The sequence below is a fragment of the Triturus cristatus genome, chromosome 3_2 (genome assembly GCF_964204655.1).
Source record: "Triturus cristatus chromosome 3_2, aTriCri1.1, whole genome shotgun sequence".
Classification (NCBI taxonomy): Eukaryota; Metazoa; Chordata; class Amphibia; order Caudata; family Salamandridae; genus Triturus; species Triturus cristatus.
In genome coordinates this window covers 614,851,844-614,923,932 of record NC_140584.1, presented here as the reverse complement: position 1 = coordinate 614,923,932, position 72,089 = coordinate 614,851,844, and the positions used below count along the sequence as shown (strand labels likewise).

General features: G+C 44.0%; 1 long non-coding RNA gene across 1 annotated transcript; it reads left to right on the top strand.

The window, feature by feature from the left end:
* The first annotated feature begins 34,241 nt into the window (after positions 1 to 34,241).
* On the top strand, positions 34,242 to 49,481 carry LOC146857828 (uncharacterized). The gene is made up of 3 exons (XR_014979617.1): positions 34,242 to 34,277; positions 36,279 to 36,346; positions 49,270 to 49,481. It is a non-coding gene; the product is annotated as an uncharacterized LOC146857828 (long non-coding RNA).
* The last annotated feature ends 22,608 nt before the right edge of the window (positions 49,482 to 72,089 follow it).

Sequence of the window (72,089 nt, the reverse complement as noted above, 5' to 3'; positions counted from 1 at the left end):
CACAGGCCACAGCCCTAGAATATAACTGTCTAATAAAAGAGATAATTGCCTCATCAATCCCCGTCTCCTTTATAATTCTCCACAGTTGGTGGTGGGCAACACAGTCAAAAGCTGCGGTTAAGTCCATAAAAGCTAAGTAGAGCTTGCCTTGTTTAGCTAATGTATTCTTAGTGTTAAGCAAGCTCAGATTTAGGCACTGGTCCTGAGTACCTTTTCCCTTCTTAAAACAATATTGTGTTGGGATCCGAACATTGTTAATAGTGGCCCATTCCTCTAATCTATTCAATATAACCCGACCCATAAGCTTAGCCGTACTGTCCAGGAGTGAAATGGGCCTATAGTTTTTTGGCTCTGATTCATTGCTCTTTTTAAATATCAATATTATGATGGATTTTGACCATGACTCCGGCGGGCCCACAGTAGCTACCACATTAAAAACATTAGCCGAAACAGGCCCCCAAAGGTGAGGAAACTCAGAAAAGAAATCTATTGGGGTACCGTCTGGGCCTGAGGCCTTATTATTAGAACACTGGGAGAGAGCTTCTCTGATCTCTAAATGATTGAAAATAAGGGCAGGGTTTGAGTTAGGTCTATTATCATTCGTACCATAATACCTTGTTGCTGGCCAAGAGTTAAGTCTACATAGGAGAATCATTAAGACCCATGACTTAGAGCATAAAAGAGTTCCAATTATGAAGTGTGTAATAATACCGCACAACATTTGTAGGAGTTTCGGCGGGTCATTGAATGGATAAGTTATGGTGATGAAGGGAGGTAGCTTGACCCCAAGATGGCATCTAGATTACGCATAGAGAGTTTAGAACAGTCAGCATTCAAGTCAGGTGTCTCATGAGAAGCTGAAAGAGAAACTCCACCCGTCAGTCGGCGTGCACAGGGTGTGTTCGCGTCCGACCAGCGTCTTGATGTGCAAGAAATAGTGTTTCACCAACAACGGAGGGAGTCGTCACCCCGGAGGTTTTCATCAACAAAGTATGTGGAGAGATAGACAGTTACAGGTGGTGATTGTTGAGAGGATAACGATATTGGAAATAGCAGTGAGTAAGGTTTGACTTGACTTAAACCCCACCGGCGAGATAGCTAAGCATTTTCTCCAGCGGAAAAGGGCAAATTTACATATCCTCCCTGCGTCACAGACCCATCACCACGCTTATTCATTCATACACTCATTCATTGGTGGGGCCCATAACACCAACACACATACGTCTCACTCCGAGTCTGCACACAGGAGGACAGAAGCGCTGGACATGAGGGGGTACCTTATTACCTATAGAAGAAAAGTTATTTACATTATAATACAAATATCGTTAGTATCGATAGACTCCTAACCTTAACATCAAGGCACTCCACCACTTGGTCGATGGACCAATTAGTTGGACTGGTTGATGGTGATTTAGAACCAGCTAAAACACATCTAAAGCTTCGGAACCTTATCAATACCTTATTAAAGAATCACAAACCCAGTTTCCGTTAATAAATGTTTAGTTTATCTAAATAAATTCACCTTCATTGGCATAATCAGTATTATAATCAATGTGAATTTTCAATAAACATTGGCACAGATCAACAATGCAATTATAGTTACCTAATTTCTGATACTGGCGACCATTTCCCCGAAACCTGTCAGCCCTGCATAAATCAAATCCCTTCTGATAGGACCATCCAGTCGAATGCAGGCCACAACCCAAATTAGTCCGGAGAAAAGTTCTTTGTGCTCGGCAAGAACCAGTCCCAAAGATATCCAAAGACTAGACAATCGTGCAAGCAAATTGATCAACGAAGATTCGGGTCACACTTCTGAAAAGCACTAGCCTCCACCCTCTTCTACTAACCCCCTTTTATAATAAATTCTGGGTAACATGCAACATTTGCTTGCTTTGGGATGATTCTGATTGGCTAAGCTGCTAAAATTTGCAATGTGAGACGTGATTCTCAGAGTTTCTTGGTCTCATGGACCTGAAGATGTCATCCTATGGTTTGGACCATTCTCATGCGAAAGGGTCCGAATTATCAGTATGCAGGCCTCTAAGGACAGGTGACCATTGTTTTTCTGTCATTCACACTAGTTGAGTTTTGGCAGTCCTCCACGTTCCTATCCTTGACGAGGAACACTGTGCCCTGGTCGGACGACGCCTGGAGATCTTCAGAGCCATCCGAGTCTGCGCAGTAGACCTCACGCTCACACGACAGTGGCCACTTCCAAACTCCATTTTGAATATTATGGCCTAGTAGTCCCGTATGCCAACTTAAGCAAAACAAACATAAAGAGCAATTAATATACAGAAATGAAGATTCTATTGTTTAAACCACACTAATCCCATTAATTTTAGTATTTTCCTAGCTTATAGCAACACCTAAAGCAACAATACTCACCATTCCGCCATACCAGGAACGCAAACCATTACAAAAGCAACATAAATCATGCAATTTCTATCACAACACATTCTATCGTTAATATGCGTACCACAGTTAGTCATTAAAGTTATTTTGCCATGCAATTTAGCATTTAGTCCTGCGTGTAATTCGTGTTTACTAAGGTGTAATGTTGGTTAGTTATACCACTGCAAACAATTAATACAGGTTAATATGTAAATTGATTATGTAATTAGGCCAGCTATTTAAACTCACGCTGGGTCGGATGCGCAGCGGTACGTGTAGTGAGAAAAGCCTTATCTTTTGGGGAAAGATTTGTTTTAACGCTTTTAGAAGACGTGTTACTTTTGTTTAGCGCAGCACTGTGCCTCTTGTATTGTAACTGAAGAGACATTTGCTATTTTGCACACTATTCTTTGGGACTGTATTTCTTTGTCCTTCTTCTTTGCTTTGTCTCCGCTTCCCCGGTCCAACGCCGGCCTTTCTGCCGTTTGATTGGAGGGAAGCGGACACACATCCTTTTTCCTGCCAACCGGCCTCTTAGTTATTTTTATTTCCGGGAGAGGGTGGGGATCGGAGCTTCACGTCAGCTCATGCTGGGTCAGACGCGCAGCGGGCGCGCCTAAGGCGCCCCAAAGGCATGCCCGTCTGCGCCCGTCCGCGCCAAGGCCGGGACAAGGGTGGGAAATGCTGCCCAACCTAGTCTAAAAGTATCATATTCCTCAGAGACTTTGAGAAATCTCAATTATAGGGTTGTCTGTAAATGTCCCATCCTACCGGAAAAAAATCTTTGGGGCCTGTTCCTGCTATAAATGCGGGATTAATCTTCCCTTTGAGTTGCCCACTGGCATAAACAATAGTAAATCTAGTCCTCTCAGTACTAGTGGTCATGGTCAGCTTAAAGGAGGCCTAATTAATGTTAGATCTATGTGCAAACACAACCAAGATGTTAGAGATCTTATTTTAGATCATCAACTAGATTTGCTATTTGTTGCGGAAACATGGTTAAAAGACTGGAGTTGTCCGGATGTTGTTGACTCTGTCCCATCCGGGTACTCGATATACAGGAAAGATCGAATGGTAGGCAGAGGAGGGGGGCTGGCCATTATTCTACGAGATACCTTCTCCTGCACATACTTTGATCTTGAAATAATTAAAGGAGCAGAAAGTCTTGGCTTCTGCCTCTCCCTCAATGCCACTTTATGCTTTTCAGGAGCTCTTGTCTTCCGCCCACCAGGCCAAAGTTCCACTTTTATAGAGTCACTTGGTGACTCCCTGAGTTATCTCTTACTCAAATATGCAAACTTTACACTTTTAGGCAATTTTAACCTTCACTTAGAAGGTAGTTCTGATCCAGGTACAGATAATTTACTCCAAATATTAGACCTGTTCTCGCTACAACAACTAGTGAGGGGGCCAACACACCTGGCGGGGTACACTTTAGATGGGGTATGTTCTAATGTGGCCTGGTTATCGGCTGATACCCCTTCTCCCCAGGTATGGTCTGACCATTTCTTTGTCCCTTTTAGGCTCAGGGTCCCCCAGAAGTTTCATCTGGAGAAGTCTCCCAATGAATTGCATCACGGGCCCAAATGGGCACATATTGCTGGAAATCCTAATCTTTCTACTTTGGCGCAGGCCTATACTCCTGCCTTGACAGGTAATACAGAATTAGATTCACGTCTATTTCAGTCCTGGATATCCAAAGTATGTAATACACTCTCCCCTCAGGAGAAGTGGAATAAGCATAAAAAACCTAAAACTTCAAAAAACCCTTGGTTTACGCTCCTATTGGCCCAAGCGCATTTGCTTTGTAAACAACATGAGCGACAATGGAGAAAGTCGTATAATGATGAACAAAAAATAGTGTTCAAAAAGAGCAGGAAAGCGTAATTTTGCCAGATTAAACTGTCAAAAAAAGAATATTTTACTAATAAAATAAATGCAGCTAAGGAAGATCAGAAAACGATCTTTTCAATAGTGAAGTCATATACAAAACCCAAAGCGGAACAGAAGGAACTTCTGCCCTCGCAGAAACTGTGTGATAGTATTTCACTATTTTTTGAGGAAAAAATTTAAAAAATTCAAAGAGATTTTTCAGTCTATAATCAGGATTCTGTTTTTGATCCTCTTTCGGTGAAAAGCTCTGTCTCTATTTGCACTTTTGAATCAGTCCCATTGGAGCTGACTCTTGCGGCAACAGAAAGGTGTAAATCAGGCTCGCCATTGGATGCCTGTCCCCCAACGATTCTTGATAAAATTCTAGAGACAGTGAATCCTATCATTAATCACATAGTTAATTCCTCCCTTAGGACAGGCATTGTACCAGACGAGTGGAAGCTGGCGCTGGTAAAACCCTTAAAAAAGAAACAAAATATTGATTCGTCAGTACTTTTAAATCTACGTCCAATCTCTCTCCTTCCCCTGTTAGGTAAAATAACAGAGATATTTGTTCATAAGGAACTAACTAAGTGTATTGAAGAGCAACAAATCCTCCATCCAAAACAATCTGGTTTTCGGCCAAAATACTCTACAGAATCGGCTCTCTTACAAATATCTGATACTCGATAAAACGATTGCCGATAAAGGTAAGAAAGCTGTCCTGATTCTTTTGGACTTGCCGGCTGCATTCGACACCATCTCCCATGATATTCTTTTGAAGCGTCTCAAATGCAGCGGTATTTCCGGTACGGTATTGGAATGGATTAAGTCGTTCCTTTCTAACCGGAGACAAGCAGTTACCTTGGGTACGTTCCTTTCTAGAGAACGTAACCTAACGGCAAGGGTTCCTCAAGGGTCCTGTTTAAGCCCATTATTATTTAATGTATATATGACCCCTCTTATCTCTTTGATTGGATCATTTGGGATAGAGGTCACATCATATGCAGATGACACCCAGATGATCCTCTCTATAGATAATGGTTCCGTGGAGGCTGAGACTAATTTTAAAAGTTGTCTGACCGCCGTTCTTCAGTGGATGAGGAATAATCAGCCAAAATTCAACACGGACAAAACAGAAATTCTCCCGATAGGGAAAGATGTCCTCTTCCAGCCCTCCAATTGGTGGCCCTAAGGCGCGACTCCCCCGCCTGATGTGGTAGAAGTCGCTAGGAATTTGGGGGCACAATTCAACACCTCTCTCTCCTTCCTACCTCATGCCAAAGCAGTGGCTGGAATGTGCTTCAGTCTGATTAAATCTTTAAAGAATTCCTCCCTTTGGCAGCAAGGAAATCTGTGGCTGTGGCTTTGATACTCTCGCGCCTAGACTATTGTAACAGTCTCCTTGTAAGAGTTAATAAAGCTATTCTAAAGAAATTACAGGCTGTGCAACATGCGGCAGCACTAGTGCTTAAACTTCCAAGAAGATCTTCAGCCTCTGCTGCTTTGAATAGTCTACATTGGCTCCCGGTGCATAAGAGAATCCTTTTTAAGATTCTCTTGATCACCTTTAGAGCTAAGCTTAATGTGGGTCCCAAATACCTGGCGGCACGTTGTTTCCCATATACAACAACAAGACCTCTTAGGTCTTCCTCAGCATATCTGCTTAAACTCCCCAATTTTAGATACAAATTGAAAGGAGGTAAGACTGCGGCTTACCTGGGTGCCAAAGCCTGGAATCTGCTCCCTGCTCATCTTAGGCTATGCAATACTGAATCTGTATTTAGGAAGGCTTTGAAAACCTGGGTTTTCAGTGCCTCTGACGAATTTTGTCTAGCTTTGATCTAATCTCTTATAGGGCTCACTCTCACAGCTACTTCAGTGCCAGGATACTCCTCACGGAGTGATAGTTGCGCTTTACAAATACCTCTTCAAATTCAAATTCAAATTTTCATGCAAATAGAGAAGGTATACAATTGTTTTCGTTTTACCTGCTCCACCACATTACAGTGGGACTGGTAAAGTAGGACCCCCATTGGCGATTGCACTTTCACAATGAGATGTTCTATAACTTGATACTGTTATCATAGGTTTTTGCCCAGGCGAGTCCCAATAAAAGAACAAACAGTGGTGATACGGGTACTGAAAGTTATTAAGGACTATGCTCTAGGACAATGCGTGCCCAATGAACATCGTCGAGGTGTACGCAATATGAGAGGTATGTGAAACTCAGAACTGGAGTAGAGGTCCCTCTAAGGCAGCGAGCATTCGATATAGACACAGGTAGATGATAATAATGCCTTAGAAGACTATGGGTTCCTATTTGTAATTCACTTTACACAAAAAGCGTTACCCAAAAGTAGGGATGTGTGAGTATATACGGGCAATTTGATGATTGCACTACCAGTTACATTGGTGCAGCACACATTTTGACTAAAAGTTCTAATCACAGGTCGATATGACGTTGGGAATTACCATCGGCTTTCACCTTTGGGTAACAAAAAGGAAAGAAAAAAACCATCAAGAGCATGCAGATATCACTATGCATGATATGCTGTGTTTCAAGGAATTTTTGCAAGATTAATTTTGTTTATATAGAAAAATATGACAGTTGATATATGTTTTTTCGAATTGTAGAAAAATTTGTTCATCCCCTTTATTTTTCGGGTCCTGATGAGGCCAAAAATAGTTTGAAGGCAGAAACGCGTCGATCATTTGCCCTTCTAGGAGAAAGAACAATCCACTGATATAAAGAAGAATTAAGGACCTTTTGCTAAGGGACTGAATTAAAAAGACTAAGAAAAGACTGCGGTCCTTACAACGTATATCTGTCGTTGGATTTCAAATGTATATGATAGATGAATAGAACCAAAAACTTATGCAAAAAGAGATGCTTGAATATGTCCGGGAAAGGTCAAGAGTGACCACAATTGTGTATATAATTTTGTTTATGTGATGTAAAGTCATGTTTTGTAAGTTGATGTTTGTCTTATAAAAAGAAAAAACAAATAATCTTAAAAAGGAAATAAAGTAATGCCAATGAATAGGTGTTGAAATATATGGTTCTGTTAGTCTTTTAAACAATTGTTGCCATATTTAGGTTAAATGGCTTGTCAGACACATTCATTGAGTTTGGTGTATGAATTTATGGTCTTAAAGGTATTTCTACACTCATACCTTTCCTGTGATTTATGGTTTGTGAGCCCAAGAGTGGCAGTGTTGATTGGGCATCCCCATTCAATTTGTAGCAGATAGTGTTACTTACAGCAGCCGTGACGGCCCACTGTAATCTTCTAGCCGATTAACTCGAGTGTTGTAAGGCGCTGGGTCACTCCAGGTTACTTCACTGGAACTAACATACTTCTCTTTCTCTTTTCCAATGTACTTCTCCTTCACGCTTCTTGTTCCTCTCCAGATCGTCGCCAATATCGAAAAGGAAGGAAGACACTTTTGTTAAGTTAAATACTTTATTCAGACGCATCCTTTACAACATAGGGATCACCTCCAACAGTGCGGCGCACACCTCCGAGCCCCTCCGCAACTCTGCTCCTGTGCATTCTACATTCCACCTACGCTTACACATTCTAAAGTTACCTCACCACAGTCTGGGCCACTGAATTTGGTGCAGAGTTAGACATAGGAGGTCTAACGTGTGTGGTAGCAGAGATTGTCATTTACTTTCCTCACAGTGCCTACATTATTTCTCGTTTCGGTTTGACCTCCAACGTACTGGCTTGGTCATGTTCAAATCAATAAAATTCAGCCATTGTATAAATCCAGCAACAGCAGTACATTTGTTTCTAAATTAACAACAACTAACACAATTACCTTATAGAAATTTCTCAGAGTAACTAAGAAATGTGATATGAAGAAAACATTAATATTTTTTGTTCAGGGCTGCCACCACACTCACTGCTCATCCCATACATTTCCTAATGGTGCCACTAGCAACTGCTCAACAATGTGACCTTTATCATTTCCCTATCAGTGTTTACACTCCAAGACTCACATTTCCTGTGGCCCTGAAGGTGCCGAATACTTCCTGTCTGCACAGTCTCTACGTCTTCTAATTCCATTCCTGTGTCTAATGAAATATTCTTGACTTGAGTTCTTCCTTTTTTGGGAACTCCTGCAGTCCATTAACTACAGATCTACCTGTCAATCAATCAATCAGGGAATTGTAAGTGCGCTACTCACCCGTGAGGGTCTCAAGGCACTGGGAGTCAGCCGTTCCGTTCAGTGGAAGAGCCAGGTCTTGAGAGCCTTCCTGAAGGTGTTCAGGGAGGGGGCCTGTCTGATGTAGATCGGGAGCTCATTCCAGTTCTTGGACGCGATGTAGGAGAAGGATCTTCAACCTGATTTGGCTCTGTGGATGTGTGGGGTTTTGGCGAGGGCGAGGTTGGCGGATCGGAGGTTTATTTTGGGTACGTGGAGGGTGATTCTATCATTGAGATATTGGGGTCCGGTGTTGTGTAGGCATTTGTAGACGTGGGTGAGTATCTTGAAAGTGACTCCCTCCTGGATGGGGAGCCAGTGGAGCTTCTGTAGGTGTTGGCTGATGTGCTCTTGTCAAGGGATGCCGAGGACGAGTCTGGCGGCGGTGTTCTGTATCGTCTGGAGCTTACGGAGTAGGGGCTTGTTTATGCCGGCGTAGAGGGCATTTCCCTAGTCCAATCTGCTGGTGATGAGTGCGTGGGTGACTGTCTTCCTTGACTCGGGTGGATCCATTTGAAAGTCTTACGGAGGATGCAGAGGGTGTTGAAACAGCTTGAGACGACGGCGTTTACCTGTCCGTTCATGGAGAGGGAGGAGTCGAGTACGATGCCAAGGTTTCTGGCGTGGTCTGTGGGGGTCGGGGGCCTGCCGACGGCAGTGGGACACCAGGTGTTGTTCCATGGCGATGGGGTGGTTTCAAGGACGAGTACTTCAGTCTTCTCAGAGTTGAGCTTTTGGCAGCTGTTGCTCATCCAGGCAGCAATGTCTTGCATTCCATTCTGGAAGTTGAGTCTAGTGGTGTTGGGGTCCTTGGTGAGGGAGAGGATGAGCTGGATGTCGTCAGCGTAGGATACTATGTTGAGGCTGTGCTGTCGGACGATGGCGGTGAGGGGGGCCATGTAGATGTTGAAGAGGGTTGGGCTGAATGATGATTCCTGGGGTACTCCTCAGTTGATTTCCGTGGGTTCGGAGAGGAAGGGTGGCAGTTTAATCCTTTGACTTCTGCCGTTGAGGAACGATCGGATCCAGTCGAGAGCGGTTCCTCATATGTCGGCGTCGGGTAGTCTGGCTGCAAGTGTGCGGTGGGAGACGGTGTTGAATGCTGCTGACAGGCAGAGTAGAATCAGGGCTGTGGTGTGGCCTTGGTCGAAGAGGGTGCGGATGTCACCTGTGGCGGCGAGTAGGCCGGTCTTGGTGCTGTGGTTGCTGCGGGATCCGGATTGAGAAGGGTCGAGAATGGCATTGTCTTCGATGAACCTTGTCAGCTCGGTGTTGACGGTCTTCTCAGCGACTTTCACCGCAAAGGGTGGAAGCGAGATGGGCTGGTAGGTCTTGAGGTCAGTAGGGTCTTCTGAGGACTTCTTGAGCAGGGGCTGGACTTCTGCACATTTCCAGTCTTCAGGGAAGGTGCTGGTCTCGAAGGGGGTGTTGTGGTTGAGGATCGAGTTGAGTTGCTCCTCGGTGACTCTGCTCCAGTTCCTTCGCGGGGGAATTGGGGCGGGGTTGGGTGGCCTGGGTTTGTCGTACCTGTAAGACCAGTCTGATCATTTTTGTCAATCTGCAAAAGAAATTACTGTTTTAATAATTTATTTAAGTTCTTCTCTCAAGCCAACATGAAATACAGTCAAGGCAGCTTCTCTTACATTATGCAGCCGCAGGTCACATTCTTTGCCTCTAGCTGTAAATATGTGAGAGAACATATGTTGAGATTACTGTTAAAAAATATATGTTGTAGTCAACTAAAAGGTTGTAAAACGGTCAAATTTTCCACTAATGCATTTCACCTCGAAATTGCTATAATTGCTATACAAAATCCAACCTTCAATTGGTCTCAACAAAACAAATGTGCTTGCATCATCGTAACAATTTTCAGGTAATGAGTTTGGATATACAAGCTGTTTGCCTTCACTAATAACTTCTAAAGGAACTTTGGGACTGCCATTTTTGTTAAGTATTATTTTACTTGTTTTTCTAATAGGCTAATCTGTTCCCAGCTTTCCAGGACTGCTGTAACATCTGAATGAATATTTTTTATTTCCTTTCGAACTCAGTGGGACTGTAGTCGAAATACGTAATTGAACGGTTACTAGGTGTCCGCATCTGTGACATGGTCTAAATTTGAACCCAGTTCAGTGAGAAAAATTATTTTGACTTAGAAACTGGCATAGGCTTACTTTCCTCAAAACTGGAAATGTGAAATCACCAGCAGGTCCTGCTGGCACATAACAAAACTAACACATTGCTAAGGGCTGAAGGTGTTTGTGTCTAGAGCCACACAGGGACACTTTATGCAATGGCAAAAGCACAGAAGCCCTGTCGTTTACCAACGTACCAAAACCACAGCTTAAATCAGGTATGCTGATCCAGACAGAATAAATACCGTTATGGGTTCAGGTAGTTGACATACACCTATATGCTTTTTAACTGAATCTGTCTGAATCGCAGTTGAAAATACCATTGGACAATGATGAGCCTCCTTCTGACGTACCTTTAAACATTTGTGGCAGAATATAAGTTCAGGACAGTGAAGAAAACAGTCTCCACCCCTCAACAATGCACTGTTTGTCCACCTCATCACAACATATAAACATTGGCAGCTATGTAAAGCACAAGAATTTGCAATGCCACTAGATCTGGTTTATAACTTAAAGTGCCTCTTCAGTCACTGGTGGTTTTAGGCACGCACGTCATCATGCTTCCACTCTGTCAAGCATCCTTGTAATCCTACGCCCATTCATTCACCCTCTTACTCATTCTTGTATTCATCCTCTTGCCCATCCACTATACACAAGACACACAAACTCAGCAAGTATACAGAAGATACATTAATAGGAAACAGAACATATGCTGCCACTCAAACTTGGTGGGCATAGGATTGCAATACTGAAATAAAATTAAATATAGCAGTGGTCGGCGTCTTACAATCGTCATTTATATAGTTTATTTTTTTAAAGTTCCAACATAACTGCCACATTTAGACGCAATGTTGGCCATCTTGGAGCTTTGAAAACAATGATCTACTAGGTACCATACCATTCCAAGATGAACACTCAGAAAACCTCACACTGGGTGGCCATCTTCCAGTGCTAAAATATATAGTGTATTTCTGTTGATCCCGTAAAACAATGATACACCATGGAAAATTCCCTTCAGAAATAGCCATCAGTTTTGGAAATAGTGGCAGCACAGGATGCAGCACACTGCAGATTAAATGAGCTGAAAGCGAGTAGTCCACAGGACTTTCTTGGGACCTGCAGGACTCTCGTTAAAGGAGAAGATGGGCATAAAATTAAAGGGGATCTATAAACGGAAAAAAAGGATACTAAGGGCCCGATTATGAGTTTATCGGTCTTCCCGTCGGGACTTGTGGGAAAGACAGGTCGTAATCTGCATGACGAGCCGGGATCGGCACCGCCACAGCAGATCACTGCCTTCACCACCACCGCCCAATTGGGATGCAGGATCCTGGTGGTGGTCTTCTGTCAGGCTGCTGGCCGTCCCACTGCCAAAATCGTTATACGGCGGTTGGACCGCTGGGGTGGTGATGGTCAGACCACCACCAAGAGCTCAGCAGCCCCAGGACCACCGTACTCGTAATAAGGCTCTAAGGGGCATATTATCAAGGGACATAACGCCGCTTTTTCGGCACATAGCACCGAAAAAGCGGCAATTTATTTATCGCACAATCATCAAGGTGGCGCTAACATGCATTAGCGCATGTTAGCTACCGTTTCCGTGACGCTTTGCATCTTAGCGATATACATCGCTAATTAGATGCAAAGTAGGCGTTCCTGCCATGAAACAACATGAAAGATGTCGCTAACACGACATCGCAGTATTTACAAGGTGGCCCCAGAACCGCCTTGCGATTTAAAAGTCCGCGCAAACCGCGGTTATCGCCGGATTCTTACGCCTGCTTGAAAGTTGACTTAGCCATGTTTTCTAAGGGAGGTGGATCGTCTGGTTACGTCCACACTCGCCTATTATCAATCTTTTCATTAGCATGTGAAATCATCGATTCACACGCTAATGAGGGTTATCGACGTCTATCGCTGGTTTGTACATCGCCTGTTGCTAACACGGCGATGTAAACCTGCGATAGATGGCGATAATCAAATTTGCGCTAAGCACGACTTGCGATATTTACCACTACCCGTTGATGATATGCCCCTAAGTCTCACTCATTTTCATGTGGTTGTGGCAATGTGAACAGGCAAAATGCTGTTACTCACAGGCAATAGAGTCAACGGAAGCATTGGGCTAACTCATATCCACATGCAGTATTCTGCTATGGGAAGAAGCAAAATGTGAATGACACTCTAACGGATAGAAGAAGGATGACCCAAAAACCCTCTATATAGGTATATGTATATAGAGTTTTCTTTTTTTTTGCAAGGGCCTAAAAGGCAACTACACATGCCAAGCCTTCCTAGGACTCCCTACGCAGCCCTAAGAGGGTCTAATAAGGATTATCAGAGAGCACATCTTCTACTCCCCCCGGGATTAGTTTTATTTATGTCATTTATTTTTGTGATTTTGTGTAGCGTGGACATGGTCTGTAGGCATCAGAATGCTTTAAATGTGTACCTTTACCAAACAATTACAACAGGAGTGCATTAGAAATACAAACTAGCAAGAAATAAGAACAGATAGTCAAGAGTAAATGAGAGATAACTGGTACACAAGTAAAGTTTCCAAACAATCAATGCAGGAGTACATCTGAGATGCAACATAGGACAAATTAGATGCAGACATTCGAAAGCGAGTGGGAGAAAAAGGATTTTACCCAAGTGTCTTTCAAAGAGAAGGGCTTAAAGATCTTTTTTGAAGGTAGCATGGCATGTGGTCTGGAACAGAGGGAGGGGGTTCCTAATTGTGGCTTTTCTCGAGATTAATGGTTCAGGGTTTGTCAAAGGAAGTAATCAACACCAAAATCCTTACTTACAATACTAATCTGTGAGATTTCACATTTCTACAGGCATTCACACTGTGCAATATCAGTCACCAATTAAGGCTCATTGGCTTTAACATTTGAATTTCACAATTAATACAACAGGTCTCCTGTCTTCTAGTTTTTCATAAGAATAAAATTGACTTTTAGATTCTGCCATAATTGTTTCCAATGAACCAATTAGGCCTATAGTCTCTGGTGTTGGCTCATCACCATAATAGACTCAGGCCTATTATATTGAGCATCAGCTTTCCTACAAGGTAGCCATCAGGTATACAGTCATAATGTTAGAAATCAGTACCAAATGTAAGTTGGCCAAAGAATATCCAACGCCTCCTAAGAGGGCTTAACAAGGCCTATTATCGCAGTCTTAGAGAATCCATGCCCACAGGCTTTAACACAGTGTAATACCAATCTACATGTAAGGCCTTTTTGCTTTAACATGTGCTTTACACAGTAAATAAGTCAGATCAGCTGCTTTTGTCATATTGTTTATAATGAAAAAATCCGACACATGGCATTTGACATTTATTTTCCCAATAAACTAATCAGTCCTACACCTACAGCCTTTATCATTGTCTTGTCGCCATACCTATTTCAGGCCTACTGAATTATGCATATATTCTACTATATTGAGAACAAGCTTTGCCAAAAAGCAACCATCAGTATATGGTCATAAAATTAAAATTATGTACATAATTAAAGCAGGCAAAACAGTTTCTAACCCCTAATAAAAAAAACATAACATGGATTCTCAAAGTGCACATTGTATACCCCTAGGGTTTGTCACAGAAGGTAAGATCAACACCCTTGTCTAATATGGTAGTCTGAGAGATTCACTGTAACAAAATATCTGTCTACACGTTTTAATACAGTTTAATGACAATCTACCCATGTAGGCCTATTATTGGCTATAACATAAGCTTTTAACAATGACAAATGTCAGACTTACTGCTTTTTTTGTAACTTTACATACTAAACAGATCAGGTCTATAGCCTTGATCAATGTTCCTGTCACCATAGCAAACTCAATTGCACTGTTTTGAGCATAAGAAGGCTTTCCTGTTTTCAGGATTTTTTCTTGTGAATTCTGGTGTTTACAAAATAATGAATGAGACAAACCTTCCTTGTCTCATTTATTCTTTTGTAAATTCTTCCACCCTTCTTTCCTTTCCCTCATTACTTCTACCCTTTCCGTGAATGTGCTCTTTCCTTTAACTGTACATTATTTCTCTTACCTCCTTGCCCATCTTATTTTTCAGCACTCAAACACCTTCTCCCAGCAGACCTGTCTCACCCCATGTCACATATGAGCATGTCTGGTGAAATGTTTGCACTTCCCAAAGGTTTGATCCAACCAGATATAAGGTTAATGGTGGGCATTTAATGCACCATCCTGCTGCTATTGTGTAATTTCATTTGCCATTAACCCCCTCAAAGGGGAATTTTCTACTGAGTACATAAGGTATATATTTTGGGGTTATTCTTTGTTCCATTACTGTAATCCAGTGTCACGTTGTTCTGTTTTTTATGTCTTAAGATACCATGGATTTTTACTGTCTGATCTGTTCACTTACCCGTCTCCTTCTGGTCATAGGGAAGAAACCTGCTGAAAAAATAACATGCATGCTCTTGGCTATATGAGCTTTGGAAACAGTGAATGAACTGTAATTGGGGCGAGGATGTAGCCTTACCGGCTAGAGCGGTCGATGTCGAAGCTGAGGAACCGGGTTCGAGTCTCGGCAACCACGCTCAACATCCTGTGATTCTGGGCAAATCACTTAATCTCCCCGTGCCTAACAAAAATGAATGTGTCCTTGTGTAATGAAACTGGTGCTATGTAAAGTGCTCTGATACCCGATATCTTTGGGTCTAGTTCACGCTATATAAAACTAAAAAATACTGCAAGGAAAACAAGCATTTGCAATGCAATAGGTCTCGAATTTGCGCGAGTTTGAGCTATTGGCATTGTAAATAACAATGCCTTTTATTTATGTTTTAAAAACAGAAACAAAAATAAAAGGCATTGTCATTTACAATGTTAATAGCTCAAACTCACGTAAATGCGAGACCTATTGCATTGCAAATGCTTGTTATGTTTTGGTTTTTAAAACATACATAAAAGGCATTGTCATTTACAATGCCAATAGCTTAAACTTGCGTAAATGCGAGACCTGTTGCATTGCAAATGCTTGTTTAATTTTCTCCTGGAAGCGGACAGGAATCAGCCAAGGGTCGAAAGTTGGGATGCTGTGGCCAGAGTGTCTCTTAGGGGCCTGTTTACTGAATGTGCATGGGGCGCCTTGTGTAGGGGCCAGTGGGACTCTTCTGGCCTACACTGCGTCAGCTGACCCATGAGTTGGTCCTATTCATGAGTAGCCTGTCTGATGCTAATTAGGACTCGAGCTGGTCTGTTGTGTACAGCTGCATGCCTTCGGAGACCACAGGGATGAAGTGCATTTAAAAGCGTAAGGAGGGGCACATGGTAAGAAGTAAACATAAATTGTATGAGGCTGAAGGCTGAATATGTTTGAGCAGGGATAATAAAAATAGGAGTCACTGAAAGACAGGTTCTAGGCCTGACCCCAAATAACAGCATCCTTTAAAATTGTATTTGCTCAATATCCTGCCCGGAAAATCTTTTGTTTTTCATTCCTGGATAATGACCTTGTCACAATTGCAATTTTTTTATGGTCTAGAATGGAATGCGTTTCTTTAAATGTCCACTTAAACTTAAAGGCTTGTAAATAAAGCTGGGTTTTACTTTGGAACAGCGTGGCACCCGGTACTTGGGGTCGAATGTAACTTTTACCGTATCATGAATGCTGTTTTAATTGGTTTAAAAAGACAAGGCAAGGAACACTAATAATAACTATTTGTGTTCGTCATCGGAACGGATGCTGACGTTTCCCTTTTGCCAGTTAAGTTCCTGTGACCTTCTTTCAAACAGTGAACAGTGAGCGGAGGCCACTGGAAGAGAAAATCCCTCGAGCTTTGTTTTACATGTTGACGGCTAAATCTCTGGCCTGGAAGTCGTTGGAAGCTTCTTACGCGCCTCACTACCCGGGGGGTTGCCAGCGTGTTTTTGAAACTCGTGACCTGAACGGTTGCTGTCTTCTCAAGTAAATATTTTTCAAAGCAGTGCCGACTTCTTTGTTGAAGCGGATCTCGAAAGCAGTGTTACCGAGTTCATATTGTGTCTGTGCCGAGAGTCTGTTTACTAGCTGGGATTTCCGATAAGGAAATTGAAGGAATGGATTTAAGATGCACATCTGCAGCCAATCGGTTCCATCAGTGCGTCACACTTCGGTGTTCTTTGATGTCTGCTTCTTCCTTTAAAAAACAAGACAAGCCCGGCAGTGCGTGGCGCGCGGGCACTTGGGGGCGGGGGAGCGGACCCTTTGAAGTGCTCCCAAAAGGCGGATTGCATGGCGGCACGATGCGCGTGATTGTGCGCGTGCTAGCCATGCAAACTGCTTTTTGGGAGCACTTTTCAAACCCGCTTTCTATAGTCTCGCTTGGCGATCGCTTACGCGATAGCATGGTCGAGACCTAAAAACAGCTGAGGTAATGAAGAAACATAATGACTAGGAATCCTGTGGTTGTTTGACAGTGTAGGCCACACTGTGAATGACATCTAAATGGTTGAAGACACCAATCCAAGGTCTGTGCACTTTTGTATAGCTTTTCATTCCTTCTCCTGTGTTTTTCTACATTGCTGTATCAAGCCTACTGGGTATTGTGTTTATTTGGAAGTCAGTGTGAGGACTGTTAAATATAGGTTTCTGCCAGATAACATGGCACTGTGTTTATTTTAAAGCACTACGGAGATTGCTGTGCTACTGCTGGGCGTAACTGAGGCCTCCACCTGATACTTTATTTTTGTAATCTGTGCAGTGGTTGTTATACATGCACTTTTTTATTGCTTTATTCCATCTTCTGCAAAAAGACTAAGCAGATCTAAATATGTTGCTAATAAATGCACCCCCATACCAGGCAGAGATCATCAAGCTAAATAAATATTAGGTGGGTCGCGCTCCTAAAATAACTCAGTGACCTCTGAATGGTAACAAAGACATATCTGGTGGATTATCATGGGCCAGAAGAGTGGCATCCAATATAGAAAGTTACTTTGAGATAAGAACTTCACTATACTACTTTGGCAACGCAGGGTACCAAAACAGTATAAGTGCAGCCGATTTTAGTTTTCATTTTCCACTGAAAAGCATAAGCTTTTCCACAAGGCAAAGAGTGCAATAAAAGCACTGTGTTTTTAGGGGAAGCACACAACTTCTTCCTGTAGGAGAGTAGGATCTGCTCCTTATGGTTACCCCCACTTTTTGCTGATGTTTCACTGTTTTTCGACTTTAGTCTAGCTGGGGCCCTGCTATTCAGGACCCCAGCCTAGCTGCTTCCATGTACCTTAGGTACAACACAGATTGGATTCTGGGGTGCCCTTATAAGTCCCTAGTATATGGTATACTATGTACCCAGGACATAGGTACCCCAGAGGCCTACCAGGGACTGCAGCATGTATTATGCCACCCCTGGGAAGCCCTCCAAAATGACACCACAAGTCTGCTCCTGCAGCCTGGGTAAGGTGGTGCATGCACCCCTTACTGGGATATAGGTTCACTATATCTCACCCTATCACTGCACATATAAACCTATCAGTCACCCCTATGACAGGCCTTATCAATCCTGAAGGCAGGGTGCTTGGTTTTATGTGAGAGGGTGCCCATGCATGAGCAGAGCCCCTCTGCAGCCTTCGGAATCTATTCTAAGGGGTTGTCTGTAATGCAGCCTGACCATATACTCTTAAGTGCATTATAACCTCACAGTAAATGCTAACTTTGGGATGGCTGCACAGAACCATGTCGTGTTTGGTGTCAAACACCTTGGAATCATACCCCCACACCAGTAACTGGTGTGGGAGTACGATCCCACCCTTCTAGAGGGAGAGACATGACAGCACGGGTATACCCGGTACCAGCTAACAGAGCCCTGGCATTACAAAATGGATGCTGCCAGCCACAGACGCGAGTCTGGCCTCCTGATGCTAACTGGAACTCCGGCAGGGGAGGCCTGGAAAATAGGTTTCCTGTCACAGGGAGGTGTTACCACCTCCTAGACGGGCCTTAGTGGATTAGGGCTGGGTGGGTGCACTCCAAGAGTGCTTTGAAGTCTGCACTGGGGTCACATTTGGTGTCCCTGTGCATAGTCCAGCTCAAACCAGTTGCAGGGGCTACCAGCCCCTGCTCTGGCACGAAACTGGACAAATGAAATGGGTGTTGCCACCCCTCTTTTCTGACCCTCTCATAGGTGGGTCCCCAGAATATGTCCAACCCCTATAAGAAAGGAACCCCTGGCTACAGGAGTTTATATTACACCTGGACGAAACACTGATACAGAAATCCCGGATCTTCGATGATCTACACGACTAGATGACTGAAGAATCTCCCTTGGAGTAAAGGAGTTACTCCCCTGCTTGGCAAGCACCAGAGATGCATCTGCCTGGTTTGCATCTCCGAAACTCCCGCCGGACTCCGAAGTATTTGCAACACAGGAGGTGGGTTTCCAGACTTCCCAGAGGCTGACCCGAGTCCCCAGCACAGCTGAGACCCATAGCCCTCGTGGGTACCGTGGAACCAGAGCCCCTGGACACCGCGCACATTTGCAAGTACATCAGCTCCTCGACGTCCTGTGAGGCTGTGCATTGGGTTACTTATAGCCAAGACCCCGAGCACCTTTTCCACCGAAGATTGCTGGCCTACACTCCACGAGTGTTCCGTGAGCCGGTCCTTTGTGTTTTCGCTTGTGGTACCTTTGCGATCCCTGGTCTGTTGACTGGTGGGTCCCTGTGAAGGTAATTTTAACTTTAATTGGGCTTCCCTGGTTGCTCAAGACGTGCCCTGACTCTCCATTGCTTGGGGAGTCCCCAGGACCTTGCGGGTCCACACCGAAGCATCTTTCCTCTTTCTGCATGAGTTGCTATTGCCAAGGCTTGTTGTATCCAATCCGGGCACCGACGCTGCAGCACTTGACATCCTTTGTGGGACAGCTTGAATCCAGCTCCTGGTCATCCTTGACACCTCCTGGTCCTCGTGGCTGAAGAGTCAAGCTACCCCTCTTCGCACCTGAAGCACCCGACATCGGTGGGCATTCGTCTACCGTGCCCCTGGTCACTGGCAAGTGACCCAGACTCTGTCCCCTCTGCTTTCAGGTTCTTCACATCTTCAATCCAGGCTTGGATCCCTTCGGACACTTCTCCTCCCAGCACCAGCACTTTTCAGTCTCCTGCTATTGAAAATGACGACGCGACCTGTCATCATTTGACACCTATGCACCCGGCTTCCCTGGGTGAGGTAACACGAGTACTCCGGTGCTCCCGTGTGTGTTGGCCCTAGAACCAAGTCCGAAAGGGTTTGTTCCTAGTCCACCTCTAAGTGTCCTTAAACTTTAAAATTCCAACCGCGACTTTCCCTATAGAAGCTAACGGAGCTTGCGGCTGTGTTCTCACACTACACACGTCCCCCGTGGGTCCCCTGTGTCACTACCTTGGGTGGTTCCTTGGGGTCCCAGCGATTCTACAGGCTCTAGGCCTTGTGTCTAGTCAAGTCGTGGTTCTTATACCACTTTCTTAATATATGGTTTGGTTTGCCCCTAGGGCCTATTGTATATTGTGCTAATTTACTGTGATATTTGAAGTGTAACATATGTGCTTTGACCTCTATCCTCATAAAGAGACTAGTCAGGTGTGTTTAGTAATAAATACATATCTTTTATATATATACCTGGTGTGGTTCTCCTGTCATTTGGTCATTCAAGAGATTATAGACTGGTAAAACAAGCTGCTTTACATTCCTTCAAGACTTAGCCTGAAGGCTGCTCTCCATAGCTACCACTAGGATAGCTTTCAAATAAGGTTGTCTTTAACCTATCACCTCTAAGGGGTTGTTTGGACTCGTGCAAGGTGCCCACTATAACTAGTGGACAGCATATACCAGGCCAACTTCTCACATTGGTGTGCAGCGGTTTGGGATTCAAGCTTGCCATTGTTTTACCAGATAATCTCAAGTGATTGACTAACTGAAAACCACTAAAGGTACCTGAGGTACATATAATACAAGCTTAAACAACAGTAAGTTCAACTGAACTTAGAGTTTTGTGTCAAGGGCTTAGCACACCCTTTGTACAACTCAAGAGAGTTTAGTAGGCCACACTAGAGTATGTAGGTGCACCCACCACACCTCACTAGTGATGTCTTCAAGGCTAGGAACCAGTGGGTCCCTGCCAGAAGCCAGTGGGCTTCTAGCATCCAAGTATGACAAACTCCCATTATTGGAATTGAGAGCATTGTGTAGTACTAGGAAATTGAAGACAGGAAAAAGTGCAAACACCCAACGCCTCATAGAGGTACTGCTATTGGATGATCCCAGAAAGACCTCAGGGTCTGAAGCGGTAGGCAGAGTGGGTGGGGCAGCAGATGAGGAAAGGCCCAGGGGTACAGATACCCCTGACCTGACCTCTGGAGCTGGCCAGGAAGATGACAATGATCTTAACCTGGAAGATGCAACTCCTCCTGAAGATGAGGAAGATGGCCATGGTGGCCTCTCTTTACTCCACCAGGAAGAGTTGGGTGTGTGCCTAGAAGGTCATGGTCTCCTTCCCAGGAGTCTAACCATTCTGACACCTCCATAGGGACCTCTGTTTCCTCTCATAGGAGGGAATCCTCTCATGAGAGGAAAGAGAGACTGCGCAAGTATGAGGAAGCTCAGCTTAAAGAATCAGAAGAGAGCAGATAGCGCTAGAAAGGGAGTCCCTAGAGCTTCAGAGAGCTAGAAGAAAGTTGGGGCTAGAGGCCAATGGTGGCAGCAACATCCCTAGTGGTAGGGAGAGGTCTCATGACCATAGAAACCTAAAGAAGAGTGTCCCTCCCTACCAGAGTGGGGATGAAATCTGCAAATGGAATACTGCACTGGAAAGGGCCTGTAAAGTACAGAGGGTCCCCCAGGAGCAGTGGGCAGCAATCTTGTGGCTCTCCTTTGCAGACAAAGGTAGAGATAAGCTCCTCACTGTTAGAGAGGAAGATACTGATGATTACCAAAGCTTGAAGAGTGCACTGATTGAAGGGTGTGGCCTAACCACTGAACAATACAGGTTAAAGTTCAGAGATACCCAAAAGGCACTGAATCAAGAATGGGTGGACTTTGTAGATTGTGCTACTAAGGCTCTGGAGGGCAGGTTACTTGGCAGTAAGGTGTGTGATTTTAAAGGATTGTACAACTTAATTATGAGGGAGAAAATCCTTAATAATTGTCAAAATCAGCTGTTGCATCAGTACCTGGTGGACTCTGATCTGACCTCTCCCCAAGAATTGGGAAAGAAGGCAGACAAATGGGTCAGAACCAGGGTGAAGTAGAAGGTTCAAAACCAAGGTGGTGACCCAAAGAAGCAAAATTCAAATAACTCTGACAAGGGTGGGGGAAAGGGGTAAAGGTCCCCAAAAATCTGCATCTGGGGGGGGGGGGGGGGTTCCCAATCTAACAAAGGAAAAGTCCAAAAGAAACCATGGTGTAAAATCTGTAAGCAGAGAACCCATTGGACTAGTTACTGTACAAAGTCCAAAGACTCAACTCCAGCCACCATTGCCCCTAAGGCAACTGTTCCCCCTAATGCAGCTACAATTGGTGGTACTCAGAATAAGGGTGTAGTAGGGTTAACCCAGGGTTCTGAGATGGACTCTGGCCCAGTCAGAGTTCCAACTCAGGCTGTCCTGATCTGTGATGGAGGCATGGACACGTCCTCCTTTGTGAGTCCCAGTAAGTTGGGCAAATGCAGACAGCAGCCTTTGATAAATGGAAAAGAGGCTTTGGCTTTCAGGGACACTGGAGCAAGTGTCACAATGATGACAAAAGATCTTGTGGCTCCTGAGCAGATTATACTTGGTGAAATGTACCAAGTGACCAATGCTAGCAATGTCAGGACAGACCATTCCTTGGCAGTTGTTAATTTCTCCTGGGGAGGGGTAACTGGCCTCAAGAAAGTTGTGGTAAGTGCAGACCTCCCTGTTGAATGCTTGCTTGGCAATGATCTAGAAACTTCAGCTTGGGCAGAAGTGGATCTCAGGACACATGCAGAAATGCTAGGAATCCCTGCACATGTATTTGCTGTGACCAGGTCACAGGCCAAAATGTCTAACACTGAACAGGCCCTGGATTCTGGAAGAATGGACCAGGTGCCTCCCAAGAGGAGGAGCAGTGTTTCCTCTTCTTTCTTCACTCGAACAGATCCCTAACGAACTTCACGCATCCTGTTTGGACCCATCATTCCCTACAAAAACAGGCATCGTCAGAACCAAGTCCAGTACGAATGAGTCGTCAAAGTAAATGCCAAGCAAACACTGTTATGCAATATATAACCATAGGCAATAACAAAGCATGGACATACATCTCAATTGAACCTTGAAAACAAAGTACTTACTCCAGAACGGGGATGGTCCATATCTTCAGTGGTCACTGGGTAGGATAATCCTCATCTTCATGTCCTTAATAGAATTGAAACTTGCTTGTACTACAGCTAGGCAAATTTTCATTCTATGTCAGGACTGTAGGCTCATGTTATGCCAGTTCAAATCTTATCTACCACCAGTTGAGCCACACACAACACTGGCATAAAGTAAAACCTCTTAAAGGTCGAATCCGAGGACCAGTCGAATTCCCCTAAGGAGCCTACAGACAAACGGGTGCTCGCCCACGGGCGACCCGTGGTTTAGAGTATGACCCGCTAAGATTGTCGAGCGGAAGGTATTGATAGAGCGGTAAGCCAGCCCTTCCGCCGCATGGCTCGCCAGGAAGTTAAGGATATGGACTACATCGGTGCCCACGGGATCGACACTCCGTCGCATACACCAATGGCTCAATCTGTTACAGGTCATGCTGTCCACCCATGCTCGGGATAATAAGGACTCCGTATGTCCCGAAAGGCCCAGGAGCGACCAGCGTCACCTGAGATCCGCCAGGCCATCAACCGTAGGGTCCCTTTCACTACCAGGTGATGAGGATTGAGCTCTGAACCCAGCAGAATGCGAGGAAAGTGGGGGAGTCAGATTGGAAAATCCCAGGAAAGTTCCAGAAGAACTGGAAACCACACTTGGATCTCCAAAGATGGGTAATCAACACAGCCTCCACCTGTTGGCGGCAAACGTGGGCAGACACCTGCGTGATCATCGAGAAACGCGTAACCCTGTTCCCGCCGCCAGTCCTGGAGGAACGCATCCGTTGCCTCCTTCTGAGGGTCTGACCTCTAACTGAAAAACCTCTGTAACTGATGATCCAGACGTGATACAAACAGATCAACTGAACAAGGACCCCATCTTTCCATCAACTGGGAGAACACTTGCGGATCCAGTTTCCAAACACTGGAGTCCAGGAGGTGGCAAGAGTGCCAGTCTGCCACCTCGTTCACTCGGTCTGGGTGGTACTCCTTTGCAACTGACAACTGGTTGTCCAGGCAGAAGTTCCAAAACTCCTTGGCGAGGTTCACCAGCGCACAGGATTTGGTGCCGCCCAGACGGTTGCTGTATCTGACATATTGTCCATCTTGAGGAGGATGCAAGATTGCACCCTTTGTGCTGTTTTTCTGAGCTCTCACTATAGTTTTTCCTTGGCCTCTCTCTCTCTCTCTCTCTCTCTCTCTCTCTCTCTCAGACCGCATTCATTATCTACTTCGCTCAGTCTCTTTGCTTTTAAACCATATTGGCATTTTCTATTGCTCCATTTGCCTCTTATTTCACAGTGCTTTGTGTTAATTTTGTGCCTCAAACTGACCATCGGAATATACAGTGTTTGTGAAAAATTCAGTGCAGAAATAGTTGTCAAGCCAGATGGGCATTTTATCCAGTATGATTTTACTAGCACTTACTTTCCTGACTTATGTGTGTGCAGATGCCTTATCCTGTTGTTATCCAGAGTATTCATCCACTTACATTTAGCCTGTAATTTCCACTTTGTGACTGGCTGGAATAGTTCCGAATGTTTTAGACAAAGTCAAAATGGCTCAAGTGCAGATGAAATTGAGGGAACTGCAATGTCTCCTTTTAAAAACCTCTCTAGTTCAACAAAATGAATTGAATTTCAAACAACAAGCACTTTTTGCCCCCTCTAAGGAATTACAGTTGGATGTTATAAAATGGTGTCACGAATGTGCCACCTCTGGTAATAGAGTTGTGAATATTTCTTTGGAATTAATTTCCAAACTTTTGGTGGGCAGCTGTACACTCAGATGTCCAGGAATATATTGTTGTCTGTCCAGATTATGATCAGCATTAATCCTTAAATAGTATTACGCTTTTGGAGAGCTCATTTAAATGGCCAAACTATGCAAACCAATCATAGTTTGAAGCAATATCTATGATGCTACTGCAGTACATCTAGAGATACTTGGTCTTCATATTTGTATATTGTTAAATGTTCCAGCAACAATGCAACTCATAGTGGCACAAAAGTTTTACCTTTTTCTGTGTGCAGGGATTTAATCCAAGAGTTTTTAAAAAAAAATTTCTTCTTGTATTGATCCTTTGGATATAGTCACTGCAGATGATTTGAATCAGTTACAAACAGACAACTTATTCCAGAGAGCGTACATCAATCAGATGTCAAAACAAAATAGTATGCTGATACATCAAGATCAAATTCTGACTCTTGAACTCTTGGAAACAATGTTTGATTGTCCTCTAGTATTATTTCTGTCCATACCTTGCCAGTTAAGCAAATAGCACAATTTGTTGGTATTTTTTAGTAACTCATCAGACCCATCTTGTGGCCTTCCAATTTAAGTTACCTCATACCTCATTCTGTTTTCCTTTCAGCGGAATAGAAGCCTTATGTTCCTTATCTTTACCAGTGGCAAAGAATGAGGTGTTAAAGTGGTGGGGTGTGAAATTATTACTTTTATTCTGTGTTCGAGCACGATTTTTCAGATTGAGGAGAGGCTGACATGCATGCTGTAATCTTTGAGAACAGTATTTTTCAATGAAAAACATATTTAGCTTTTCCTCCCTCTCAAAGAAATTGTGCTTGCTCCCTAAGAATAAAAGTAAACATTTTGAGCCAGATCTTCGACCTGCCAAATAGCGACTCGCAAATTGCGTTGCTTATGCGATTCGCAATCTGTGACTCGCTATTTGGCATATACAACAGTGTCTTGGACACTGTTTGCGATTCCCAATGGGGTGGCAAAATGAGAGGCTCATGAATATTAATGAGCCACTTGCATTTTGCGATCTCATTTGGAATGGCTGGCCCTCCCAGGGATGGTGGCCTGCTGGGCTCAGCAGACCACCATGTCTGCGACTGCTTTTAAATAAAACAGCTTTTTTTTAAATGCAGCCTGTTTTCCTTAAAGGAAAACTGTCTGCATTTAAAAAAAAAAAAAAAAAAAAACGTTTGGCTGCCCTTAAAAATAATTTTGCATGCTTTTGCAAAGGGGAAGGGGTCTTGAAGTAGGTGGTAATTAGTACATGGCTATGGAGTCCCTATTTGGAAGGGAACGCTCCTTCCAAATACCGAGTCGCAAAACAGTATTTTGCGAGTCGCAATTTATTTGCGAGTCGCAAAATACTGTTTGTACATGGGCCAATGGTTTTTAGCGTGCGCAAACGGGTCTAAGACCCGTTTGCGCACGCCAAAAACCGTTGAACATCTGGCCCTTTATGCCCTTACACTTTAACACTTCACCAGCTGCAAGTAGTCTTTGCCATCATCTTCCATCTGAGCTGCTAACATATATGGTAGAAGGACAACCAAAAGAAGAGATTTCAGAAATGTATGATTCTTGGATATTTCTAGGTCATCTTCAATTCCTAAGTGTGCAGAGAACTGAGCTGGGGGGATACCTGATGCCCAGTGGGGCCAAAGGAGGAGCAGCACAATCTGCATTGACAGGCAGTGTATTCTGAGATGCTGCACTTGGAGTGCCACTGAGCAGCCATACCACTTGAACTATGCTGGCATCTCTGAATTTGTGACTGCCCACAGGGGTCTTCCATGAGCTAGTTTGTGTATTGGGCGTGGATGGCTGCAGAGGGACCGTGAAATGCAAAGATGGTCAAGAATTGTCAAATACTTACTACTTCTTCATCCACTGAGTGAACAGCAGCATTTCCAGAAAGGGGACTTGGTCAAGCCTTATAACCAGCACTCTCCAAGATAAGGGGTTGCCCATAGAATGCTAAGAGGTTGCCAATGCAAGCTGGAACTAAGTTATGTTATGTGATGTCAGTTCTGGTTAATATCAAGGGGCATTTCAAAGTGCTGGATGTCCCACACTGCTTTTGTTCTGTTATTTTTCACTGTGTTATTCGTCCTTTGCTTTGCTACTATTTGTGCCAGATTTTTCCTGCTAGCTGTTTTGGCCTTGTTCTGGATTTCTACAACTAGATTTTGCTTGGCTGTTTTCTCATTCCTAATGTCAGGCAGAGTTTTGTACCTTGATGATTTCTGTAATACTAATATACATCTTCAATCAAGAGCTACAACATTGCCAAGGAGGTTTTCTGCCCTTTCTGGGGTTTTTTCTTAACTGTGACTCTATTAAAAAACACTTGATACCTCGCACATATAGTATTTTCTGCAAGGTGTGACACCATGGCTACTAGGAGTTGTCGCCCTTTACTCAGGGAATTAGTAAGACAACTCAACAGATCAGCTGAGCATCCAGTCCCAGACACAGAAGTATACAGAGAGACACTCCAAGTTACTCTGTTGCACTCTAGAACTGTGCTTTCCATTGAAGCACTTGCTTTAATTAGATGAATACATGCTTCTAGTACCCAATATAAATGTGTAACCCATATTAATAGGTGAGTCTGGCTCCTGGGACATAGGTTCGCCCACCATCTTGGGTGTATTCTTCACTCTTATCCCCTTTTAAAAAAAAAAAAAATTATCGAAGTGCTCTCTTGTTACCTGAATGCTCACTTCAGTTTGTGATTAAGTCTGTATTGTTCCTATGGAAACATCTACAATAACATGTTCACTCAAACAAATCCTCTTACCAAGAATCATATTCAGGAACAATTTCTATTGTGAGCTGGATCTCCATGTAGCTTGAGTCGAGCTGGTGTAACATTTGCTCCTATACTACTGCTCTTCAAGGTATATAAGTGGAGGGTGGGCCCAGGGCCAATGTGGGTAGATCCTTAGTTCTCTAAATATTATGTTATTAGTGTTTGTATAGCATGCTCATCACCCATGAGGGTATCCAGGCACTCTGCAACATGTGTGTGTTGACAGTTCTGGGGATTTACTTGAAAAGCAAGGTCTTCAGCTTCTTGCGAAAGTCAAGAACAGAGGAGGAGATGTGTTGTGGCAGGATGTTCCAGGTTTTAGAGGACAGGTACGAGAAGGTGCACCCCACACTCTGCTTTTGTGCATGCATGGTGTGTGTGGTAGTGAGAGACCAGCAGAGAAGAGGTGTCTGGAAGGTTAGTAGAAGTCATTGTCAGATACCACAATTACTGAACAGAGAGTGACCTGTGATAACTGTCCCGGTAGAAGCGATGCACAATGTTTGTCCTTCCACACCCCCTGATGCTCAACAAAGTGAGTTATACATAGAACTTATTCTGGAGAAACACCAAGGGGAATGGGGAAATGGGACATAATAAGAAAATAGCCAACCGCACACTGTATGACAGCTTCCTTATATGAGATGGGGAGACTTGCACACACCTACCTTGGGGCTGACAACTTCTCCGCTGGGGCACGGACGCTGTTTTGGTCTCCCCCGCCGCCGTAGCTTCTTGCCACGCATGGCCGCCGCGGGGGGAGACTACAGCTCCCAGCTGGCTTAGCGGCCTCATGCACTGCCCACTTCCCGCCTGGTCGCGCCCGGAGGTGCATAAACGAGAGCAGCTCCCTTGGTGGAGCGGGAGACTTGCACACACCTACCTTGGGGCTGACAACTTCTCCGCTGGGGCACAGACGCTGTTTTGGTCTCCCCCGCCGCCGTAGCTTCTTGCCACGCACGGCCGCCGCGGGGGGAGACGACAGCTCCCAGCTGGCTTAGCGGCCTCACGCACTGCCCACTTCCCGCCTGGTCGCGCATAAACGAGAGCAGCTTCCTCCGCGTCGCAGACGCGCGCGGGCGGAGCCGGGCGAAGCCCGGGCAAAGGGCGGGCCGTCTGTGGCCGTCAGGGGCCAGAAGAGGCCAGGCTGGGCCACCCCTCTGAGCTGCAAACATGGGTAAGCGCAAAAAGCAGGGAGCTGAGGAGGATGGGGCCAAAAACGCCAAAGTGCCACGTAAGACAGATACCATTATCTCCTATCTGACTTCTGCTGTGGGGGCGATTGACTTGAAAATTGCTACTGCTGAAAAAGTACTTGAACTTGAAAGGGTTTCTGAAATTGTGGACAAAATCCCCTCTATCATATCTTCATCTGGGCCCATAGAGGGTGAATGTCTTAATCCCGCAGTGAATTCCACTGTGGCTAACGTCCCCAGCTCTTCCCTGTCCCTAGCAATGGGAGGAAGGCTTGGGAGTGTGACATCTCCACTCAGAGAAAAAGGTAAGAAATGTGTGCGTAAAGCCAAGCATCTGCAGGGAGAACAGGACTATGTCACCGGTACAAATTTGGGAGATAAGATGGAAGAACTGTTTGAATCACGTATTGAACCTTTGTTGGTGGGCATCGTTAAAGACATCTTAGACTCTATGAACACTTGCGTTGCTGACCTCTTATCTAGATGCGAAAAAATCGACTCTTTTATTAGGAATTATCATCACGATGTTTTGCAATTGGCAAATACCAAAAAATCTGTCAGTAACGCAGGTTCTGGGCCTATGGTTTGTCTGGAGTCACACGTGCCCCCAGGTAGTTCGCAACCTCATACGTCCCATACACAACAGTCAGTGGTCCAAAATCTGGGTAATGAAACAAATGAGGTGGAGGTCCACCCGATTCCCCCCAGAGCACAATCTTCTAAATCGAATGTACTCAAGAACCCAGCAATGCATCCCAAACCCTGTAGTCATAGGTTGCACCTCCCGCCAGACGCTGCGCCGTTTGTGGCAGTCTTAACGGGGGTCCCGCCTCTTTAATCTAATATGAGCGAATCCACGGAGGACCTCCTAAGCAAATCTAGGGATTGGTGTAGACATTATTCCTCTGGGGGGGTGATATATCATCTTCTATTATCATGGCCAGAAGAGTGGGGTGGGTGGGACGGGGCCCAAGGTCAATCAAAGGGGACTGTATTGTTGTTAATTTTCGCGGGAGAGATGATGCCGAAAAGTTATTCTGGGATGGGTCTGATTTGTTTAATGCCAACTGTATAAGACCGCTACCACTTGGCTTTTTCTATCCTCCCTGGGGCATTCGGAAAATTCGCCCTCCTGACTCAGGCTCCTATCTCAACAGAGATACTACCACCTTGAGACCGCATTTCACCACTAGGTCCCCCATGTTCTCCTTGGGTCCTGTTATTCATTCACAACACTCTTACACGCTCCCCACATTCCCACAAGCTTCTGATAATATTCACAGTGGGGAACTGGCCCTGTCTAATCGCTTTTCCCCCCTGCGTGACGCACAGGATTCTGAATGACTAGATAATACACGTCGCACAAATGACACAACTGTGCACAAGCCACGCACGAAGACTACATGCAAAATTCTAAGTTGGAATATTGCGGGAATCAGAACCAAAAGTCAGGATGAGATATGGGTTGGATATGTTATATCCCACGACATTATTGCATTACAAGAAACTTGGGATACAACGAATAGTTTCTTTCTGGATGGTTATGCCCATTTTTTTATCCCAGCTAAACCTAGCTTGGCGGGCAGACCAAAGGGGGGCCTTGCACTCTTAGTCTCTTTGAATTTTAAAGGATCTGTCAGTCAGCTAGATTCAGGCTCCCAAAATTGCCTAGCCGTCGAACTGGCGGTAGCAAATTCTCCCTCTTTGTTACTTATTAATTTTTATAACTCACCAGATAGCGTCAGTCCAAATCAGCATCTAGAATCTCTAGGGGAGGTTTTGGATAAAATCAGAGTGTCACACAATAGTCCCGAGGTCATCCTGATGGGTGACTTTAATATACATCCATGCAGTTTGGAGTGTATTGTGGAAGATGCTGGGGGATCTCCTTATTCATCACCCACACACTTCGAACATACCAATCAAGGTGAGGCTTTGGAGAGCCTTTTGGCCTCCTCAAACCTCTCTGAATCAGGCTGTTGCATGGACGGGCAGAGGACTTTTACATTTAAAGGAAAAGACTCAGGAACAGTCATTGATTACATATTTTTATTTTCTTTGATTTTGTCTTTGGTTTTAAATTATAGGGTAGAAGACTCCGTTTTCAGTGACCATAATCCTGTGATAGTAGAGGCTGTCCCGAGGGGGTCACTGGTTTTTAAAGATATAAAAATCTTAGGAGCTACAGACCTTTAATTAAAGGATCAGGGTAGGAGATTGAAATGGGCTAAAGTGACCCCGATTACCTTCTTACAAGAGGTCCTAGCCAAGGTTGAACCTGAGGTGGGTATATGTTTAGATCACGCCAATACCAACTCAAGGATAGTCGAGGCTTTTAATACTATTTGTTTACAAGTAAATAATGCCCTTTTGGTAAAGACCAGCTCAGGCGGGCAATTAGGCAAAAAATGGTTTGATACAAACTGTACAAAGGCTCACTCCGCTCTATTAAAATCATTAAAAGATATACCTAGAAACAGAGCACTGATAGTATCCTTGAGGAAACAATATAAACAGGCCATCATAGCTCGTAAAAATCAGATCAAGGAAGATGCATGGAATGATCTACAGTCAGCCGAAACCTTGCGGGATAGTTACAAATTTTGGGGGGTGATAAATCATCCATACTTTTCTGGCAGTGAGAACCAGGCCATGGAATGTAGCATCCCAGACGAGCGGTGGCTAGCTCATTTTGAAAATATTTATAGCCAGCACTCTCATGGGTGCTCAGATGAGTTGTTAACCTTTAACCAGGATGGTTTAGTCTTGGCTTTTAGGGAGGAGGATGTGGAAAAAGCTATTAATGAGACAATTAAAAACAAGGCCCCGGGGCCAGACGGCGTCCCTGCAGACCTATATAAGTCCGCTCCTAAATTTTGGGCCAAAATACTGACTAATGTCTTTAATGCTGCTAGAGATAATAACGTCCCTGAGTCCTGGGCCAGGCCCATTATTATCCCAATTTTTAAAAAAGGACAGAGGGGTGACCCGGCCTGTTATAGGCCTATTTCCTTAAATGACTCGGCCGTTAAAATTCTAGGCAGAGTGATTTTGGGTAGGCTGACCACATGGCTTGAGGGCAGCGGCACACTGTCTAATGCCCAGTATGGCTTTAGGGCTAATAGGAGTACGCTGGATCAATGCCTAAACCTCCACCTACTCATCTGCAAATATACTATCGCGAAGGAGGGGTCCCTGTATATGGCCTTTATGGACCTCTCATCAGCTTTTGACCTGGTCAATAGGTCAAAGCTGTGGAGGATCCTCCTGGACATGGGGGTTGATCCCCCCCTGGTTGGCTTTTTGGCGGACCTGCATTGTGGCTTATTAGCCTCGGTGAGAGTCACCCAGGGAGGAAGGTGTACCAGTTGCTTTAAGTCAGAGAGGGGTGTCAGGCAGGGGTGCATTTTGGCACCCCTCCTTTTTACATTATACATAAACACACTGGACCCAGCTTTGGCCAACTTAGCGGTGGACGTCCCGCGTGTAGGAGAGACTAAGATCCCAGTTCTCCTATACGCTGACGACGCCGTTCTTTTGACCCGTTCAGGCGTGGCCCTCGACAGACTACTGGTCACATTTGGCGACTTCATGACCTCTTTAGATCTGAAAATTAACACCCAAAAGTCTCAGGTCATGATTACTGGCCTGGCCAGTAGGAAAAAGAAATCTAAAACATTTTTTTGCCTAGGTAGCGAGGTAAAAAGGGTCCCCATCTTCACCTACCTGGGGGTCGTTTTTGATGAAAAGGGAACGTGGGGTCCTCAACAAAAACTAAAAGGCAACTCTGTGGCAAGATCTGCCGTAGCTATACTAGGTTTTGCCAAACGATTGGGTGCTCGCCCTATGGAGGCTATTCTAAAGGTTTATAAAGCCAAAGCTTTGGCCATAGCCTCCTATGGCTCTGCCATTTGGGGTTACACAAACACTAATACCATCCAGAGGGCGGAGAACATGTTTTTAAGATCTCTGTTGTCCGTCCCTCAGTCCACACCCACCTTTACGATACACTCAGAGTTGGGCATGGGGTATGTTGCAGACCTAATAAAAGTGGCCCCCGTTATATGTTGGATAAAAACCTGGCTTAACCAGGAAATTTCCTTAACCCATATGATTCTCAAAGATTGCCTTGCACTGGATAGAGCCCATAGAATCCCTTGGCTGGCCTACGTCAAACGGTTGCTTGCATTAGTGGGTCGTCCAGAGCTATTCTACTCCCCCGATAGTATTAACAAAAAGGATGTTTCGGTGATTAAATCCGCATTAGTAACGCTATTTACGGCAGAGAGGGAGGATTTAGAATTTAAAAAAAACATTAGTTAGAAGGAACTATACGCTTATAACCGTTCCTGGCCTTGAACCATATTTGGCCTTTGTAACCAAACCATTTCATCGATTTCTCCTAGTCAAATTTCGTTTTGATCTAATACATTTTGTGCTTGGCTTTTATCCTACATGGGCTACCCCAGATAACGCAATCCCATGTGATTGCGATAACTTTTCCCAAGACACACTTCATTTTTTTATGTTTTGTGAACACTATGCTCAGATTAGGAAAAAATACTTGTTACCTATTTTGAAGGAGGCTGGTTTTTTACAAGTGAGGCCAGCGCTCCTGTTCCTGCAACTTCTACCTAGCATTAATATTGTATTTTATGTAGCAAGCTTTTTAGTTGCAGCTGCTCGCATAGACAAGAAGCGTGTCAACATACGGCTAAACCCCATTATGATTTGAATTGGTGTGAAAGGTTGGGGGTTCCCCCTTTTTGGAGTTAATTTTTATCCCTATCAGATTTTATTATATTGTAAATATATCAATGTATTTATTTTTTTAACTTTGAACTGAACTTATGATATTTGTTCATTTTAATTTTTTACCATGATAATGTCATTTATAATCATTAGTGTAATTGATGAACTTTTGTTCCGTATTCTATGTGACTATCTGTTTGCTATGTCTTTTCTTGATTTTTATTAATCGAATAAAAGTATTTGACTGACTGACTGTATACAGAGCACAGCTACTCCTAGGAGTGTCCCAGTGCTCAGCTCATAGGAAAGATGATCATTCAGGCTCATCTGTCTCTCAGTGTGCGAGTGCCTGAACAACAAGAACAAAAATATATATATATTTGTTTTTCAAAAAGCCCTTTACAGCTTTTGATTTACAGTTTCAATCATTTAAATTTTCTCTCTCAATCTAGACTCAATATACCTGCACATTAGTTCTTTCTCTTCTAGTTTTTTCTTCACTAGAATTAAACCAGTCCCTGGATGTGGCACATGCTGCGTGGTTTCCTTAATGTCTCTCTCTGGTTAGCGCAGATTGTGCGATTCACCGAATAATAATTAAGTACCTTGTAAATAATCAAGTATCTTACATTTTTGTCCACCAAGTTCTTTTACTGCTGCTCAATCATGATTACTTTGTCTCAAGTTCCTGACTTGCATGAGCGCATAAAGGAGGTAAACATTAAATGTACTTAGCTTTCTCGTGTCTCTTTTATCTCTTGCAGATCATCGAGAACTCTTCCCAGGAAGCGCAAGGTTCACAGAGTAAGATTTCCTGGATGGGCAGGTAAGTTTGATTGGCGGGAGAAACACGGGTGATGTCTTCACTGTAACACTGACTGCCTAGCAAAGGGTGAGGTCCCATAGAGTGGTATGTATACCCTCCTGAAATCGAAGATGGCTGCCACCATCACATGGCTGTTTTCAGAACATTCTGGCTTGTTCCAGAACATTCTGGCTTGTTCCAGATGGATTGTCATGTGATGTCAGTGTCTATTTACTGGTTTGTTCCAGAACTTCCTGGCTTGTTCCTGGACCTTCTGGATTGTTCCAGATAGATTGCAATGTGCTTTCAAAGTCTATTCATAAGCGATTAGTTGACAACGTTGTTTCCTTTTACCAACAGTCTTAAATTATGTTTGTTTGGTATAGTTCTATTACATTTTAACATTTGTGAATCCCCCCCCGCGTTCAAAGCTTTAGGAACCATCATTTTGCATCTCCACAAATGTACCCAAATAGACCAACCACCTGGGATGTTCTGTGAAACAGCTGACTCTGTAAACTGGATGGCCATGGCTGTCCCCCCCCACACCCCTTAATAACTGCTGTGGGTGACATGGATTGGTGAGATTCTGCCTGTAGAAATTGCGTAGTAATTATGGTGCTTGGAGATGACTAGCTATTTCCCAAGACATTTCCTCGGGACCGAACCCTTTCCAGTCAATTAAGTAGTAGACTTGACCTCGTATTTTTGTATAATTAGGTTTATGTTTGATTTCATATTCTACTTCTTCATCTACTTCAATGGGAGCTGGGGTAGTTTCTACATACATTTGTGGATGACAGGGTTTCAGTAATGAAACGTGGAATATAGAATGTACCTGGAGTGTTGTGGGTCGTTATCTTCATGTTAAGGGTGGCCCTATGAATTTTGGTGTTTGTTTCCTATTGCCTTTTAACATAAAATATTTGGTGGATAACCAAACTCTGATACCAATTTGATACTGAGCTTCTGTGGAATGCTTTTTTTCAGCATAAAACTTATTCCTGTGTTTTGCTAACTCAAGGTGTTTTTTAGCCTATTTTAGAATGGACTGTAGGTCCCTGTTATGCTCCTCCACTGTGGGGTGATTGGAGGTGCAGGCCATTCAAATGGAAGAATGTTGGGATGATGACCACTTGTGCAATAGAAAAGGGAATAGTCCAAGGTAGCGTGCTCTGAATTATGATAAAACAAACTTGGCCACCCACAAAGGCCTGCTCCAATCTTCAGTCTGAGTGATTGCTAAACACCTAAAATAAAATAACATGTGTATTTGTAAACCGCATGTTCACCACTACAGGCATCGTGGCGCTGAATAACAGATGTTTGTTGTTACCCAACTCAATGGTACTCATTTTATCAACCTCAGATGGATGAAAGGCTGAGTGGACCTGCCGGGATTTGAACCTGTAACCATGAGATTGAACACAGGCCCCCTGCAGTTGACGCATTAGTCCACTGAGCCACCAGACCTGGCCTCAAACAAAATACTGTTCTAATGTTTGATTTAAGTGTTCTGTTTTACTATCAGTGTCCAGGTGAAAGCTAATGGATGAGCGAGTATCTATTTTCAACACTGAACATAACATTTGACAAAAAAGTGAAGTGAATTGAGTGCCTTGTTCAGTTGTGATCACTCTAAGAATGCTATGTAATCGGAGAATATTTTGTGAGTAAATGCATGCTAATTTAATAGCAGTAGGTAATTTAATGAAAGCTATGAAATGCACCTTTTTGGTTAAGTGATCCACCACTACTAGAATGACCGTGTATCCTTGACTGCGAGGCATTTTTATGATCAAATCTATGGAGATAGCATGCCCCAGGCTAGGTGGATTAGGAATAGGGCGTAGCAAACCTTCTGTTTTTTTGTGCTCTGCTTTACCTTGAGCTCAACCTGTCCAAGTTGTGATATGCTTCTTAACATCGGAACTTAATGTTGGCCACCAAAATATTGTTGAACAGTAGCTATAGATTTCTGGATTCCTGTATAACACCTCCATTTTGGAATCATGTACCTAGGTTAAAACTTGATGTTGCAAACCATAATTTGGAATATAGAGATTACCATGGTGATGTTGATGGAGCAGGTAAAGCAAAATGTTGTATACCTCCTCTATTTTGCATGAAAATACTAATTACATAACCTACATACATAATAATTTGAATTAACTGTTTGCAGTGTTATATTAGTCAACTAATTGCACATTAAACACCAATTACACATGGGATTTATTGCTATTTGCATGGCAGAATAACTCTAATAACTAAAATTTGTACGCCTATTAATTGTAGTACGTGTGATAATAGGATATCGCATGATTTATGTCGCTTTTGTGATGTTTGCGTTTCCGTTTTGGACCGAAGGGTGAGTTTTATTGCTTTACATGTCGCTAAAAGCTAGGGAAATACTAATACATAAGGGATTAGTGAGGGTTTAACATTAGAATCTTAATTTCTGTGTATTAATTATTCTTTTGTGCTTGTTTCGCTTAAATTGGCATTTCTGCCTACCAAAACATGGCGTCCAAAATGGAGTTCGGTAGTGGCCACCGTCTCGTGAGCGCGATGCCTACTGCGCAGACTCGGATGGCTCAGTAGACCTCCAGGCAACCTCACTTAGAAGCAGAGTGTTCCTGGTCAAGGATAGGAACATGGGGGACTGCCAAACTTCAGTCAGTAGAATCTGGTCTAAATGAACAATTGGGACATACAAGCAAAACTTTACATTTTAGCATAAGGACGACATGGACAGAGGAAGTGAGCCAGCAAAATCCATGAGAACCTAAACTGACGTTATATCGGACGATATTAAAAATTCATCAAATTGACCAATCGTCTGCTTCCTTAGTCTAAGAATGTTTCATGTTATCCCGAATTTCATTATAAAAAGGGTAGTAGAATAGGGAGGGGCTGGCATTCTGCGGTTCTCGATGACTGCACACCCCTATCGACCCCAAAGACTATGACAGATGCTTGCACGATTTCTGGTCCTTTGGAGATCTTTGGGACTGTAACGTGCTGAGCAAAGAACTTTCGGACTTTGAGCTTTGGCCTGCTTTATTGGGACAATTAACAGCTAAATTCAGTGATGCAGAGCAAAATGAATTAGGAAAAATCCAGATAGCAAGAATAGGTAAATATAAATGACATGCTATTTGTGCTGATTGAACAAAATTCTAAACTTTGATTGACCAAAATGCTAATATTGATTGCAAACAACATTTAGATAAACAAATAATTGATTTACAGAAATTACGAGTTTGTGGTTTTTCAATGAAGAGATTAGAGGATTCAGAGGCTTAAATGTGTTTTAGCTGGTTCTAAATCACCATCAACCAGTCCAACTAATTGGTCCGTCGACCAAGTGGTGGAGTGCCTTGATGTTTAAGGTTAGGATCCTATAGGGGGTGATGCTAATGTATATTCTGTAAAATAACTTTTCTTCCCTATAGGTAATAAGGTACTCTCCCCCCTTGTCAAGCGATTGATTTATCATCCCTCCTGCGTGTAGACTCGTGAGTGGAGTTAGTGTGAGTGTTGGTGTTATGGGCCCCACCAATGGCTGCGTGTGTGAATGAGCTAGTGTGACGTCGGGTCTGCGACACGGGAAGGATTAGTTGTGTAAAACTGTTTTGCTCTCTCTTTTTCCCCCGGTCTTTTTCTCTTGCTGGATCAGTTTTTCTGGTAGCAGAATGATGGTTATTATTGGCTAGTTTGGTGATTATTGCTTATTTCCGATTTTTTTATTATTGATTGCGGATGTTTGGATGAGTATTGATTTATGTACTAACATTCTATGTTGAGTCGCGTTGCGTTCTATGTTGTTTTGAAGACTTCTGGGATGTAGGAAGTCGGATGGCCTGTGGCAAGTGAAGTCACATGGTGAATTATTTGTTGCCCTGTAGGTACACGGGAAAAACATGTGACGATTGAAGTTGCGCAACGCATTGTCTGGATTCGATTTGGTAACATCGCCGTGTGTTATCGTTAGGGACATTTCTGTGTGAAAGTGGTGAATGAGTAGCAAAGGCCAACTGTGAAATGTTGGTCTTAAGTAACAGGAGTCCACGTGAACTCTGATTACGCTTATCACTGGAAAGGTAATAGGTGTTCCCTAAGCTGTAAGAAGGATTAAGTAGAGGGAAGTGCTACTTTATTAACAAATGCAATAATTCTGTAGTAGGGCAGAGGTAAGCGCTGCTATCGGGAAAGACAGGATTCTGTGTGAATGAACTACATTTTCCGTTTGAATGTGTGTGAATGAAATAGCATTCAACTTAATTGTGAAACTTTGGTCTTATTTCTCAGGAGCAGTGCGTCTCCAACAGGTGTCTTATCTCCAGAGAAACGATTAGTTAATGCTTGCTAGAAGGGTAAGGTAGAGGGAAGTGCTAATTTATCTGCGAGTGTAATGATTCTGTAGTAGGTCAGAGGTAAGCGCTGCTCTCGGGAAAGACGGAATCCTTGTGAAAAAGGTCAAGACTATCTCTTTTGTTAGCGAAACAGATAATGGTGGCGGTTTTATGTCGTTACTAACAGATTTTGAGTATAAGGGAACGTAAAGAAAGTTTGCCGATAAATTTTGTAAAGGAGGGGTCAGCAGATGCAGGAGTAGCGAGAAAAGCTGACGTCAGAAAAGACCGCGCTGGGATTGGCCAATCAGGAATAGATGTAGATGCTCCTGATTGGTGCGTTAGTGTACGCCGCGCTAGGAGTGGAGAATTACAGGGTGACGTAGACGCTCCGGATTGGTGCGTTAGTGTGAGTCGCACTACGATTGGATAAGACAAACAGAATAGTCGTAGGAGAAATCTAGCGATACTAAGAAAATAAAATGATGTATTACGATCCACCAGAGAAAGAGACAAAATCCTGGTTCGGAAAGATCAAGAACTTATTTAAAAAGGATAAACCGATTGTAACTAGAGAGGGACAGTTGCTGCCTCCACCGAAATCACCCGCATCCTTTATGGTTGCGAAATATGGATATCATACATGTATTTGGTTAGACAATTGGGCAATGTATACAAAAGATGATAGAGTTTTAGCATTTCCGGAACATGGTTCATTCAATTTAGCGGTATTAAGGAATTTAAGAGAAAGAATGATGAGATTAGAACCGAGACCTAGACCTACTCAGTTTGAAGCATTGACAGAATGGGAAGATGAGATGTATGACAGAGAACGACAGCAGAGTGGCGGAAGGTACAAATATATGTTTGGTAGACCATGTGGACAAGAGAATCATGATGACAGAATGAGGAGATGGCGAAGTGCAAATATGGCTGATGGTATGTTCCCTTTGAGAAATGCTGAAGAGACTAGTAGTAGAAAATGTACAGAGAAGAGAAATAATACAGGATCAGAGGGTTATAAGTATGGTGTGCATGAGTCGGAGGATAATGTACTTGAGGACATGTTTTATAAAAATCCACCCCGTACCAACCAAATTACACATTGTTGACACCAAGTGCCCCAGTAAAAGAATCACCACAAAATATAAAGTTTGAATCAATACCACCTGAGGTAGGAAGAAATAATCCCTTTAGAGAAACAGAAAATGCACAACCTGGTAAAATGACAAATGAAAATTCAGCTGAATTAGCCAGAACTACTTTAGAGTTAACTGAAAAAATTAGGGAATTGACTAAAAACATGGAAGCTGTAACTGTTCCTGTAACAATAGGACCCGTAATGCCAATTTTTGATAACCAAAAGGATAGTGAACATTGTTTGACAATTCCTTATAACAGTAATAAACAAACCGAAATGGAAAGAAGAGGTTCAAGAGAAAATCCATGGGGACAAGTGGTAGAAACTTTTGGACTAAGTACTCCTAAAAATTTGACAGTAAATCAGAGTTTAGCGAATAGAGCAATAATGACGACAGGATCAGTACCAGAGTGACCAAAAAGTTTAGAACCAACACGAAATGAAACAATTCCTGTAGGTCCTACTTCTGATGAATTAAGTGAATGGTTAAGGAGTTTACAGCAAAAAGATGCTGAACCTCGACCTTTAGATGTGGCTAAATTAAAAATAGTTTTAGAAGAATTAATAGTAGGAACTATTCCTACAGAAAAATTAAAAGCATATCAGGATGAAGAACTAATGTTTCTATGCAAAAGTATGACATGGAGAGCAAGAAATGTACATGAAAAATTGGAAGAAGTAGCAAGTGAAATGTGTGACGACTTTGAAAAAATAAAATCATTAAAGAAACCATACAGAGTAGACTTTTCTGAAAAGGACATTGAAAATTTGAATACTACAGGAAGAATGACGCAAATTAGAGATCTAATTGTTCGACTGAGAAAATGGGGCGATGTAGACAAATGGAAAAGTAGGTGGTTTCAAAAACGAGACAATGCAACAGACAAAACGTATGCAGCTTTCCCAGTAAGAGAAAAAGAAAAAGTGGTAACTGAATATTCCATGAGGGAGATTCCAGGCGGAGTCTATGTGCATGTCTCCTGGACTAGATAAGACATTTTATCATTCACCAATGACTTTCCTCGCTTGCGCGAGAAGCCGATTGAATGGTATAGGCAGGTAGACAGGTTTTTAATATTATCAAAAGTACTATGGATTTATTTGAACAGTTTATTTGACATAATTGTGCCAGCAGACCTATGGGCAGAATGTAAAATTACAATAGGTTGGCCTACTCAAGAATACCCTAGAGATCCAAAAACAGGGGCTCCTGATCCAAAAGTAATGAGAACATATGAACAGGTAGTTACCTTCCTGAAAAATAAAGTGCCTCCTAAAGAAACTGATTGGGTAAAAATTGATAGAACTCATCAAGAAGTTAAAGGATCTGTACATGCCTACTATGAGAGATTGTTGTTGGCTTTTAAACAATACAGTGGTGATGAAAATTTGAGTGAGAAGGATTTGAGTCATTTTGTATATCGATTTGTGTATGGGTTGCGTCCTGAAGTAAGTGAAATGATTAAACAGCATACAGTGGATTGGCAAAATAAAAAGATAGATAAAGTACTGAGACATGCAAAATATTTTAGTGATGAGATTGAAGCCAAGCAGCGTAAATTAAAAGAAAAATTCATGTGAGCTCTAGTAAAAGTGGCAGAGAGACAGGAAGCCCAACTGATTGAACAAGCAAATGGTACTAGCATGAAACAAAGAACCAACATTGGGAAAGGGAAAGGACAGATTAGCATAGAAGAAGCTAAAAAGAAGTGGCCATGTCATGACAGCAGACGAATAGGGCATTGGAGAACCGAGTGAAAATTTCCCCCAGGTGCTAATGGCGATAATGCATCATTGAATCCACAGGTGCAGAATGAGGTGAGTTGTCAACCGCAGCGACAGCAGCAGGTTGTTGCTCAACAGTGTCAGGTGCCAAAACTGCCTTTTCCACAGAGCATAATTCCTCAGAAATACAGTAATGAGACAGGATTCTACAACGAAGAACAGGTAACGAAACTGCCGCGTGCTAGTGCTGTTTCGCAGTATTGGCTACAACGCGATGAGAGTGAGTCAGAAGAAAGCTATTGACGGTGCCAAGGGGAGGAAGAAGAGTGCGTACTTGGCGCAACTCTAGAAGTAGACCAGACATGCCCTTTTGTGGATGGAAAGGTAAATGACGAAAACATTACTTTCCTAGTAGATACTGGTGCTACTCGTTCAACTGCTAGGTCAGCTGATGTCAAAAATCTTCCTCTCTCGGATGAAACAATCCAAGTGGTTGGAGTATCCAACAGACAGATAAAAACGTATCTCACTGAACCAGTTAAGGTTAAATAGGGCAATTTTCTGAAATGCACGGTTTTGTTGTGTGCGATTCAAGCCCTGTAAAAAGGTTAGGGAGAGACTTGCTGTGCAAAATTAACAGCTCAATATTCGGTACTCCTGATGGAATACCTTTTGAAACTCCAGATGAGGACTATAGCTAATATGGAACCTGAAATTACTGAGGCATTTGCTGTATTTGACCCAGAGGAATTGCCTCAAGAATAGTAGAAAACAGTAAAAACGGAGGTATGGGATTTCACAGGAGAAGATGTGGGATTAATGAAAAATGTAGATCCCGTAAAAATTTCTGTAAAAGAAGGAGTTAGTTACCCAAATATTCCACAGTACAAATTGACACCCGAGATAATTGCAGGAGTTACTCCTATAATAGACAGAATGATTGAACAAGGTATTTTGAGGGAAATAATGAGCAGTCCATGTAGTTCACCAATTATGGGTCTGAAAAAGCCTAATGGAACTTTCAGGATAGTGCAAGACCTGAGAAAAATAAATAAAATCGTTGTATCATGTTGTCCCATTGTACCAAATCCATCTGTGATTTATTATCAGATTTCTCATGATGCAGAATGGTACACAGTGATTGATTTGTGTCATGCTTTCTTTTCCATTCCTTTGCACCCTGACAGCCAACAGATTTTTGCGTTCCGGTTTGGCGAACGTACTTTGGCATGGTGCCGAATCACACAGGGGTATACAGAGAGTCCCTCACTATTTAATCAGATTCTGAAAAAGTCCCTAGAAGATTTAAAAATGCCTGAAAGTTCGGTATTGGTCCAATATATCGATGACCTACTTGTGGCATCGAGAACTTGAGAAGCTTGTGTAGTGGATACCGTTGCATTGTTGAACCATTTGGCAGATGGAGGACTTAGTATCCCCATCGAAATTGCAATTCTGTCAGAAAGAAGTACAATATTTAGGCCATAAAAAAGGGCTAAGAAAAGTAACTGCAGATAGAATCAGGATAATAAAAGGAATGAGAGCTCCAATGACTCAGAGAGAAGTGAGAATATTTCTGGGAATGGTTGGATATTGCCGTCAGTGGATTATTAATTTCTCATTGATTGCAAAACCTTTGGTACGCTTGACAAAAAGTGATGTAAAATGTATTGAATTAAATAAAGAAGAGTTGAAGGGTTTTAAATAATTGAGAGATGGTTTGTGTGAAGCCCCAGCCCTTGGCATGCCTGATTATGAGAAAGAATTTGAACTCTATTGCAGCGAAAGAAATGGATGTGCACTTTCTGTACTAGTACAGAAACATGGAAAATTGAGAAGACCAATTGCATATTTTTCAGCTATATTAGACCCTGTAGCTGTGGCACTGCCTGGTTGTTTGAAAGCTGTAGCAGCATCTTGTAAGAGTCTGGAACAGAGCGAAGGAATAGTGATGGGATATCCTGTGAGAGGGTTTGTACCTCATGATGTGGCAATCCTCTTAACCAGGAGCCGCACTCAGTTTATGACACATAGTCGTCTGACTAAATATGAGAACGTCATATTAGTTGCAAAGAATGTGAGCCTTGTGAGATGTCTGAATGTGAACCCTTCAACACTGTTACCTGATGCGGGGAATGTGGAAGTCAGAGATGATGTGGATCATGACTGTTTGGAAGTGCTTGATTTTTGTACCAAATCACGTCCTGATATAAAAGATGTACCTTTGACAGAAAGTGACTATGTGATGTTTGTGGATGGATCATGCCTGAGAACGGATGAGGGAATTTTGAGTGCGGCGTATGCAGTATGTACGGTAGCAGCTGTACTGGAAGCATCTTTTCTGAAAGGAGTGAAATCAGCCCAGGTTGCTGAACCTTTTGCATTAACAAGAGCATGCAAGTTGGGAAAGAGTCTGAGAGTGACTGTGATAACTGATAGTCAGTATGGCTTTGGTGTGGTGCATGACTTTGGGCAGATCTGGTCCCAAAGAGGGTTTTTGACATCGAGTGGAACTCCTATAAGGAATGCTGAAGTGGTTGGAAAATTGCTTGAGTCTATACAGCTACCTAAGCAATTAGCAGTGGTGCAATGTGCTGCACATTCAAAGTCTGCTGATTACATTTCAGCGGGAAATCAACGATATGGCTCAATATTGTGCACAAAATCAGAATTCGGTTAACCGTGGTAGGGAAAAAGAACTGAATTCATGTCCCTTGCTGTTTACTAACACTGTGAATACATGGGAAGAAGTGAGTCAGTTACAGGAAGAAGCAGGAGATGAGGAAAGGAGACAGTGGGTAAAAGCAGGATGTGCACCACGGGAGACAGATCATGTGTGGATTTATCGGGATGGAAGACCAGTCATGCCTGATAGCATGGTTTCTACCATGGCACGGATGTATCATGGACAAGCACATGTAGGAAGAGATGCTATGATCAGACTTTTCAAACAGACATGGTAAAGTGCAAAATTCAGACTTGTAGCGGAAAGCCTTTGTCAAAGATGCCTTATATGTCAGCAATACAATCCTGGAAGAAAAACAGTGGTAAGTCTGGGAACGATAGGACGAGAAGGAGGGCCTTTCAGAAGAATGCAGATTGACATCATTGAAATGCCGCCCTGCAACAGGTTGAGGTATGTTCTAGTGATAGTTTGTCTGTTCTCTCGATGGGTGGAAGCATACCCAACTAGAAGGAGTGATGGAATTACAGTAGCAAAGCTACTATTGAGAGAGTTTATTCCCAGATTTGGTTTTCCAGTCACAATCGAGTCAGATGGAGGAAAACATTTCCAAAATGAAATCATGAAATTAATTTGTGAAGCATTGAATGTACAACAGAAACTACATTGTGCCTATCGCCCAGAGGTTTCTGGTGTGGTGGAACGAGTATATGGCACCATTAAAAACAGATTGGGAAAAAGGTTTGAAATGGCCTGATGTCTTGCCTCTAGTACTCATGACTATTAGATCTATTCCGGATAGGAATACTGGCTTGAGTCCTCATGAGATAGTGATGGGGAGAGTAATGAGACATGTTTTCATACCTGTCAACAAGCTATTGCCTATACCTGATGACTTGGTGTTGTATTATTGCAAGGGATTGGCTGACTCCGTTCATTCTGTGTTTCATCAGGTTGGTTCGAATGCAACCACTCTTGAAGCCAGCTGATGATCTGAGCCCAGGTGACTGGGTAAGAATCAAAGTGCATAGAAGAAGAAATTGTTTGGTCCCAAGGTGCGGTAAACCACATCAGGTGATCCTGACCACAACGACAGCTGTAAAATGTGCAGGATTGAAGAATTGGATTCATGCTAGTCATACCTTGCGAATTCCAAATCCAGTGGATAACAGAGAAGAAGAAGAATTTGAAGAATCTGATACAAGTTCCGAATCAGATACAGAAGAAATAAGAGCAAGACCAACTCCTGAGAGGGGGGAATCAGAACCAAGTTCCGGTGTAGCACCAGAGAATCTACCATTAAGGAGAAGATTGCAAATTTCTAACACCATCTCAGAATCAGACACTGAACCAGAACAAGCACATAAGAGTGTAAACAAAAACAGTGAAGAGACTGTCAAAGGAATTCTTGATAAAGAAGTTCTGCATGAAAAGGCAAGAGAAATTCCACCTGAAATAACAGAAGTAGATGGTGAGGTACCAGATACAGAGAGAAAGGGAAAGATTGTTCCGGAAGACCCCGAGGAGATATAGGGAAACCATACATCCAGGTAGAAGAAGGGACAGTTAGTCAGCAGGAAGATTGTGTGCAAGAACCAGGAGGAGGGACAGAAGTAGATAAGAAAAAGGAAGTGGTGGAAAGAAGGACTACTGAAAGTAAGAGTCAAGTTGGAACTGAATCTGAGGACAGTGACGAAGAAATACCAGAAGGTCGAGTCCTGAGAAAAAGAGCATGGAGAACTGAGAGAAATGAAAAAGGAAATAAGTTAATAAAGCCAGCAAAGGATGAAGTTTGGCCAAACAAGATAAAGAGACTGAGAAACAGATTGACACGATTAAAATCATCCAGAGCTGAGCAAGTGAATGAGGTGTCCAGCCAAGAGAAATCAAAAGACGTTGAACAGACACCATCAGAGGAAAGCAAGTGGACGAGAAAGCCTAACCAGAAGTATAAGTCACCAGAATGGTCATATGTGGCACTTCCTGAAGTACAAGAAGAGACAGATAGCCAAGGAGATCTAGAGGTGACTATACCAGAAGTGGTTGAGGACGACGAAGAATCGTAAATCCTGAGAGTTATCTTGTCCGACATCGGGGAAGAGACGGATGTTTAGGAAATTCTGAATCAAGATTGTGAGAGAAAAGTGAAAGACGATCAAATGCCAAACTGAGGAGACAAAAGTGCTCCAGAAGAGAAACTTGAAAAATTACTGAATGAAAGACATAACAGAAAAGAACCAAGTAGGTGCTTAGAGCCTTGGGTTTAGGCAAAACTTGTTGTGAAGTAGACGAGGCTAAGTCAAAAGACACTGATCATTTTCTGAAATGGCAAACACAGAAAGTAGAAAATCTACATGTGTGTTCCTTCAAAGATGATGCAAAATGTGTTGTTGTTGTACAGGATTACTAATGCTTCTGTGGAGTGTGTTGGCTTTAATGGTTTCATTTAAAGTTACATTAGAAACAATAGAAGGTCATAGTGAGAATAAGACTGATGTAGAAAAGATTCAGAAGATTTATCCGACTAAAATAGATAGAAATTACTTACATAAAGATAGGTCCATAAATGATTTTTCTAATAATGTTTTCTCAAAATTATTATATGAATATGTAAAAACAATGGATGTGAGAGATTGCTATGTATGCATGCATTTGCCTACATCTGTGTCTGAGGGAGTGACGTACCATCACCTTCCAGTGACATATGGAATAACATGTAGCGTATTAGCAAGCTTGTTTTACAAAACAGGGAAATTAGAATAATATTTTTCAGATTTAGATGACATATTTTCACAAGTACCTGTAGTCCATAAATTGAATAAGGTAAAACCTGGTAAAGTGTTAGGTGAATTTTTCTTAGAAACTAGGGGGCATATCAACAACAACCGGCGATAATTATCTCTAAGCGCACTTAGCGCTAGAATAATTATCGCCGGCTAGCGTGAATTTTTATCGCTGAGATAGCGTGCTATTAGCAACGCTTATCTCAATAGCGATAAAAATCCTCACGCTAACAGGCTAACGTGAGATTATCGCTGGAAACCCAGCGATAATCTCACGTTACCTTGTTGATAGGGACAGGCAAACTTAGCCATGAAATCCTCCTTCCATAGGATATCATGGCTAAGTAAGAAAAATACCAGACGTAAAAAAGAAGCGTTAACCGTGGTTAGCGCTGCTTTTTTTGTCTCTAACAGGGTTAGCGACATTCTTGATAATAGGAGAAATGTCGCTTAACGACATTTCTCCTATTATTTTACTCTGTAACGCCCTCTTTGCATCTCATTAGAGATGCAAGGGGAAGCGTAGAGTAAAAGGGTGCTAACATGCAAATTTGCATGTTAGCACCCTGTTGTTGATAGGGCGCTAGTTTTATCTCTCCTTTTTTGGCTTTTAAAGCCAAAAAAGCAGAGATAAAGCCCTTGTTGATATGCCCCCAAAGAATTAACATTGAAGTTAGTATTCAAGAATAATCTCACTTGTAGTCTGAAAAGAGAAGAGAAGTCTTTCTTAGATATGGTAGAAGAGAGGAGAATAAAAAAGCAAAAGAAGGTACCAGAGGGAAAAGAAGATAAGACAGTTTGGGATGTTGAAAGAGAAAAACATTTGAAAGGAGAAGCTAGTCCAGCAATGGCTTTAGATTGGCCTCAAAAAGGGAAATTGTGTATTAGAAGAAATGAAACTGTGTATGATAAGTATTTCATAGGTGCAAGTGATTGCCATGATACTTATAGAATCATGGGAGGATGGGGATTTAAAGGAGGAAATGATCCGGTATTTCCTGGATTATATTTTATCTGCGGGAACAAAGCTTATTATCGATTACCAGACCATTGGTATGGCACATGTTATCTAGGCCTGGTTTTCCAAAAGATATTTCATGTGGGAAGAGGAAAAGGTGGTGCACATGAGATAGGTAGACAACTAACACGTAGAAGAAGAGAATCTTGGGCAGAAATTGTAGGAGACATTTTTGGAGCGTTGATACCAGCAGTTGGAATATCTCTGAATGCACATAAAATTAGAAAATTATCAACAGTAGTGGATCACTTGTCAACAAGCACTGCTGGAGGATTTTTATTGGTAAACACCGAAATGGTTACCATGCCAGCCATGGTAATGCAAAATCGACTTGCCCTTGATATAATTTTGGCAAAAGAGGGTGGAGTCTGTGGAATGCTGAAGGTTCAACATTGTTGTACTTATATTCCGAAAGTCAAGATTTAAACACGTACATACAGAATATAACTGATTTGCATGAGGAGATTGTTCCACTGGAGGTTGAAGGTATTTGGGAGAAGATTGGGAAAAAGTTTTCTACTATTAAGGACTTTTTATTAAAATTAGGTAGTACCTTTATTGGTAAGATTTTATTTCCAGTAACATGTGTGATATTTTTTGTATTAATTTTGAGACTAGGATACTTATGTAGCAAGAAAAGAAAATTACAAAAACATATAAAAAAAGAAGCTACTAAGAAAAGAGAGAAAGAAAGAAAAGAAAGAGAAATGGAGGAGATAGAATTAGAAGAATGGAAAGAGAATATGTATAAGAAAACAAAAGAGGAAGAGACAGGGGAAACAATTATGTGATCTAACAAAACGTAAAGAAATCTGAATTCATCTCTATTATACATTTTATCAAAATTTAAGGGATTTGTGGTGATATTAAAAATCACCAAATGGGGGATTGATGGAGCAGGTAAAGCAACATTTTGTAAACCTCCTCTATTTTGCATGAAAATACTAATTACATAACCTACTTACATAATAATTTGAATTAACTGTTTGCAGTGTTATATTAATCAACTATTTGCACATTAAACACCAATTACACGTGGGACTTATTGATATTTGCATGGCAGAATAACTCTAATAACAAAAATTTGTACGCCTATTAATTGTAGTACGTGTGATAATAGGATATCGCATGATTTATGTCACTTTTGTGATGTTTGCGTTCCCGTTTTGGACCGAAGGGTGAGTTTTATTACTTTAAATGTCGCTAAAAGCTAGGAAAATACTAATACATAAAGGGATTAGTGAGGGTTTAGCATTAGAATCTTCATTTCTGTGTATTAATTATTCTTTTGTGTTTGTTTCGCTTAAGTTGGCATTTGGGCCTACCAAAACATGGCATCCAAAATGGAGTTCGGAAGTGGCCACCGTCTCGTGAGCGCGATGCCTACTGCGCAGACTCGGATGGCTCCGTAGACCTCCAGGCAACCTCACTTAGAAGCACAGTGTTCCTGGTCAAGGATAGGAACATGGTCTAAATGAACAATTGGGACATATAAACAAAACTTTACATTGTAGCATAAGGACGACATGGACAGAGGAAGTGAACCAGCAAAATCCATGAGAACCTAGTCTGACGTTATATCGGACGATATTAAAACTTCATCAAAGTGACCAATCATCTGCTTCTTTAGTCTAAGAATGTTTCATGTTATCCCGAATTTCATTATAAAAGGGGTAGTAGAATAGGGAGCGGCTGGCATTCTGCGGTTTTCGATGACTGCACACCCCTATCGACCCCACAGGCGATGACAGATGCTTGCACGATTTCTGGTCCTTTGGAGATTTTTGGGACTGTAACATGCTGAGCAAAGAACTTTCGGACTATGAGCTTTGGCCTGCTTTATTGGGACAATTAACAACAAAATTCAGTTATGCAGAGCCAAATGAATTAGGAAAAATCCAGATAGCAAGAATAGGTAAATATAAATGACATGCGATTTGTGCTGATTGAACCAAATTCTAAACTTTGATTGACCAAAATGCTAGTATTGATTGCAAACAACATTTAGATAAACAAATAATTGATTAACAGAAATTACGAGTTTGTGGTTTTTCAATGAAGAGATTAGACGATTCCGAGGCTTAAATGTGTTCTAGCTGGTTCTAAATCACCATCAACCAGTCCAACTAATTTGTCCGTCGACCAAGTGGTGAAGTGCCTTGATGTTTAAGGTTAGGATCCTATAGGGGGTGATGCTAATGTATATTTTGTAAAATAACTTTTCTTCCCTATAGGTAATAAGGTACTCCCCCCCCCCCATGTCCAGCGATTGATTTATCATCCCTCCTGCGTGCAGACTCGTGAGTGGAGTTAGTGTGAGTGTTGGTGTTATGGGCCCCACCAATGACTGTGTGTGTGAATGAGCTAGTGTGACGTCGGGTCTACGACGCGGGAAGGATAAGTTGTGTAAAAGATGTTTGCTCTCTCTTTTTCCCCCGGTCTTTTTCTCTCGCTGGGTCAATGTATTAGCCCATCTCTCTCTTCTCTGACTGTGTTGCGCATGGTCTTCTTAGAGGTATTTCCTCAAAACCGTTAGCTTTTTGTCCTCCTGGTTTTTGCCAATCTTTTTTCCAGACCTTAGGACTCTGGACTTTCCCACTCTACTGCAGTGGGAAAGGGCACATACCCATCCTACACATGCCAGGATGGGGTGCTTACCTAATTGGTTTATGTGTCATGCCTGTGAGTGGCCGGAGAAAAGGTACACCACATACCCATGCTGGTGGTGACAGGGCTAATGGGAGGGCACAGCACTGATTGTGCCATCCCCAAAACAGCCGATCAAAAATGTCTTATACTCAGGTTGGCCTAGCTCATCCATGGCCAACCCTGAGGGGGCTGTTCTCAACCACCACACAGGGGTAGGTGAGGGGCCGGGTAGGTACATCTGCATGTGTGCTACCCAAGTAGAGACAAACCCCCATGAGGGCTTCCCTACCTAGGGGGGAGGTTCTTCCGATGGAGGACACTTCCAGGATGTGGCTGATGTCCTATTATGGCCCTAGGACCTGGGGCACTTTCCTACTGTCAAGGCAGCATGGAACTTTGCATGCCCTTCCTACACCCATTAGAAAGTGATGCTATCTAAGGGTTCTAAACATAGGACTGGTCTGCCAGTGTAGCTGGTGTGTGAGCGCACTTGCACCTAAAGTGGTGGTAGCCCGGTGGCCAACCTGCCAGTGTAGGCTGGTGTGCGCACCAACACATGTGATGTTGTAGAACCAGGGCTCAGCCTGTCATTGCAGGAGGGGGGATGCATTTGCACTGAGAGTGTTCCTGATTATGTGGACGGCCTGCCATTATAGGGCGGGAGCACACCTGCTGCTAGGTGCGTGTCTAGCCAATTGCTGCAGGCTGATAGGCGCTGTGGCACCGATGGTGTTCAAAACTTGAATGCTGCTTGGGGTGGGGGTTGCAATTGGGACAGAGGGTGCTTTCTACGTGCATGGCCAGCCTGCCAGTGCAGACTGGGGTGCATGATGCACCGCTGGAATTCCCAAATATGTGACCAGTCTGCCACTGTAGACTGGGGTGTGTGGTGACGTACTGGTATTTTCCAATACGTGACCAGCCTGCCAGTGCAGTCTGGTGTGAGCATTGCATCAATGGTGCGCCTAAACCTGTGTCCAGCTTGCCATTGCGAGCTGGTGGGCTCACTTGCATAGATGGTGCCATGAAACACGTGTCCAGCATGCCATTGAAGACTGGTACTATGGGCTGCAACTCAGGACTGCAGTGGTGCAGTCTCATTGTTAGACATGGCTTTTTTAGCAGGTTTATCCCCAGACTTTTCACTTTTTGGACTCCTGTTTTTGACCTGTTTTGTTGGTTTTATGACTCTGGGTACTTTACCACTGCTGATCAGTGTTAAAGTGCATATACTCTCCGTGTAAAGAGTGATTATGGATTGGTGTGTTCATGATTGGCTTATTTGATTTACTACTAAGTCCCTAGTACAGTGCACTGCGTGTGCCCAGGGCCTGTAAATCAAATGCTGCTAGTGGGCCTGCTGCAGTGAGTGTGCCACCCACACAAGCAGCCTTTTAAAAGGGTCTCAGACCTGCCACTGCAGTGTCTCTGTGCAGTTTAGTACAGCCATGTCGACCTAACAAGTGCACCCACTTTCCAGGCCCTAACCATCCCTTTTCTTACATGTGAGTCACCCCTAAGGTAGGCCCAAGGTACCCCTGTGGGCAGGGTGCAGTGTATGTGAAAAGTACGACATGTTGTGATGTGAGTAACATGTCTTGATAGTGAACTACAGTGAATTTCGTTTTTCACTATTGAAAGGCTGTCTGTCCCGCAGGATAGAGTGGGAGTTTATTTATAACATCTTATAAAGATAATGTTCCATGGGGACAAGATGAGAAGGTAAAGTTTAGTATGCCTGTACTCAGAATATAAAGACGCATCTTTTAGTAAGGATGATTTTTATAGTCTGTGTTTGAAAATGCCACTTTTAGAAAGTGGGTATTTTCTTGCTTAGCCATTCTTTGTGCCTCTGTATGGTTTGTGTATTGACTGTCTGGCTTTGGAGTGACAGGGGCTGGGGACGTGCATTTTGTTCAGACAGCCATTTGGGGGGTAAGGTGTGTCCTGCTTTCCAAGGTGAGTCAGGGCTGAGCTGAATAGACCTGGGGTGCATTCAGAGTAGGGGGAGGAGATTTCTTTCACACCTGAATGGGCCTAGGCTGCCGCCACCTCCTGCCTGGCAGCTGCACCAGAGAGGACAGAAGTGGTTGTGGCTGGGCAAAGAGCTTCTCTGCTACCAGAGAACAAAGGAATTTGTACTATAAATAATGGGGCCCAGACCCTAGACCTTTAGATTACTTTTGGAATTCAAGATACACCTTTGCCAAGGAGATGAGCTGGAGAAACTGAAGGAGAAGTACTGACCCTTCGCTGTGTGCTGTCTGGGGTTGGCCTGCAGTGGCTGTTTCTGGCAAGGAAAGGACAAGGACTTTGCTGTGTGCTGTGCCCCCTGCTTGAGGAAGGTCTTCAAGGGCTTGAAGTAGAGCTTGCATCCTGTTTTGAAGTCTCAGCAACACAAAGACTTCACCCCCAGCTCCCCTGAACTTCCTTGCTGGGAGTTCTAACCTGCTAAGAGATGCCTGTTTCTGTTCTTGGCCTCTGGAGGTTGTTACTGTTGTTGGGAGCTGGAAAAGAGATGCAACTAAGAGATGCATGATGCATCCGCACCTGTTTCCGACGCATCGCCGCCGTGCGGGAAGAATTTACACGCGTCATCGTGCTGCAGAAGAAACCGACACATCGCCTGCCCGTGGCTGTAGAAATCGGCGCACACTGCAGTAAGTGCATCGAACTACGTAGTCCGAGATCACCGCACCAATTCCGACGCAGGCCCTGCTGTGTAGCTACAAGAACCAACGCATCGTGGGACCGCGGCTGGAGAAACCTACGCAGCGCCGTTGCAGGATCAAAAACCGATGCATCCCCGATCCCCATGCATCACACCGGGGCGCTAAGTCTACAAGGACACCGGGGCTGCAGTGAGAAACCGAAGCATGACGTACCCACGCAGTAAGAAACTGACATATCACCTCCACTTCAGTAAGGAACCAACGCATCACCTCCCCTGCATGGCAGTAAGGAAAGGAACCAACGCGTCACCTCCCTTGGATTAAGGAACAGACGCATCACCTTCCCTGTGCGTATGGAACTGACGCATCACCTTCCCTGTGGCTGTTTTTGTTTGTGACTTTGACGCATCCAATGTATTTTGTGTTGAAAGTGATGCATCTATAGTTTGCTATGGACAGAACTGTTTTTACCTTCTAAGAAGCTTATTTTGATAACTGTATTGTGGATTTTTGTCATTTTGGTCTTGTTTGGTTTAGATAAAGATTACTTATTTTTCTAAACTGGTGTGGTGTCCATTTATAGTATGTTCACTGTATTACTGTATGTGTGCACAACTGCTTTACACACTGCCTCTGAGATTAGCCTGTCTGCTCGTGCCAAGCTACCATGGGGGTGAGCAGGGGTTATTTTAGAAGTGTATCCCCCGTACCCTGACTAGAAAGAAGGGTCCCTACCATTGCCAACTAGAGACCTGTTTGATATCATTGGATTCACAGCGACTGCCCTTTTCCAGTGGTAAAAGTGGCTTTTTCATGACCCGGGTAGAAATGCCACAACTGGAATGTGGGCATGTCTATGCTTTTAAATTCTCTTGTGTGCCTTTGTGCTTGGCTCTAATCCACGCTGGAGGTTGGGGGAGCACATCTAGGCAATCCCCAGTGACAGCTATTAAACAATGGACATGTAATTGTAACAACAGACCTCTACCATTTGCAGGCCTAGATGGAGAGATTGAAGGGAGAGGTTTTGACACTTGGCCTCTGGTGCCAGAGTATGGCCCCACTAGAGATTAGGACCTACATTCCATGACCTCATGGCAGACAGGACTGAAATTTAGGGGAGACATCTGTGGTTCAAATGGAGGCCCTTTCAACCACCCCCAACTTCAAAGACACACTGTAGTATACTGCTAGTTCCACACTTCAACAAAGAGTTAGATACGCTTGTGGTGACATGGGACTGGAGAACCTGGAACTGTGTGGCGCACACTGCCAGACAAACTCTGTTATGCACAAGGAGAATTAATGCCATTGGAAGAAACTGTGTGCCCTCTCTGAATAATAAAACACACAAGATGATGGACGGAATGTTGCTCATTGGCAAAACATTCACCCCCAGTCACATATCTGGGTTTAATCCATCGTTATTTTGCTCACCACGCCACCCAAGTTCAGACATGGCCATATGCAAATCAGTCTTGACCCTGTGCCTCATGGGAACAGTCCAGCCCGAACTGCCAAGCCATGTCTTCCCTGGACTGGAATCAAGCATCCTAGGACCGGTTTTGGGGTTTCACCCCTCTTCAGCCAGGACAGCTTGACTCCAGTGGCGTAGTGAGCATGGGACCCACGTCTGGGCATACCCTTCCCACATAGGGCAAACAGAAAAACACACAAGATGATGGACGGAATGTTGCACATTGGCAAAACATTCAGCCCCAGTCACAGATCTGGGTTTAATCCATCGTTAATTTGCTCACCACGCCACCCCAGTTCAGACATGGCCATATGCAAATCAGTCTTGACCCTGTGCCTCATGGGAACAGTCCAGCCCGAACTGCCAAGCAATGTCTTCCCTGGACCGGAATCAAGCATCCTAGGACCGGTTTCGGGGTTTCACCCCTCTTCAGCCAGGATAGCTTGACTCCAGTGTCGTAGTGAGCACGGGACCCACGTCTGGGCATACCCTTCCCACATAGGGCAAACAGCAAAACATACAAGATGATGGACGGAATGTTGCACATTGGCAAAACATTCACCCACAGTCACAGATCAGGGTTTAATCCATCGTTATTTTGCTCACCATGCCACCCCAGTTCAGACATGGCCATATGCAAATCAGTCTTGACCCTGTGCCTCATGGGAACAGTCCAGCCCGAACTGCCAAGCCATGTCTTCCCTGGACCGGAATCAAGCATCCTACGACCGGTTTCGGGGTTTCACCCCTCTTCAGCCAGGATAGCTTGACGCCAGTGGCGTAGTGAGCACGGGACCCACGTCTGGGCATACCCTTCCCACATAGGGCAAACAGCAAACCACTGAAGATGATGGACGGAATGTTGCACATTGGCAAAACATTCACCCCCAGTCACAGATCTGGGTTTAATTCATCGTTATTTTGCTCACCACGCCACCCCAGTTCAGACATGGCCATATGCAAATCAGTCTTGACCCTGTGCCTCATGGAAACAGTCCAGCCCGAACTGCCAAGCCATGTCTTCCCTGGGCCGGAATCAAGCATCCTAGGACCGGTTTCGGGGTTTCACCCCTCTTCAGCCAGGATAGCTTGACTCCAGTGGCGTAGTGAGCACGGGACCCACGTCTGGGCATACCCTTCCCACATAGGACAAACAGCAAAACACACAAGATGATGGACGGAATGTTGCACATTGGCAAAACATTCACCCCCAGTCACCGATCTGGGTTTAATCTATTGTTATTTTGCTCACCACACCACCTCAGTTCAGACATGGCCATATGCAAATCAGTCTTGACCCTGTGCCTCATGGAAACAGTCCAGCCCAAACTGCCAAGCCATGTCTTCCCTGGACCGCAATCAAGCATCCTAGGACCGGTTTCGGGGTTTCACCCCTCTTCAGCCAGGATAGCTTGACTCCAGTGCCGTAGTGAGCACGGGACCCACGTCTGGGCATACCCTTCCCACATAGGGCAAACAGCAAAATACACAAGATGATGGACGGAATGTTGCACATTGGCAAAACATTCACCCCCAGTCACAGATCTGGGTTTAATCCATCGTTATTTTGCTCACCATCCCACCCCAGTTCAGACATGGCCATATGCAAATCAGTCTTGACCCTGTGCCTCATGGTAACAGTGCAGCTCGAACTGCCAAGCCATGTCTTCCCTGGACCAGAATCAAGCATCCTAGGACCGGTTTCGGGGTTTCACCCCTCTTCAGCCAGGATAGCTTGACTCCAGTGGCGTAGTGAGCACAGGCCCCTCGTCTCAGCATACCCTTCCCACATGGGGAAAACAGCACAACACATAAGATGATGGACGGAATGTTGCACATGGGCAAAACATTCACCCCCAGTCACAGATCTGGGTTTAATCCATCGTTATTTTGCTCACCACGCCACCCCAGTTCAGACATGGCCATATGCAAATCAGTCTTGACCCTGTGCCTCATGGGAACAGTCCAGCCCGAACTGCCGAGCCATCCCTTCCCTGGACCGGAATCAAGCATCCTAGGCCCGGTTTCGGGGTTTCACCCCTCTTCAGCCAGGATAGCTTGACTCCAGTGCCATAGTGAGCACGGGACCCACGTCTGGGCAGATCCTTCCCACATAGGGCAAACAGCAAAATACACAAGATGATGGACGGAATGTTGCACATTGGCAAAACATTCACCCTCAGTCACAGATCTGGGTTTAATCCATCGTTATTTTGCTCACCACGCCACCCCAGTTCAGACATGGCCATATGCAAATCAGTCTTGACCCTGTGCCTCATGGGAACAGTCCAGCCCGAACTGCCAAGCCATGTCTTCCCTGGACCGGAATCAAGCATCCTACGACCGGTTTCGGGGTTTCACCCCTCTTCAGCCAGGATAGCTTGACGCCAGTGGCGTAGTGAGCACGGGACCCACGTCTGGGCATACCCTTCCCACATAGGGCAAACAGCAAACCACTGAAGATGATGGACGGAATGTTGCACATTGGCAAAACATTCACCCCCAGTCACAGATCTGGGTTTAATTCATCGTTATTTTGCTCACCACGCCACCCCAGTTCAGACATGGCCATATGCAAATCAGTCTTGACCCTGTGCCTCATGGAAACAGTCCAGCCCGAACTGCCAAGCCATGTCTTCCCTGGGCCGGAATCAAGCATCCTAGGACCGGTTTCGGGGTTTCACCCCTCTTCAGCCAGGATAGCTTGACTCCAGTGGCGTAGTGAGCACGGGACCCACGTCTGGGCATACCCTTCCCACATAGGGCAAACAGCAAAACACACAAGATGATGGACGGAATGTTGCACATTGGCAAAACATTCACCCCCAGTCACCGATCTGGGTTTAATCTATTGTTATTTTGCTCACCACACCACCTCAGTTCAGACATGGCCATATGCAAATCAGTCTTGACCCTGTGCCTCATGGAAACAGTCCAGCCCAAACTGCCAAGCCATGTCTTCCCTGGACCGCAATCAAGCATCCTAGGACCGGTTTCGGGGTTTTGTGGTAAATATTTCTCCTTTACCGGGACTGAATTTGATACAGAAACATTATAAAATAGCTCAGTAAAATGAGAGGCAGAATCCGTGATATTAGAGGTTCGGAATGGGCTTTATTCCAATAAGCGATTATAATCGGATGCCTCAAGTTCCATCACCACGGGGGTTCAGGAAGTGAAGTACATACTTTATTGACAAGAAGTAACTTTTATAGTACACACATTATAATGAAGTGAATACAGTAGGCGTAACAATTGATAAGGAAATTGACGTGTGGTCCGCGTAACCGAAAATGGGTGTAATAATGAGTAAAAAGGAACATGATTGGTTATGATGTAATACATAGGTGGATCTATAAGATAATACTTGGCATGGATGCGCGCGCAGCAGTATGACGTGTAATTGACGTGTAACTAGGGGGTGACGGGGACTTGACATTTAGCTCTATATGTGGAGACAAGAAGTCTGGGGGGTCAAGTCAACCTAATCCCAAATCATATCTAACATCCTATGTTTAAAGAACTATGTTATCCATAAAAGAAGGACTCTCGGACAGAATCTATTCTATACTGACTGTGCGTGCATGTACAAGCGTCTAGGTGTCTACACTAAATGCGAGGGGGTAGGAATATTCCATGGTAACAGGGCTATGAATTACTTGCATGAAGACAGAGAAGATGGGCCTTTTTGCTTGGTAACTGGAAGAATGTTTACTTAAACTACTAGGCAGGAATGCATCGGCTGAGGGGGAAGCAGATAATTCGAAGGTGAAATACAGTTCTTGGCAGAGAGTAAGCTGATGTCAGGCTTCGTGAGCCGCGCAGAGAATGAGACAAAGTTCATGGTCACAGATGCAGGCTCGGGCTGGAGCTTTCAGAGGCAGAAGGCAAGAGGAGTTTTGATGACAAAATCAGGGCCTACTTGCCTGGACTGAAAAGTGGCATAAGTGAACCATATAAAGCCGGTGGCCTTTCATATTTAAGAATGGAATATCCGGCCTATTCATGGCGGATCTGGCAGAGGACATGTTGACGGTGGGCATACATGTATTTGCGTCTTCATAACTGGAACTGGAGGGAACATACATGTACTTGTGATATACACATGGAACCGTTGGGGTCCAAGATAGGGGACATAACTGACCAGGAAAATCCATATTTCCACATTCCCTCCTTGTCCCCTACTTGCCCTTCAAGAGATATCAATCTTCATCAATCCATTGATCTGTTCATATAGCATCATTTGTTCTTCTTTCTTCTTCCGGGATCTTGAATGAAAATCTTGATGTGGGATACACGATGTGGCACACAGACCACAAATCGCTGGTCCACATTGCAGACATAGACAGCAACTGAATAGTATGAGAAGGCCAATACCTAGGAAGGATAGAACTCTCCATCCCCAGGCTGATACCGTATTCCAAAACCAACTGGACCAAGTCCAAGTGCCTGGGTTCTGGTGTATCTGGCTTACAATCTTATGAAGGCGAGTGATGGCTTTATATACAGATGGCGAATTTTCTGGTATGAATACGCAGCAGCTTGATCCGATGACCCTACAAGCTCCGCCTCTATCAGCCAGGATGACGTCAAGGACAAGACGATTTTGAAGCACAACAATCCGCATAGCAGACTGCTCTTCCGTTAAATTGCCTAAGGCGGAAATAGTCTCATTCACTACTGCTTCAAGGGTTCTAGTTAATCTACGTATCAGCTTACTGTTAGTAACAGTACCTATATAGGGAAAGATGCCTTTATTAAAATCTACATACTTGTCCCATGCCGTCTCAGTGTAATCGACAATGGGGAGATCTCTCCGTTCTCTGTTGTGTACTAAATGAATATTTCTATAATAATCAGGAGGAGCTAGGAAAACAGGTGGCAAAAGGAATGCTATGTAGCAGGTACCATCCCAATCTAGAGGTAGACGCATATATGCAGTCTGACCACATATAAAGTAGGAGTGGCGAGAAGCTCTGAATGAAGATTTGCCTTGATCACTGAATTCTACTGTAGTAGTGCATTGACTGTGGCCCATATGTATGGAACCAACCTTTCTTACACATAATTCACCTTTTGCTGGGAATACTGACATGGTGGGTAAGACTAGCTCAACTTCGGATACGACATTTAGAATCATGAGATTAGGTGTAAAATTACTTAATCCATACACTTCATTTTCTAGATCAGTTCCTGTTCTTTTGGGGCGACCCTCCTTGTCAGGATAGCAGACTTTGAATAAAACTAGGTTCAGGTTTCCCCATATCCAATGGTCTTGGTAAACTGCTGTGTCTGAGTCTATGGAATTAATTAAACTAAACCATGCTCCACAGGAGCCATTATGTGTAAATGGATGTGGAAAGAAAGGCAGGACTCCTTCATAATTCTGATAGGGAGGGAGTCGGCCACACACCCAACAATTGGTGGCATTACTAGTCTGATGGGAATGATGTAACATACTAATGAAAGTGTTATTGCGCAGCGCAAGTCTATAAAACAATTCATGCGGAGGTAAGTCACTAAAAGAATGTTCTGCAATAACATTGTGAACATTTCTGGCAATAGGGTAATATATGTGCAACAACATACTGGTAATAATTATTAAAAGACTTAAGGAAAACAAAATTAATAATGTCACTATGCAGTGGCTACGCAGTGATTTACAATACGCCTGTCGTTTCATCATTTTTCGCGATTGTTCATGATTCAGGTCTAGAGGATACATGTCAGAGACAGATTCAACCGCTTCACCTAGGGGAGGACTTAAACAATCAAACCGTCTGACGTCCTAGGCCTTAACTTAACTTTGTAAAGTTCGCTTTCAGTTTTTTCCACCAAAGGAAGTTTTGAATCAGTCTGTGAGGGAGTGCAGGGCACAATGTCTATATCCGAAGATAGTCCATGAAATTTCTTGATGTGGCTTGAATGAATCCAGCCCTTGCGGCCCTCGATCTTCACGGCTGTTCTTGTGGTCAACAGGACCAATTTGGGTGCTTTCCACCTGGGCTCCAGCTGAGTCTTTCGGTCGAAATTCCTCACAAAGACAAGATTACCCGGAACAACGTCATGGGGTTTCACCTCAGTGTTGTCGGGAAAAGCTGCAGCTACCTGTGAACGAGAAGATTGTAGTGCAGACATCAAGGAAGCCAAGTAATCTGTCAGCATATTACAGTCAATATCAGTTATTTTGCGTGGTATAGGCGTCCCCCACATATTCGGTGGTCTACCGAAGATCACCTCATACGGGGATAGCCCTGTTCTAGAGTGTGCTACCATTCTCATGTAAAAAAGTGCAACTGGTAATGCTACTATCCAGTCGACCCCTTTCTCTCTGCATATTTTGGACAGTCTGATTTTCAGTGTCTGATTATGTCTTTCTACGAGACCTGCTGCTTCGGGGTGTCGGACACAGTGGAATTTCCACTGATATCCTAGCAGAAGTGAAACGTGTTTCATTAATTCGGATGAGAACGGCTGGCCGTTATCTGAGTAGACAACACGTGGTAAACCGTATCGTGGGAAGAATTCTCGAACCAACTGTTTGGCAGTAGTCGGGGCAGTGTAATCTGAAACCGGGTACGCCTCTGTCCAACGGGACAGAGCGCAGACAACTACAAGAACATATTTGAATCCTCGACATCGTTCCATCTGGATATAATCCATCTGTAGGACTTCAAAAGGGTGATCAGGAGGATGGAATCCACCCTGTTCTACGGGAACACTTTTTCCTGGGTTGAACTGGCAACAGATCATACAGGTACGGACCTTTTGTTTTGCTGCTGCTCGTAAATGTTTATTGAACCAAATGTGTTGAATGCTGTCTAGCATAGCTTTTTCTCCTAGATGTGCCGGACTATGTATAGTGTTAATTACGACTTGGACCATTGAATCAGGAAGGAACCATACAGACCTTTCCTTCATCATCCATCCTTGGTCCGTTTGGATCCCTCCTAACTCGGTCCATTTCTTTATTTCGTCTGGTGTAGCATGTGTCTGTATGTCAATTACGTCAAGAGTAGGATCTTTAACGGTCATACAACGTGTCGGTGTCGGGACTATTGTCTTTGTCATGTCGGGGGTCTGAGTTTGAGCAGTCAGTTTAGCTGTTCTGTCGGCTAGATCATTGCCTTGGGAAATGATATCAGTAACCTTCGTATGGGCCTTACATTTCATAATTGATATTTCAGTGGGTAGATGTATTGCATCTAATAATGCATGAATGAGGGGTCCGTGCTGAATGTGGGCACCGTGGGAAGTTAAATAACCTCTCTCTCGCCACAGCACGCCGAAGTCATGTACAACTCCGAATGCATAACGTGAATCAGTGTATATGTTGACTTTTTTATTCGTGGCTTGAATACAGGCTTGTGTCAGAGCGATGAGCTCTGCGGCTTGAGCTGACAAAGTATTTATACGATTAGTTTCAATGACTTCAGTATCTGTTGTGACTGCATAAGCGGCTACTAACTCTCCTGTACTTGTTCTCATGCATGAACCATCGACATAAAATGTCAAGTCTGGATCTGACAATGGAACATCGGTCAAGTCTTGTCTGGGTTTTGTCGTTACAGTAATAACTTCAATACAGTCATGGGCTAGTGGGTCTATTCCGATTACTGGCAAAAGTGTGGCAGGATTCAATGTGTTACAGCGTCTTATTTCTATATGTGGCTGAAACAATGTAAGTTCATATCCTGTAAGTCGCGCTATAGTCAAGTGTTGTGTTTGTGTTCTATTTACAAGAACCTCTACTGCGTGGGGTACTTGAACTGTCAATGGATGTCCTAACACTATGGCATCGCTTTGTCTGATTGCTAAAGCTGTCGCTGCTACTGATTTCAGGCACGCAGGCAAAGCCTGAGCTACGGGATCTAATGTACTAGAGAAATAGGCACATGGTTTGTGTGCTCCTGCTTGTTCCTGTGTGAGTACTGACAGAGCAGTACCTTCGCGTTCTGTAACAAAGAGTGTAAACTGTTTTCTGTAACATGGTGTTGCTAAAACAGGTGCTTGACATAAAGCTTTCTTTAGGTTTTCAAAAGCTTGTGTATGTTCTTGAGTCCAAGGGAGAACAGTCGATGTGGCTGCCTCCTGTGTTGTTAATTGAATGAGTGGTTTTGCTAGAAATGCATACTGAGGGATCCACTGCCTACAATATGAAGTGAGGCCTATGAAAGCCCGTACCTCCTTTTGTGTCTTGGGTATTGGCATGTTAGCTATTAACTGAATACGGTCGGGTGTAAGCTGCCTTCCCTCCTTGTCCAGCGAGTGTCCAAGATAAACAACTCGCTGGACACAGAATTGCAGCTTAGAAGGGGACACCTTGTGCCCTTTTTCGGCCAGAAATTGTAAAACTGTCAGTGATGCTTTCTCACATTCGGGTTCGCTTCTAGCGGTGATCAGCAGATCATCGACATATTGAAGCAAGGCAGTGTTGACTGGCATGTGGATACTGTCAAGTTCTCGTTTCAGTGCTTGGCTATAGATGCTGGGGCTTTCTGTAAATCCTTGAGGTGCGCGTGTGAATTTAAAGCTACGCCCATTTAAACTAAATCCGAACAAATATTGGCTTTCCGGATCTATTGGGACGCTGAAAAAGGCGTTTTTGAGATCAATTACAGTAAAGAATGTCGCTTCGGAATCAATGGCTGTCAGTAATGACGAGATATCTGGGACCACAGGGAATTGTGGCACAATGCATTTGTTTAACTCGCGCAGATCAATAACCAATCGATATACTGGCGGCGCTGTAGGATCTGTTCGTTTAAGAATCGGTATTATCGGTGAATTACATATATTGGAGTCTGTTTCCACAACTACTCCTTGGGCAATGAGCTCGTCAATGATTTGTAGTAAAGCCGTTACAGCATCTGGTGGTAGCTTGTATTGTCGCATTCGTGGTAGCACCACTCCTGCCTTTAGTGTGACTCGATATGGTGTAATATTCATGCAACCAACATCAGTAGGGCCTTGTGCCCATAGATGTGTAGGTAAAGTCTGCAGTCGGGGATCCATGTCTCTAGATACGTAGTGACCTTTAAAATCACGTAAAAACAACCTTACTCCTTCCGGAGAACAACATATTATGGCTCCTAGGGCTTTCAACGTTTTTATTCCTAACAAGTTTTCTGGACATGATTTAGTAAGCAGTAAATCTGTAGTTCGGGTCAGAGGTCCTATCGTAAGTGGAAGAGGCTGTGACACTTCATTAACAATAGGTTTTCCTGAAAAACCAAGGGAAATATTCTGTGAGCCTGAGAGGGGTGCCCCTGGAACTTCACTACGTTTTATAGTTGTTCGACTTGCCCCTGTATCGAGTAAAAAATTTCTATCTTGACCTAATAATTTACTATGTACATAAGGTCCTTCTTGATCTACAGGAATCTCGATAAGGGGTAAGTCAACTTCCCTCTCTAGGCTAGTTCATGCGTAACGCTGATACTCGGGATATTCATACTGTGCGGTCTGATACATTTGTCGTGTTGTTGTCTGTGTGGCAGCAACAGGCAATGGGGGTGCAGCTGGCACAAACTGTATTGGCTGTTGTGCGGCTGGCATGGCCTGGGCATGCTGTATAGCTCCTTGTTCATTCTGATCTTGTCTGAGTGGCCGTGATCTTTCTTGTGTTTTACCTATGGCGATATTATGTTTTAAAACTGGACAATCGTGTACGTAATGGCCTGGCTTTTTACAATAATTGCATGTCCCTTTCACAGGTCCTGCTGAATCGGAATGTGTCATACCCCTTTTATGTCCTTCAGCTGGAACTGTCTGGGAAACTAACATTTTCATTTTTGTGTCTTTCATGCGTCTGTGTTCATGTTCTTGTTCCTCTTTAATTCTATTGTGGTGGTACTGTAACATTTGTAACATTTGTGTTGGAGTGTTACCTTGCCAGGTACTTTCGAATTTTAATACTCTATTCTTTACTGGGGGCAGAGCATTTTCTACTAATTTTGTTACAAACAGATGTGGGTAGGATTCGCTACTTGCTTTTATGCCACTATTTATACCAAAACATTTTTCAAAACGGGCATAGTAATCACTAGTGTCTTCATCTTGCTTCTGTTTACAGGCTGAAATTGTACCCCAATCTTCCTTTTTCGTAGTTAATAAACGTGGCAGTACCTGTACTAGTAGACCTGGTAGTGCTTTAGTTTTGTCCCCAAGCCCCGAACCTGGACCTCGGGCCCTTTCTTCTGCTTCTAATGCTGACCATTCTATCTTTTGATCACCTACCTCCCACTCTTTTTCCTTGAGTTTCTCATAAATGCCAGCAGGCATCAACACCTTTAATATTGTCATAATGTCGGGGTAGGTATACTCTCCCATGAGTAACATGTCTTTAATTTCTCGGTGAAACCCCGCTGGGTCCTTGTCATGACTGGGTACTACTTTCTTCATTTCTAACAATTCTATTTTCGATATAGGCGTATATACAAATACGCGTTTAAACTCGTTGTCCTCACCCTTTATTGGGTGCACTTCTCGTAAGGGATTCTGTCTATCTATGTGATACGTAGTTCTTTCCTTGACGGACAATGGAACATGTTCTGAACATACAAAAAGAATATACTGCTTTCTTGATTCTAGAATTTCTTTAATTAATTCAGTACCTGGACCTCTCCATTTATTCATAAGTAATTCAGTCAGTATGTCAGGCAAGGGACCAGGGTCCGAATGCTGACTCCGATATAGTATAATGAGTTGTTGAATCATATAAATCCCAGCTAACCTTTGTTCATCTGGGGTAAGATTCAAAAATGTGCGTACTACTGTATCATCACTATATTTTCCGGGACTGTCCACCCAATGGACAGCTGCCCTGGCTAAATCTTGTTCATCCATAGAATCGAGGAAATGATAACCCCTTCGTTCTCGGAGTAGTTTGTCGGCGGTTTGGAACGAATGCTCGTTAGACCTTATGTTAATTATAGGTATTTGAAAATTCCTGTTATTATCTGGACATATCGGATGTATTGAGTCAGTGTGATATCTAGTCTTACTCCTATTACAAGATCTTCCTCTACCTACATAGGCTATGGTGTCCGACTGCCCTGTGGGCAGTCCTGACCCTTCTTCCTCGTTTTGTTCGAACTCGTCTACCTCTAATCGCTCTTCGTGTAGGCGTTCTATTTCTTTACGGATCTTTCGGCACATGGCTATTATACAATTTTGTTTATCATGTCTCCCTTCTGATATATTCTGGCTCCATCTTGTAAGAATTTTCATGGCTTCCGGGTCTACCCCCGGTCGGTCTTGATTTCTGATCACACAGTTTATGAGGAAACGTAACAGTTCCCCCTGTATCTCTACTTTCTGGTATTCCATAGCTCTGTAAATACATTCTGGATCTCGCCCTGTTTGGACAAAATGATATATATTATCTAGATGCGCAGTCATTCCTGGTAACTTCGCTAAATACACTGCGGCTCGTCTGATACGCAATGATGCTAGGGTCATTTCGTCCTCCTTTCCAGGCACCGGGTCATATCTACAATCTATAAGAAGTTCCTTAAGCGTACGGGTACTAAGGAGTTTGGGTGTACGTGAATGCGCTGACTCTTGAAAAGTAAGTTTATTTATTCTGGGTGGCGTAGAAAAGACATTGGTAGCTCCTCCCGCGGCCCCATCTGGGGCGTCGGGTGTAAAAGGATTCGTCGAACGTGACACAGCAACTACAGGTGTGGACACAGCCATAGAAGTAGCTGTAGGAGCGGATACAGAAACAGATGTGCTTGCCGGAACTTGTGACTCGATTTGTTGCTGTAGGGATACGGGTACTGGATCTTGGCGTTGAACCTCCCTGGTATGCGGTCTATGTAGGGCAGAGTTAGCATACTCGGGAGCTGCGTCATCTAAATATGAGGAAAGAAAAACATCTTCTGCCGTTCTAGGATGCCCCTTAGGATGTACCTTTATTGGGAACAATGGGGTTGGCAAGTCTTTCGGTATCTCTGGAGTAGCCTTAGGTAATCCTTCGGCCAGAAGGGGATACATACCATTCATAAGGGCATTTCTTTGTCTGTCTACTTGTTCTGATTTCACTCGGATACCTTCCTCAATTAATAGATTCTCTCGAATTTTATTGGAACTCTCTTTACTCTTCTCCTCCTGTCTACGTGCTTTTTCTGTTCGTCTATGTGATTCTTTACGCCATAATTCAACGGCGTCTTTCTGTGACTGTCTGACTTTTCTTTTCCATAACTCTTCCTCGACTTTCATGATGCACTCTGCATCCCAGGTCCCTGCTGTGGGCCACCTCTGACTTTCTGGTAATCCTTTGGTATAGTCTACCCATAAATCAAGAAATAATATAGCGTCTAAGCCATGTTTGTGATACATAAAGTGCCCTGGAGTGTCCCTAGGAGGAATAGGGACGGCTTCTTCGAGAACCCCTTTTCTGGTAGTGATCTGTCTTAATTTCGAAAAGAGCGGCATATTGAGAACTGACCTTCTACTTGATTTTGACCTGATACTTGAATTTGAACAGACTTAATACAATAAACACGATAATGAACAGTCATTCATACCACGATATACTTAAACACTTTAAACATTAAACATTAAACCTTTAACTGAAACAACAATGATGATCGTCTGCATAACTAATCACCAAGCTTAATTCTCGACAATAACTAGACAATAACTAGACACTTCGGAATACCTCGGAATACTTGATATACTGCTAAACAGTACAGATACACTGCTAAAACAGTGCAGACCGGATTTGTGTACCCAAACCCGTCTTGACCGGCACAACCTATGTGCACGTCAGAAATGTATCCCCAGCAATGGTACTCACCGGGTAGCTTCGGAAACGGAAGGCCTCAGTAACTTGAACTTGAACCGGACCGGACTCGACTCGACTCGACTCGTCGGACACTGGGCTTGACTTCGGACTGGTGGGTCTCTGTATACCTCGGATCTTGCTCTCTCAGCTAGGCTCTGGTCGGGATACTTCGCACTTCTCACCGCCTCGTCTGGGTGTTGATCGCAGTCTCAGTCGCCCCCGCTTGACCGGAGGGAGATACAGGAAATCCTGCTGGTACGCGTTATTGTCCGTCCAGCTGTGGCAGGAGACCGGGCCTGCAACGCACCGCCGGCGCGTGAGATGAGAAAGTGTCCCTGTTCGGGCGCCATCATGTGGTAAATATTTCTCCTTTACCGGGACTGAATTTGATACAGAAACATTATAAAATAGCTCAGTAAAATGAGAGGCAGAATCCGTGATATTAGAGGTTCGGAATGGGCTTTATTCCAATAAGCGATTATAATCGGATGCCTCAAGTTCCATCACCACGGGGGTTCAGGAAGTGAAGTACATACTTTATTGACAAGAAGTAACTTTTATAGTACACACATTATAATGAAGTGAATACAGTAGGCGTAACAATTGATAAGGAAATTGACGTGTGGTCCGCGTAACCGAAAATGGGTGTAATAATGAGTAAAAAGGAACATGATTGGTTATGATGTAATACATAGGTGGATCTATAAGATAATACTTGGCATGGATGCGCGCGCAGCAGTATGACGTGTAATTGACGTGTAACTAGGGGGTGACGGGGACTTGACATTTAGCTCTATATGTGGAGACAAGAAGTCTGGGGGGTCAAGTCAACCTAATCCCAAATCATATCTAACATCCTATGTTTAAAGAACTATGTTATCCATAAAAGAAGGACTCTCGGACAGAATCTATTCTATACTGACTGAGCGTGCATGTACAAGCGTCTAGGTGTCTACACTAAATGCGAGGGGGTAGGAATATTCCATGGTAACAGGGCTATGAATTACTTGCATGAAGACAGAGAAGATGGGCCTTTTTGCTTGGTAACTGGAAGAATGTTTACTTAAACTACTAGGCAGGAATGCATCGGCTGAGGGGGAAGCAGATAATTCGAAGGTGAAATACAGTTCTTGGCAGAGAGTAAGCTGATGTCAGGCTTCGTGAGCCGCGCAGAGAATGAGACAAAGTTCATGGTCACAGATGCAGGCTCGGGCTGGAGCTTTCAGAGGCAGAAGGCAAGAGGAGTTTTGATGACAAAATCAGGGCCTACTTGCCTGGACTGAAAAGTGGCATAAGTGAACCATATAAAGCCGGTGGCCTTTCATATTTAAGAATGGAATATCCGGCCTATTCATGGCGGATCTGGCAGAGGACATGTTGACGGTGGGCATACATGTATTTGCGTCTTCATAACTGGAACTGGAGGGAACATACATGTACTTGTGATATACACATGGAACCGTTGGGGTCCAAGATAGGGGACATAACTGACCAGGAAAATCCATATTTCCACAGTTTCACCCCTCTTCAGCCAGGATAGCTTGACTCCAGTGCCGTAGTGAGCACGGGACCCACGTCTGGGCATACCCTTCCCACATAGGGCAAACAGCAAAATACACAAGATGATGGACGGAATGTTGCACATTGGCAAAACATTCACCCCCAGTCACAGATCTGGGTTTAATCCATCGTTATTTTGCTCACCACGCCACCCCAGTTCAGACATGGCCATATGCAAATCAGTCTTGACCCTGTGCCTCATGGTAACAGTGCAGCTCGAACTGCCAAGCCATGTCTTCCCTGGACCAGAATCAAGCATCCTAGGACCGGTTTCGGGGTTTCACCCCTCTTCAGCCAGGATAGCTTGACTCCAGTGGCGTAGTGAGCACAGGCCCCTCGTCTCAGCATACCCTTCCCACATGGGGAAAACAGCACAACACATAAGATGATGGACGGAATGTTGCACATGGGCAAAACATTCACCCCCAGTCACAGATCTGGGTTTAATCCATCGTTATTTTGCTCACCACGCCACCCCAGTTCAGACATGGCCATATGCAAATCAGTCTTGACCCTGTGCCTCATGGGAACAGTCCAGCCCGAACTGCCGAGCCATCCCTTCCCTGGACCGGAATCAAGCATCCTAGGCCCGGTTTCGGGGTTTCACCCCTCTTCAGCCAGGATAGCTTGACTCCAGTGCCATAGTGAGCACGGGACCCACGTCTGGGCAGATCCTTCCCACATAGGGCAAACAGCAAAATACACAAGATGATGGACGGAATGTTGCACATTGGCAAAACATTCACCCTCAGTCACAGATCTGGGTTTAATCCATCGTTATTTTGCTCACCACGCCACCCCAGTTCAGACATGGCCATATGCAAATCAGTCTTGACCCTGTGCCTCATGGTAACAGTGCAGCCCGAACTGCCAAGCCATGTCTTCCCTGGACCAGAATCAAGCATCCTAGGACCAGTTTCGGGGTTTCACCCCTCTTCAGCCAGGATAACTTGACTCCAGTGGCGTAGTGAGCAGGGGACCCACGTCTGGGCATACCCTTCCCACATAGGGCAAATAGCAAAACACACAAGATGAAACCGGTCCTAGGATGCTTGTTTCCAGTCCAGGGAGGACCTGGCTTGGCAGTTCGGGCTGGACTGTTCCCATGAGGCACAGGGTCAAGACTGATTTGCATATGGCTGGGTTCAAACTGGAATGGCATGGTGAGCAAAAAAACTATGGATTTAGGCCCAGATCTCTGTACTGGGGTGAATGTATGACATTGTTATGCATTCTGTCCATCAACTGTTGTTTTTGCATTTGTCACCCCGAGTGGGACGGGTATGCTCAGACGTGAGTCCCGTGCTCTCCATGCCACTGGAATCAAGCTATCCTAGCTGAAGAGGGGTGAAACCCCGAAACCGGTCCTAGGATGCTTGTTTACAGTCCAGGGAGGACCTGGCTTGGCAGTTCGGGCTGGACTGTTCCCATGAGGCACAGGGTCAAGACTGATTTGCATATGGCTGGGTTGAAACTGGGATGGCATGGTGAGCAAAAAAACAATGGATTTAGGCCCAGATCTCTGTACTGGGGTGAATGTATGATATTGTTCTGCATTCTGTCCATCAACTGTTGTTTTTGCATTTGTCGCCCCGAGTGGGACGGGTATGCTCAGACGTGAGTCCCGTGCTTTCCATGCCACTGGAATCAAGCTATCCTGGCTGAAGAGGGGTGAAACCCCTAAACCGATCCAAGGATGCTTGTTTCCAGTCCAGGGAGGACCTGGCTTGGCACTTCGGGCTGGACTGTTCCCATGAGGCACAGGGTCAAGACTGATTTGCATATGGCTGGGTTCAAACTGGAATGGCATGGTGAGCAAAAAAACGATGAATTTAGGCCCAGATCTCTGTACTGGGGTGAATGTATGACATTGGTCTGCATTCTGTCCATCAACTGTTGTTTTTGCATTTGTCACCCTGAGTGGGACGGGTATGCTCAGACGTGAGTCCCGTGCTCTCCATGCCACTGGAATCAAGCTATCCTGGCTGAAAAGGGGTGAAACCCCGAAACCGGTCCTAGGATGCTTGTTTCCAGTCCAGGGAGGACCTGGCTTGGCAGTTCGGGCTGGACTGTTCCCATGAGGCACAGGGTCAAGACTGATTTGCATATGGCTGGGTTCAAACTGGAATGGCATGGTGAGCAAAAAAACTATGGATTTAGGCCCAGATCTCTGTACTGGGGTGAATGTATGACATTGTTATGCATTCTGTCCATCAACTGTTGTTTTTGCATTTGTCACCCCGAGTGGGACGGGTATGCTCAGACGTGAGTCCCGTGCTCTCCATGCCACTGGAATCAAGCTATCCTAGCTGAAGAGGGGTGAAACCCCGAAACCGGTCCTAGGATGCTTGTTTACAGTCCAGGGAGGACCTGGCTTGGCAGTTCGGGCTGGACTGTTCCCATGAGGCACAGGGTCAAGACTGATTTGCATATGGCTGGGTTGAAACTGGGATGGCATGGTGAGCAAAAAAACAATGGATTTAGGCCCAGATCTCTGTACTGGGGTGAATGTATGATATTGTTCTGCATTCTGTCCATCAACTGTTGTTTTTGCATTTGTCGCCCCGAGTGGGACGGGTATGCTCAGACGTGAGTCCCGTGCTTTCCATGCCACTGGAATCAAGCTATCCTGGCTGAAGAGGGGTGAAACCCCTAAACCGATCCAAGGATGCTTGTTTCCAGTCCAGGGAGGACCTGGCTTGGCACTTCGGGCTGGACTGTTCCCATGAGGCACAGGGTCAAGACTGATTTGCATATGGCTGGGTTAAAACTGGAATGGCATGGTGAGCAAAAAAACGATGAATTTAGGCCCAGATCTCTGTACTGGGGTGAATGTATGACATTGGTCTGCATTCTGTCCATCAACTGTTGTTTTTGCATTTGTCACCCTGAGTGGGACGGGTATGCTCAGACGTGAGTCCCGTGCTCTCCATGCCACTGGAATCAAGCTATCCTGGCTGAAAAGGGGTGAAACCCC